Raw genomic sequence first — 71,859 nt, 5'->3', positions numbered from 1 at the left:
CCTAACCCTAACCCTAACCCTAACCCTAACCCTGACCCTGACCCTAACCCTAACCCTAACCCTAACCCTAACCCTAACCCTAACCCTAACCCTAACCCCTAGGCTCCCCTTAAGCCAAGCTACCCCACCCTAGGATTGCAGCTCCACAGCGCCAACTACTGGACGGCCACTTTTCCAAAAAACACTCTCCAGGACACCCTCCAATCAACTCCAAATGGCCTGAAACGCGCTCCTAAACACTTTCTGGGGGAACTTTTTTCAAAAAAACACTTTGAAAAATTTCACCTCACTCAACTCTATGGGGAATTTTCAAACGCCTATAACTTTAAAACCACACCTCCTAGCGCTTTGCAAACCACTTCCGCCTGCCATAATTCGGCCCTTCTGAACACGCCAGGCTTGGTCCCGTCTCTCTACGACCTTCCCTTCCGGAGATACAACAAAAACAAACTTTTTTTCGCTACTTACGCCCACTTCCCGACGTCACAGCCACTAGGGGGACCCACCAAACGAAAGACAGCCTATGGAAATGGGGGGGTACCACCCACTTTCAGCTCTCTACCTCCAACGGTTCGGGAGTTATCACCCAAAAACAGGACCATCAAATTTGATGATCGTGGTTATTACCCCCCTTACCTAACCCTAACCCTAACCCTAACCCTAACCCTAACCCTAACCCTAACCCTCTAACCCTAACCCTAACCCTAACCCTAACCCTAACCCTAACCCTAACCCTAACCCTAACCCTAACCCCTAGGCTCCCCTTAAGCCAAGCTACCCCACCCTAGGATTGCAGCTCCACAGCGCCAACTACTGGACGGCCACTTTTCCAAAAAACACTCTCCAGGACACCCTCCAATCAACTCCAAATGGCCTGAAACGCGCTCCTAAACACTTTCTGGGGGAACTTTTTTCAAAAAAACACTTTGAAAAATTTCACCTCACTCAACTCTATGGGGAATTTTCAAACGCCTATAACTTTAAAACCACACCTCCTAGCGCTTTGCAAACCACTTCCGCCTGCCATAATTCGGCCCTTCTGAACACGCCAGGCTTGGTCCCGTCTCTCTACGACCTTCCCTTCCGGAGATACAACAAAAACAAACTTTTTTTCGCTACTTACGCCCACTTCCCGACGTCACAGCCACTAGGGGGACCCACCAAACGAAAGACAGCCTATGGAAATGGGGGGGTACCACCCACTTTCAGCTCTCTACCTCCAACGGTTCGGGAGTTATCACCCAAAAACAGGACCATCAAATTTGATGATCGTGGTTATTACCCCCCTTACCTAACCCTAACCCTAACCCTAACCCTAACCCTCCAAATGGCCTCAAATGCACCCCTAGGCACTTCCTGGAAACACCTAGGGACAAAAAACACTTTGGCAAATTTTCACTCACTATAGTCAATGCAACTTTTCGACATAACTCGCCCTAGGAAGGTCCCACCAACACCATTCAACCACCCCTAGGCTCCCCTTAAGCCAAGCTACCCCACCCTAGGATTGCAGCTCCACAGCGCCAACTACTGGACGGCCACTTTTCCAAAAAACACTCTCCAGGACACCCTCCAATCAACTCCAAATGGCCTGAAACGCGCTCCTAAACACTTTCTGGGGGAACTTTTTTCAAAAAAACACTTAGGAAAATTTCACCTCACTCAACTCTATGGGGAATTTTCAAACGCCTATAACTTTAAAACCACACCTCCTAGCGCTTTGCAAACCACTTCCGCCTGCCATAATTCGGCCCTTCTGAACACGCCAGGCTTGGTCCCGTCTCTCTACGACCTTCCCTTCCGGAGATACAACAAAAACAAACTTTTTTTCGCTACTTACGCCCACTTCCCGACGTCACAGCCACTAGGGGGACCCACCAAACGAAAGACAGCCTATGGAAATGGGGGGGTACCACCCACTTTCAGCTCTCTACCTCCAACGGTTCGGGAGTTATCACCCAAAAACAGGACCATCAAATTTGATGATCGTGGTTATTACCCCCCTTACCTAACCCTAACCCTAACCCTAACCCTAACCCTAACCCTAACCCTAACCCCTTACCTAACCCTAACCCTAACCCTAACCCTAACCCTAACCCTAACCCTCTAACCCTAACCCTAATCCTGAGTCTAACCCTAGGTCTAAGCTCTCCCTCTACAAAACCCTTACCTTAACCACACTCCTTTAGTGCAGCCCTAACCCTAGCAAAAAACACCCTCCAATCCACTCCAAAACACCCCCCAGACAACCCTCCAATCAACTACAAAACACCCTACAAAACACCCCCCAGACAACCCTCCAATCCACTCCAAATGGCCTCAAATGCACCCCTAGGCACTTCCTGGAAACACCTAGGGACAAAAAACACTTGGGCAAATTTTCACTCACTATAGTCAATGCAACTTTTCCTCATAACTCGCCCTAGGAATGTCCCACCAACACCATTCAACCACCCCTAGGCTCCCCTTAAGCCAACCTACCACACCCTAGGATTGCAGCTCCACAGCGCCAACTACTGGACGGCCACTTTTCCAAAAAACACTCTCCAGGACACCCTCCAATCAACTCCAAATGGCCTGAAACGCGCTCCTAAACACTTTCTGGGGGAACTTTTTTCAAAAAAACACTTTGAAAAATTTCACCTCACTCAACTCTATGGGGAATTTTCAAACGCCTATAACTTTAAAACCACACCTCCTAGCGCTTTGCAAACCACTTCCGCCTGCCATAATTCGGCCCTTCTGAACACGCCAGGCTTGGTCCCGTCTCTCTACGACCTTCCCTTCCGGAGATACAACAAAAACAAACTTTTTTTCGCTACTTACGCCCACTTCCCGACGTCACAGCCACTCAGGGGACCCACCAGTCGATTCTCCAGCATATCATCCGGGGGGGTAGAGCCCAACCCCAGAACTCTAGGACCCTCGGATCCGGACTTATCGGCTCTTGAAGATTATCATCCGGGTGGATGATATCAGTTTTCATCCTATACCCTAACCCTAACCCTAACCCTAACCCTAACCCTGACCCTGACCCTAACCCTAACCCTAACCCTAACCCTAACCCTAACCCTAACCCTAACCCTAACCCTAACCCCTAGGCTCCCCTTAAGCCAAGCTACCCCACCCTAGGATTGCAGCTCCACAGCGCCAACTACTGGACGGCCACTTTTCCAAAAAACACTCTCCAGGACACCCTCCAATCAACTCCAAATGGCCTGAAACGCGCTCCTAAACACTTTCTGGGGGAACTTTTTTCAAAAAAACACTTTGAAAAATTTCACCTCACTCAACTCTATGGGGAATTTTCAAACGCCTATAACTTTAAAACCACACCTCCTAGCGCTTTGCAAACCACTTCCGCCTGCCATAATTCGGCCCTTCTGAACACGCCAGGCTTGGTCCCGTCTCTCTACGACCTTCCCTTCCGGAGATACAACAAAAACAAACTTTTTTTCGCTACTTACGCCCACTTCCCGACGTCACAGCCACTAGGGGGACCCACCAAACGAAAGACAGCCTATGGAAATGGGGGGGTACCACCCACTTTCAGCTCTCTACCTCCAACGGTTCGGGAGTTATCACCCAAAAACAGGACCATCAAATTTGATGATCGTGGTTATTACCCCCCTTACCTAACCCTAACCCTAACCCTAACCCTAACCCTAACCCTAACCCTAACCCTAACCCTAACCCTACTTACGCCCACTTCCCGACCTCACAGCCACTAGGGGGACCCACCAAACGAAAGACAGCCTATGGAAATGGGGGGGTACCACCCACTTTCAGCTCTCTACCTCCAACGGTTCGGGAGTTATCACCCAAAAACAGGACCATCAAATTTGATGATCGTGGTTATTACCCCCCTTACCTAACCCTAACCCTGATGATCGTGGTTATTACCCCCCTTACCTAACCCTAACCCTAACCCTAACCCTAACCCTAACCCTGAGTCTAACCCTAATCCTGAGTCTAACCCTAATCCTGAGTCTAACCCTAGGTCTAAGCTCTCCCTCTACAAAACCCTTACCTTAACCACACTCCTTTTGTGCAGCCCTAACCCTAGCAAAAAACACCCCCCAGACAACCCTCTAATCCACTCCAAAACACCCCCCAGATAACCCTCCAATCAACTCCAAAACACCCTACAAAACACCCCCCAATCCACTCCAAATGGCCTCAAATGCACCCCTAGGCACTTCCTGGAAACACCTAGGGACAAAAAACACTTGGGCAAATTTTCAACCACTATAGTCAATGCAACTTTTCAACATAACTCGCCCTAGGAATGTCCCACACACACCATTCAACCACCCCTAGGCTCCCCTTAAGCCAAGCTACCCCACCCTAGGATTCCAGCTCCACAGCGCCAACTACTGGACGGCCACTTTTACAAAAAACACTCTCCAGGACACCCTCCAATCAACTCCAAATGGCCTGAAACGCGCTCCTAAACACTTTCTGGGGGAACTTTTTTCAAAAAAACACTTTGAAAAATTTCACCTCACTCAACTCTATGGGGAATTTTCAAACGCCTATAACTTTAAAACCACACCTCCTAGCGCTTTGCAAACCACTTCCGCCTGCCATAATTCGGCCCTTCTGAACACGCCAGGCTTGGTCCCGTCTCTCTACGACCTTCCCTTCCGGAGATACAGCCAAAACAAAAAAAAATTTCACAGTTACGCCCACTTCCCGACGTCACAGCCACTAGGGGGTGCCACCCATCGATTCAGCATGCCATGGGTACGGGGGGTAGGCACCAACTCCAAAACTCTAGGACCCTCCTATCCGGACTTATCGGCTCATGAAGTTCATGGGTAGGGGTACCCATATCAGTTTTCATCATATAACCTAACCCTAACCCTAACCCTAACCCTAACCCTAACCCTAACCCTACCCTAACCCTAACCCTAACCCTAACCCTAACCCTAACCCTAACCCTAACCCTAACCCTAAAAACCTCAACTCTCTAGCTCACAAGCTTCTTCAGTTACCGGCCAGTCTGAGGATCGCCGTTTCGGCGATCGTGGTTATTACCCCCCTTACCTAACCCTAACCCTAACCCTAACCCTAACCCTCTAACCCTAACCCTAACCCTAACCCTAACCCTAACCCCTAGGCTCCCCTTAAGCCAAGCTACCCCACCCTAGGATTGCAGCTCCACAGCGCCAACTACTGGACGGCCACTTTTCCAAAAAACACTCTCCAGGACACCCTCCAATCAACTCCAAATGGCCTGAAACGCGCTCCTAAACACTTTCTGGGGGAACTTTTTTCAAAAAAACACTTTGAAAAATTTCACCTCACTCAACTCTATGGGGAATTTTCAAACGCCTATAACTTTAAAACCACACCTCCTAGCGCTTTGCAAACCACTTCCGCCTGCCATAATTCGGCCCTTCTGAACACGCCAGGCTTGGTCCCGTCTCTCTACGACCTTCCCTTCCGGAGATACAACAAAAACAAACTTTTTTTCGCTACTTACGCCCACTTCCCGACGTCACAGCCACTAGGGGGACCCACCAAACGAAAGACAGCCTATGGAAATGGGGGGGTACCACCCACTTTCAGCTCTCTACCTCCAACGGTTCGGGAGTTATCACCCAAAAACAGGACCATCAAATTTGATGATCGTGGTTATTACCCCCCTTACCTAACCCTAACCCTAACCCTAACCCTAACCCTCCAAATGGCCTCAAATGCACCCCTAGGCACTTCCTGGAAACACCTAGGGACAAAAAACACTTTGGCAAATTTTCACTCACTATAGTCAATGCAACTTTTCGACATAACTCGCCCTAGGAAGGTCCCACCAACACCATTCAACCACCCCTAGGCTCCCCTTAAGCCAAGCTACCCCACCCTAGGATTGCAGCTCCACAGCGCCAACTACTGGACGGCCACTTTTCCAAAAAACACTCTCCAGGACACCCTCCAATCAACTCCAAATGGCCTGAAACGCGCTCCTAAACACTTTCTGGGGGAACTTTTTTCAAAAAAACACTTAGGAAAATTTCACCTCACTCAACTCTATGGGGAATTTTCAAACGCCTATAACTTTAAAACCACACCTCCTAGCGCTTTGCAAACCACTTCCGCCTGCCATAATTCGGCCCTTCTGAACACGCCAGGCTTGGTCCCGTCTCTCTACGACCTTCCCTTCCGGAGATACAACAAAAACAAACTTTTTTTCGCTACTTACGCCCACTTCCCGACGTCACAGCCACTAGGGGGACCCACCAAACGAAAGACAGCCTATGGAAATGGGGGGGTACCACCCACTTTCAGCTCTCTACCTCCAACGGTTCGGGAGTTATCACCCAAAAACAGGACCATCAAATTTGATGATCGTGGTTATTACCCCCCTTACCTAACCCTAACCCTAACCCTAACCCTCCAAATGGCCTCAAATGCACCCCTAGGCACTTCCTGGAAACACCTAGGGACAAAAAACACTTTGGCAAATTTTCACTCACTATAGTCAATGCAACTTTTCGACATAACTCGCCCTAGGAAGGTCCCACCAACACCATTCAACCACCCCTAGGCTCCCCTTAAGCCAAGCTACCCCACCCTAGGATTGCAGCTCCACAGCGCCAACTACTGGACGGCCACTTTTCCAAAAAACACTCTCCAGGACACCCTCCAATCAACTCCAAATGGCCTGAAACGCGCTCCTAAACACTTTCTGGGGGAACTTTTTTCAAAAAAACACTTAGGAAAATTTCACCTCACTCAACTCTATGGGGAATTTTCAAACGCCTATAACTTTAAAACCACACCTCCTAGCGCTTTGCAAACCACTTCCGCCTGCCATAATTCGGCCCTTCTGAACACGCCAGGCTTGGTCCCGTCTCTCTACGACCTTCCCTTCCGGAGATACAACAAAAACAAACTTTTTTTCGCTACTTACGCCCACTTCCCGACCTCACAGCCACTAGGGGGACCCACCAAACGAAAGACAGCCTATGGAAATGGGGGGGTAGGAAAAACCTCAACTCTCTAGCTCACAAGCTTCTTCAGTTACCGGCCAGTCTGAGGATCGCCGTTTCGGCGATCGTGGTTATTACCCCCCTTACCTAACCCTAACCCTAACCCTAACCCTAACCCTCTAACCCTAACCCTAACCCTAACCCTAACCCTAACCCCTAGGCTCCCCTTAAGCCAAGCTACCCCACCCTAGGATTGCAGCTCCACAGCGCCAACTACTGGACGGCCACTTTTCCAAAAAACACTCTCCAGGACACCCTCCAATCAACTCCAAATGGCCTGAAACGCGCTCCTAAACACTTTCTGGGGGAACTTTTTTCAAAAAAACACTTTGAAAAATTTCACCTCACTCAACTCTATGGGGAATTTTCAAACGCCTATAACTTTAAAACCACACCTCCTAGCGCTTTGCAAACCACTTCCGCCTGCCATAATTCGGCCCTTCTGAACACGCCAGGCTTGGTCCCGTCTCTCTACGACCTTCCCTTCCGGAGATACAACAAAAACAAACTTTTTTTCGCTACTTACGCCCACTTCCCGACGTCACAGCCACTAGGGGGACCCACCAAACGAAAGACAGCCTATGGAAATGGGGGGGTACCACCCACTTTCAGCTCTCTACCTCCAACGGTTCGGGAGTTATCACCCAAAAACAGGACCATCAAATTTGATGATCGTGGTTATTACCCCCCTTACCTAACCCTAACCCTAACCCTAACCCTAACCCTAACCCTAACCCTCTAACCCTAACCCTAACCCTAACCCTAACCCTAACCCCTAGGCTCCCCTTAAGCCAAGCTACCCCACCCTAGGATTGCAGCTCCACAGCGCCAACTACTGGACGGCCACTTTTCCAAAAAACACTCTCCAGGACACCCTCCAATCAACTCCAAATGGCCTGAAACGCGCTCCTAAACACTTTCTGGGGGAACTTTTTTCAAAAAAACACTTTGAAAAATTTCACCTCACTCAACTCTATGGGGAATTTTCAAACGCCTATAACTTTAAAACCACACCTCCTAGCGCTTTGCAAACCACTTCCGCCTGCCATAATTCGGCCCTTCTGAACACGCCAGGCTTGGTCCCGTCTCTCTACGACCTTCCCTTCCGGAGATACAACAAAAACAAACTTTTTTTCGCTACTTACGCCCACTTCCCGACGTCACAGCCACTAGGGGGACCCACCAAACGAAAGACAGCCTATGGAAATGGGGGGGTACCACCCACTTTCAGCTCTCTACCTCCAACGGTTCGGGAGTTATCACCCAAAAACAGGACCATCAAATTTGATGATCGTGGTTATTACCCCCCTTACCTAACCCTAACCCTAACCCTAACCCTAACCCTAACCCTAACCCTAACCCTAACCCCTAGGCTCCCCTTAAGCCAAGCTACCCCACCCTAGGATTGCAGCTCCACAGCGCCAACTACTGGACGGCCACTTTTCCAAAAAACACTCTCCAGGACACCCTCCAATCAACTCCAAATGGCCTGAAACGCGCTCCTAAACACTTTCTGGGGGAACTTTTTTCAAAAAAACACTTTGAAAAATTTCACCTCACTCAACTCTATGGGGAATTTTCAAACGCCTATAACTTTAAAACCACACCTCCTAGCGCTTTGCAAACCACTTCCGCCTGCCATAATTCGGCCCTTCTGAACACGCCAGGCTTGGTCCCGTCTCTCTACGACCTTCCCTTCCGGAGATACAACAAAAACAAACTTTTTTTCGCTACTTACGCCCACTTCCCGACGTCACAGCCACTAGGGGGACCCACCAAACGAAAGACAGCCTATGGAAATGGGGGGGTACCACCCACTTTCAGCTCTCTACCTCCAACGGTTCGGGAGTTATCACCCAAAAACAGGACCATCAAATTTGATGATCGTGGTTATTACCCCCCTTACCTAACCCTAACCCTAACCCTAACCCTAACCCTCCAAATGGCCTCAAATGCACCCCTAGGCACTTCCTGGAAACACCTAGGGACAAAAAACACTTTGGCAAATTTTCACTCACTATAGTCAATGCAACTTTTCGACATAACTCGCCCTAGGAAGGTCCCACCAACACCATTCAACCACCCCTAGGCTCCCCTTAAGCCAAGCTACCCCACCCTAGGATTGCAGCTCCACAGCGCCAACTACTGGACGGCCACTTTTCCAAAAAACACTCTCCAGGACACCCTCCAATCAACTCCAAATGGCCTGAAACGCGCTCCTAAACACTTTCTGGGGGAACTTTTTTCAAAAAAACACTTAGGAAAATTTCACCTCACTCAACTCTATGGGGAATTTTCAAACGCCTATAACTTTAAAACCACACCTCCTAGCGCTTTGCAAACCACTTCCGCCTGCCATAATTCGGCCCTTCTGAACACGCCAGGCTTGGTCCCGTCTCTCTACGACCTTCCCTTCCGGAGATACAACAAAAACAAACTTTTTTTCGCTACTTACGCCCACTTCCCGACGTCACAGCCACTAGGGGGACCCACCAAACGAAAGACAGCCTATGGAAATGGGGGGGTACCACCCACTTTCAGCTCTCTACCTCCAACGGTTCGGGAGTTATCACCCAAAAACAGGACCATCAAATTTGATGATCGTGGTTATTACCCCCCTTACCTAACCCTAACCCTAACCCTAACCCTCCAAATGGCCTCAAATGCACCCCTAGGCACTTCCTGGAAACACCTAGGGACAAAAAACACTTTGGCAAATTTTCACTCACTATAGTCAATGCAACTTTTCGACATAACTCGCCCTAGGAAGGTCCCACCAACACCATTCAACCACCCCTAGGCTCCCCTTAAGCCAAGCTACCCCACCCTAGGATTGCAGCTCCACAGCGCCAACTACTGGACGGCCACTTTTCCAAAAAACACTCTCCAGGACACCCTCCAATCAACTCCAAATGGCCTGAAACGCGCTCCTAAACACTTTCTGGGGGAACTTTTTTCAAAAAAACACTTAGGAAAATTTCACCTCACTCAACTCTATGGGGAATTTTCAAACGCCTATAACTTTAAAACCACACCTCCTAGCGCTTTGCAAACCACTTCCGCCTGCCATAATTCGGCCCTTCTGAACACGCCAGGCTTGGTCCCGTCTCTCTACGACCTTCCCTTCCGGAGATACAACAAAAACAAACTTTTTTTCGCTACTTACGCCCACTTCCCGACCTCACAGCCACTAGGGGGACCCACCAAACGAAAGACAGCCTATGGAAATGGGGGGGTAGGAAAAACCTCAACTCTCTAGCTCACAAGCTTCTTCAGTTACCGGCCAGTCTGAGGATCGCCGTTTCGGCGATCGTGGTTATTACCCCCCTTACCTAACCCTAACCCTAACCCTAACCCTAACCCTCTAACCCTAACCCTAACCCTAACCCTAACCCTAACCCCTAGGCTCCCCTTAAGCCAAGCTACCCCACCCTAGGATTGCAGCTCCACAGCGCCAACTACTGGACGGCCACTTTTCCAAAAAACACTCTCCAGGACACCCTCCAATCAACTCCAAATGGCCTGAAACGCGCTCCTAAACACTTTCTGGGGGAACTTTTTTCAAAAAAACACTTTGAAAAATTTCACCTCACTCAACTCTATGGGGAATTTTCAAACGCCTATAACTTTAAAACCACACCTCCTAGCGCTTTGCAAACCACTTCCGCCTGCCATAATTCGGCCCTTCTGAACACGCCAGGCTTGGTCCCGTCTCTCTACGACCTTCCCTTCCGGAGATACAACAAAAACAAACTTTTTTTCGCTACTTACGCCCACTTCCCGACGTCACAGCCACTAGGGGGACCCACCAAACGAAAGACAGCCTATGGAAATGGGGGGGTACCACCCACTTTCAGCTCTCTACCTCCAACGGTTCGGGAGTTATCACCCAAAAACAGGACCATCAAATTTGATGATCGTGGTTATTACCCCCCTTACCTAACCCTAACCCTAACCCTAACCCTAACCCTAACCCTCTAACCCTAACCCTAACCCTAACCCTAACCCTAACCCCTAGGCTCCCCTTAAGCCAAGCTACCCCACCCTAGGATTGCAGCTCCACAGCGCCAACTACTGGACGGCCACTTTTCCAAAAAACACTCTCCAGGACACCCTCCAATCAACTCCAAATGGCCTGAAACGCGCTCCTAAACACTTTCTGGGGGAACTTTTTTCAAAAAAACACTTTGAAAAATTTCACCTCACTCAACTCTATGGGGAATTTTCAAACGCCTATAACTTTAAAACCACACCTCCTAGCGCTTTGCAAACCACTTCCGCCTGCCATAATTCGGCCCTTCTGAACACGCCAGGCTTGGTCCCGTCTCTCTACGACCTTCCCTTCCGGAGATACAACAAAAACAAACTTTTTTTCGCTACTTACGCCCACTTCCCGACGTCACAGCCACTAGGGGGACCCACCAAACGAAAGACAGCCTATGGAAATGGGGGGGTACCACCCACTTTCAGCTCTCTACCTCCAACGGTTCGGGAGTTATCACCCAAAAACAGGACCATCAAATTTGATGATCGTGGTTATTACCCCCCTTACCTAACCCTAACCCTAACCCTAACCCTCCAAATGGCCTCAAATGCACCCCTAGGCACTTCCTGGAAACACCTAGGGACAAAAAACACTTTGGCAAATTTTCACTCACTATAGTCAATGCAACTTTTCGACATAACTCGCCCTAGGAAGGTCCCACCAACACCATTCAACCACCCCTAGGCTCCCCTTAAGCCAAGCTACCCCACCCTAGGATTGCAGCTCCACAGCGCCAACTACTGGACGGCCACTTTTCCAAAAAACACTCTCCAGGACACCCTCCAATCAACTCCAAATGGCCTGAAACGCGCTCCTAAACACTTTCTGGGGGAACTTTTTTCAAAAAAACACTTAGGAAAATTTCACCTCACTCAACTCTATGGGGAATTTTCAAACGCCTATAACTTTAAAACCACACCTCCTAGCGCTTTGCAAACCACTTCCGCCTGCCATAATTCGGCCCTTCTGAACACGCCAGGCTTGGTCCCGTCTCTCTACGACCTTCCCTTCCGGAGATACAACAAAAACAAACTTTTTTTCGCTACTTACGCCCACTTCCCGACCTCACAGCCACTAGGGGGACCCACCAAACGAAAGACAGCCTATGGAAATGGGGGGGTAGGAAAAACCTCAACTCTCTAGCTCACAAGCTTCTTCAGTTACCGGCCAGTCTGAGGATCGCCGTTTCGGCGATCGTGGTTATTACCCCCCTTACCTCTAACCCTAACCCTAACCCTAACCCTAACCCTAACCCTTCCTAACCCTAACCCTACCTTAACCCTAACCTTAACCATTCCCACCTTATCTTTCCTAACCCTAACCATTCCTAACCCTAACCTTAACCTTTTCCATTTCCTTCCTAACCCTAACCCTTAATTAATTAATTAAAAATAAATAATTTAAAATTTAAATTGGTTAAATACATAAATTTGAATAAAATTGGAGAATTGAAAAATTACTTAGGTTTAAATTCATGATTTTAAATTAATTTGGAGAATTAAAATTGATTAAAATTAGTTTCATAAATTAGCTGTAAAAACAATTAATACGGAATTCAAATTACTTACATCATTAAAAAACAATTTAAAAATTCATAAATATTAAACAAGTTCAAATGTAATAATAAATAGTTAAAATACAAAAAGATTAAAAGTTTTAATTCATTTTAGTAATTTAATATCTTAAAAGTAGAGAATGGGTTTTAAATTTAAGTTATTTTCTAAAATAAACCAAGTTGTAAAAAAGGCGCAATTTAGGCAGGTATAAATAAAACTCATAGTATACTGCCTTCATTCTGAAGCTTACTTTCGAAGAGACAACATCTCTGGAGCAAAGCTGACGGACCATATAGCAGCCAGTGCTTTTTTTTCAATTTGTGCCCTGCCTGAAGAAGACTTGTAATAAGTTGAAACGTCGCGCATTGGGCACATTATTAGAATAGTTTAAATAATTTTGATTTATAAAAATTTAATTTCATAAAAATTTAATTTGATTTAATTTAATTGATAATTCATATTTTAGTAAAATTAACATAATTCATAAGTTTAATTCATATCTTTTTATTGAACTTTGATTTAAATAACAAAAACTACATTAAAAAAATACAAATTAAAAACGACAATGGCCGATAGAGGCCGCTGGACGCGGGTTCGCTACGGAAGGCGACCTGCCCGGCAGCGGAGGTCCGGGGACCGGAGAGGGGGACCAGCCCGGAGGAAGGACAGTGCACCTCCTGTCTCCTTTGGGAGGCAGGCTCACTCGCCTTCCCCTAACCCTAACCCCTCCTTCCTTTCTCCCATCCCTACAACCAACCCCGCCCTACCCTAACCCTAACCACTCCTCCCCTACGCCTAACCTTAACCCCTCCTAACCCCTCCCCCCACCCCCCACCCCTGTGAGGCAGGCCTCTCTGAGGTAGCCTGCCCCCCCCACCCCTCCTCCTTCCTTTCTCCCATCCCTACAACTAACCCCGCCCTACCCTAACCCTAACCACTCCTCCCCTACGCCTCACCTTAACCCCTCCTAACCCCTCCCCCCACCCCCCACCCCTGTGAGGCAGGCCCCTCTGAGGTAGCCTGCCCCCCCCTTCCCCCCTCCCTCCCCATGTCTGTCTGTCTGTCTTTTTATTAATTTCCCCCTCTTTTCTTTCTTTTCCTCCCCTTCCTTTTCTGATTTTATTTCAAAAACCCAGGCCTCCGGGGAGCAGCCAAGGACTGCACCAGCCCTGTGGCCAGTGCATACCCAGCACCCCTTCGGGGGCGCTGGGAAGACCCAGAACCTAACCCTTCTTTCCCCCTCTTCTATCCCTAACACTAATCCCGCCCTATTCTAACCTCAACCAATTTTCCCTCACGCCTAACCTCAACCCCTCCCCCCACCCCCCACCCCTGTGAGACAGGCCCCTCTGAGGCAGCCTGCCCCCCCTCACTCCTCCCCCCCTCCCCATGTCTGTTTGTCCTTTCTTTTATACTTTTTTTTGTGATTTTATTTCAAAACCCAGGCCTCCAGGGAGCAGCCAAGGACTGGACCAGCCCTGTGGCCAGTGCAACTCTCCTATGCACAAGCCCTGAAAAATCACCCACCGGATAAGATCATCACACACACCACACCATTAGCCAGGACTCCCTCACAGGCTCACTTACCTCTAGAGGCTCCGAGCCGTCCTCCAGGTCCTCAGAGCCCCCTAAATTCTCCAGGCATAGAAAATGGCAGTCTCGCCCCCAGACCACCACACCCACCCAGGAGATCCCTCCTGGAAGTGACGCGCTCCGGGGACCTCCCAATAGCCCTACGGGGAGAAATAACACCAACTGAGGCTAACTTAACTACTAGCCCAGAGGCTAACAAGGCCACCGATGTAATGATCGGAACCGACATGGCCGCCGACCCAGCAATCATGGACAGCGGAACACCTGGCCTGACTGCTGGACCGGACTCAGCCATCTCCCCTCATCTCCCCTCAACCTCTCCCCACATCAGAAACCACACTCACCTGTCACCTCGACCTGTAATAATAGTTCAATACACAACAATGACCATAACAGAACAGTACTTACCTCCTACTCCAACGTCATAGCCCTAGATAACGATGACATCTTACCTGCTTCTCTTCCAGATCCCACACCAGAGGAGTCCCGGCCTGCAGCGGAGCAGTCACCTGTTATGGCCATAGTGACGTCGGGAGGACATTCCAAAATGATGATGGGCCTTACAGAAAACGATAATTCGTGTCTGAATAAAACCCAATCTGAGTCCTCCTTGAACACAAGCCTAACAAACTCACCCGAGGTGTCCGCTCCTTGTTAAGCACGGGGCTCAGAGACAGGGTGGACCCAAAAGCACAAAGCGAGAACTCACAGACAGTATTAACAGCTTTTAATTTAACACGATACTTACAAGGACAGGATACTTACTACAACAGACAATATACTTACTACAACATGGCATGACAAAACTATGGCTTGGTTCTGAATAATATAGACCTTTGACGCTTGGACAGAACAAGACAATGGGAGATGCAGACTATATATACACACAAGGTGATGGGGAACAGGTGGAGACAATCAGGGCGGGGCAGACAATCACCTGAAACGAGAGGGGAGTTTAGTTTTCAAAATAAAAGAGGAAGAGAGAGACGAGACAAAACACAAGTGAACAAAACAAACTTAACAGACATGACGAGACATGACACTCCTGCTGCACGCCGGGAACCGTTCAGGCACGCACGCACCAGTAAGAAAATTCATGACTGGTCGATTACAGTACAGAAACCTATATTAATCATAGGTGACTCTAACCTGTCAAGAATACCCGCTTTCTGGGATGAGGAGGTCCAGGTAGACAGCTTTCCGGGTGCCACTTTCCATCACCTGAAGAAAGTTTTGGAAAAAATTGACCCCAATCCGGGCACCCGGAAAGTGGTCCTAGCTGCAGGCCTAAATAACTGCCTGCAGACACAATTACAATTAACAACGTGGAAACAGCGTCAACAGCTGAGGAGGATGGCGGAGAGCAAGTTTCCCAATGCCACTATCTATGTACCTGTAATCAACTTCTCCCCCAGGCTGGATCTAAAACAGCAGGACCTCCTGGGGGCCCTGAATGACTCCATTTCAGCCAAATGCAAGTTTTTACCTGAATTAAATCCCCTTCTCTTTAAGACAGAGCCAGACGATCCCGTACATTGGACACCGGAAACCACCAAGAAAATCCTCCGCATGTGGCTGGCGGATTTAAACATGTGAGGGGGGCCAGGTGTGACAACACAGCCCCCCTCGGTAACATAACCAATCTCTCTAGGTCCTTCGAACTCAGCCTGGAGCAGAGTGAAGTCTTGGAGAGGGGTGTTGAATTAGAATTTAATATGACCATAGAATGTTTCAGGCCTTCTCAAATAAAGTTACTCTCTCCTCATGAGAGTGAACAGAATATGTCAATCTGACCTCCAGAATGTACCAGACAGACCTTGATTGTAGTGCTTTTGTTGTGCAAAACATATTCTGAAGTTAGATTATAGATACACGCCTTGCAACCAACATCCAACTGTTAGATTACCATAACATCACTTCAGGAACGTGCCATCTGTGACGCACGAACCTAAACAGTTAATCAGAAATGGTTACGTACTTTATGATATCCAACAAGCATTTAAACATGAGATGTTTGGAAACAGAGAAGGGACAGAGACGGAACAGGACACACCAGAGGGACACACACACGAGAGGGGGCTCCTCTGACCGGCCCCCCTCGGGGTCCGTTATGAGTCCAGCGCTGCGAGTACTTTACCTGTGACCTGTGACCAGAATAAACTGCTTGTGAGACCTGACTGAAAACCTCTGTTGAGTTCTTGAGCTGTCAATATAAGAACCTAACAGGGGGCTGACATTTATCCCCACTCCGGGCCCCCGGAGCCGCGCAGAACTGAGGAGGGATCTCCACACATACCACAGGAGGCTGAAATTACTTGATTACTTTAATTACCAAAGCAATAACACCTTTCAACCATTTACAAACCCCACCACATGGACTCCACAATTAAACTCAGTTTCACATTCAATCCAGTTACTCATCCGTAAAGACCTAGATAGCCTCACACATTATACACCCAGATTACCTACTCAGTACAATCTCACACCAACACAATAACAGGCAATCAAATCACTCAGTAATAACCCGGACATAGTCATCAAGCCAGCAGACAAAGGATCACAGATCGTTATTATGGATAAGCACCAATACCTTTTTGAAGCAAATAGACAGTTGAGTAACAATAAACACTATGTACCATTACCACAATCCATACAACCGGACACACAAAAACGTATTCACAACATTTTAATTAGAATGCACAATAACAAATACATCACAACCAAACAATTACAATATCTCTCAGGTCCAGATCAACCCCGCCCCAGAATCTTTTATCTGCTCCCCAAAATCCACAAGCCTCCTGTGGGATGGACGATCCCCTCTGAAGTTCCGTGCAGCAGACCTATAGTGAGTGATTGTGGCTCAGAGTCGTGTCGAGTGGCAGAATACATAGACCATTACCTCAACCCACTTTCACAGAAACACGACAGTTACATCAAGGACACATACGACTTTGTCAATAAACTTAAAGGACTATACACACCAACTAACGCCTTCTTATTTTCAATAGACATCAATTCACTTTACACCAATATTGACACGACTCTGGGCCTCCAAGCCATCAGGGAGGCCTTCAACAGGTTCCCAGACCCGGGACGCCCGGATGGGGATATCTTGGAGCTGCTGGAGCTGAGCCTCACCAGGAACGATTTTCAGTTCAACGGCAAAAACTATTTACAGATTCATGGGACAGCTATGGGCAAGAGATTTGCCCCGGCTTACGCCAATTTATACATGTGCCTCTGGGAAGCTACAGCCTTCACTAAATGCAGACACTTACCAACCACATACTACAGATATCTGGATGACATATTTGGGATCTGGGGGGGCTCCGAGACTGAGTTCGAGGAGTTCCTCCAGATCCTAAACACACACCATCCATCAATCACCATAACTCACAACATACACCATGAAAAAATAGAATTTCTGGACACACAAGTTTTCTTCATTCCTCACAACGACACACACAATAAATTAGCAACCACAGTACACTTCAAGGACACAGACAGACACGCACTTTTACACAAATCCAGTTTTCACCTGAAACACACATATAGAGGACTCATTAAATCACAACTCATCTGGTTCCACAGGATCTGTAGCTTCCCAGAGGACGTTGAACGAGCCACTTCCACACTTTTCAGAGCCTTAAGACCCCGGGCATACTCCAAAAGGTTCCTAAGAACAATAAAAGGGGAGGTTAAACAAATATTTCAGAGGGGAGGGCAATATACCAGGGAACAGGACAACAAAATCACCATACCTTTTGTAGCCACATATTCACAGGACCTGGTGAGGCTCAGCTCCAAATTGAGATCCCACTTCCGGGAGGCCCAGGCTGAGGAAGGGGACCTGGAGGGATTCAGAATTATTTCGGCCCTCAGGAGGAACAAAAACCTCAAAGATATGCTGGTGCATTCCAGCCTGACAAGGGAGGAGGGACGGTTACAGGCACATCACAAATGCCTTTTAAAACCCAAGTTTGTTTTTAACAACAGGTCAGGGGTAGGGGCTCCCATAGGGCAAAACATTGACCTAAATACCACTAACGTGGTCTATGGAATAAAATGTAAAAAATGCCAAATCATATATGTGGGAGAAACTAAAAATAAACTTTTGGAAAGACTGAAACAACACATTTATCACACACAAAAAATGGACAGAGACACAGCGCTCTACAACCACCTCCACCAACACTCACCAGACAATATAACCATATTTGGACTGGAAACCAATATAAACTGGACAAAAGAACAACGACAGAGAACAGAAAGAAGGTGGATAAACAAATTAAAAACATTCACCCCAAACGGACTGAATGAAAGACTGGGTTGATTGGCAGGATGGCTCCATCTGGTGGACAAACAGGGGAACCGCCATGGCCTCCCCTGCAGTCTCCACCAGCTGCAACACAGGGAAAAGAACAACTAAAATGAAAGAAATCAGGGATGTGGCCATATGAATTATTCCTTTTTATACCTATTCTCTTATTTATTATATTTATTAACCCTGTTTGGTTTTTTAGATGTGTGGTGTGTCTTTTTAATGAGCAGAATCCTGCTTTTTAGCACTTATTTTGATGCACTTTTTAACTTGACCGAATGTATTGTGTTTGTTTATTTATGATGTCAGCAGTCTTGTGCACTATAGCACTTATCCCTCATGCACTGACTGTCACGAGCCCTCGTGTCTGTGGAGTAGTCACATCTGTCTTGCATGGTAACTAATGATTGCAGCTGATATAATTCAGCCGTGGCCCTTTCAAAAGTCTATCTCTGTACTCCTTCCTCTAAAGCAGGGGTGTCACACTCAATCAAAGAAAGGGCCAAAATGTAAAACACGGTCTAAGTCGCGGGCCAAACGGGCTCAACATTTAGTGAAGACTCTAATAGTGACTCTTTTATTATAGTATATAATATAATATATATATATATATATATATATATATATATATATATATATATATATATATATATATATATATATATATCTTATCCAGAAATATGAATTTAAACAGCCAAACTTCAACAACTTTTCCTCAATAAAATAAATAGAATTTTAAATAATTTTTTTCTTTTCTGTACTATCCTCATGTTTTGTCTCATAGTGTCGTCTTATATTTATATTCTTTAATTATGGCCACATCAGCTCCACAAACAAGACACACAGGTTCACCTCCGATATCGACAAACAGGTAAAACTCTGTCCCCCACCTGCTTTGAAAGTCTCTGTTTTCAAAGTCCACTTTTCGTTTAGCCATTTATTTTGGGGGGGGGGGTAGCTTAATGGCGCGTTTCCACTAGTACCTACTCCGAGTAGAGCTGAGTAGGTTCTAGTGGAAACGCGCCATAAGTGTCGCTATAACAGCGCTGATCGATGCATTGATCCGCTGATCGGTGTGTCATTATACCTGCGGGAGGAGGGGCTGCTGCACGGGTCCTGACTAACGCGGCAGCTGTTCAGTGCATTGTGGGACTTGTAGTATTAGAGGTGGGAGTGCTGTTTACCGACGGGCCGTTCTTAATAGTCACATGAAATTATCTCGCGGGCCGTATATAATTGTATCGCGGGCCGGATGTAGCCCGCGGGCCTTGAGTTTGACATATGTGCTCTAAAGGATCACTCAGACATCACTGACACAACCTCTGCCATCTTTTGGCAAAGTAGACTTTTCCTAAAATCACCATCACCGGAGGTCATTTAGTCATGTGACACAAGTCACGTGATGTCTCCACTAAAGCCCACCCCTCGTGTCTGATTGGACTATACTCCTCCCTGCCACGCTGCGATTGGTTGACAGAAAATGTTTGTGCGGGTGTTATTTAATTAGTGTTTGGAGAGCTGTAGGTCTCAGTCATGTGTCTTTGTCTGAGTTTAGCCTGACTACCTTTATGTTTTCTTGTGGTTCTGAGCGCACAGAGGGGACAATGTGTTTATTTATCGCTGCTGCTCTCTTGTCGGCTGTTTTAGGTAAGGGCAGCATTTAATTCGCCACATTATGGTTTCACAGCTGTCTTTTATGTCGCTAAAGTACGTTCAGAAATAGGCACTTTAATGCACGCAGGCCTTCAAATACTGAGGACAGGATGTGTGCTTCTGTCTCAGCTAATTGTAGATGAATGCAGAGAATGCCACGCCGACCTTCTGGCAAAAACATTTCAATTTAGTGCTGACCTGCTCATCGGAAAAACTGTATAGATCCTAAAATATGGCTTGTGATCTTGAACGAAACTATACTATTTCAATCCGAATGCATGCAATACATTGTGTGGTATTTAATTAACTATTTGTCATTTGCCCTTCTGTCTTAAAGTGTTTTTTCCTCAGTGGTTCTCTCAACCCAACAGATCAAAACACAAAGTGTAGTGTTTTTTTTGGTAAAGCACCTTTCAACACTCTAATTTTGGTTTTCAGCTGCAGAGGGAAAAGCAGTCCCGTCCCTTCCAAATTTTGGGAACAGCTATCATGTCAAAGGTAAGCGGTACAACATCTGATTATAAATCAAGGCCTCTTTTCCTCAAAGTTTAGCCTCATTGCAGGACCTTTTCACATTTCCATTGCAGGAGTGATCTCTCTGCCCTATGCTGAGATCAAGGAGCCATTTGAGGCCTGGTTAGACATAGCAGCAAAGTCCAGCCGAATAGACTACTACCACGGTAAGAAGCCTCTTGATCTGTGGCTTTTTCTCTTAAACCTGACTCTGCGTTTTCCTTGCTCGCCTGAGGAGACCCTGTTGTGTCAGACCAGAGCAGAACATAAGCACCCAGTACACAAACACAGAAGTGAAAAAGAATTGATGAACAGATCTGGGGAATTGATTCTGTTGACTCATGTCATTTTTAACCTTTTTTTGTCTTGTTTAAGCTGATTTAGTAAGCTGTGTCTGCTGGATCCTCACGATCTTGATGAGGTTGAATCACAGTCCCTGCATTTCTAGGTGCTTTGAGCGAGTGGCAGCTAACCTGTTATCTGCCTGCAGCTTTCAGCCTACCTACAATTACCTAGTGTCAACTTTAGAATGTGTTAATCTCACTGTGTGGCCTATCAAATGTAACTTTTAACCAAAACAAAGCCAATGCATGCATTAAAAAAATGTCCATGCTGTGAATTACTCTGTTTGTAACCTTACCTACAAGCAAGTCAGTATTTATTATTGGCAGTCAAAGCTAAAAGAAGCACATTAACACTCTGTGTTAAGTGCTCTGTCAATGTACTGACTTCAGTGCGGCGCTCACAACCACATCTGTTTTAAAATACAAATCCCACAGAACCCACAAAACAAAATTGTTTCTCCCCTAGAATCTCTTACTTAAATGTCAGCTGCTAATCTACAGCTGAGGAGTCACAAGGGGGCAAAAGGAAACCCAGAATCAGCAAACCTCCTGCCTCATTCACTGAATTCAATATAATTCACAACAATGTGAAATGAAATAAACACACTCTTACAGGAAGGGGATTTTTACAAAATGAATGAATGAATGGGGTAGCAGAACGTTGTCCTACACACTGTGGACGAGTGGGTCTGCGTACAGGTTAAACCAATAATGGGTGTCTAACCAAATGAAGCTGTTACTGTCAGTGCATATAGATGAAAGGAGCTAATGATCTCATCTCTCACACTGATCATCCACAGGCCAGGTGTCGACATACCAGTTGGGGGCGGGGCAGCAGTGGGGCGTTGCCTACAAAATCACCCCTGAGACCACAGAGGCGGAGCAGAACGTGATGAAGTGTTTCCAGGTCAACGGAACAAAAGATGAAGCTGTCGCACCGCAGGGGTCGCTGCCTGATGTGCAGGGCTTTCAGGTGTGTGTTTGTGTGTGTGATTTGAACACCAATACACAATTATTAGATTGGTTTGTGGAACGTTGGTCTTATCGCCATATAGAACATTGAAGACAGCCTGTTGTTTTCACTGCATTGCATGAGGTCGGATTCGGGGTTATTTGACAATACAGGAAAACAATTACTGAAGAAAAAAGTACTCACTTCCCTTGTTGTAAGCGCGAACTACTTGCTGCTCCTTTGCATTTGTGGCCTTACAGTTCAACCGACACATAATCTGGTGCAGGTCCTCCAAAGAGCCTGCTACACTGCAGTCTTAATGAGTGAGATTTAAGTCCATTGTGCATCGTCTCCACAGCCTCACAGTCTTGCACCAATGCAAACTCATAGTGATGTTTAGGTTTGGGGAAAATCAGGCTACATGAAAACAGAGAAATTATTGTTATTCTCTTTACAACAGGACACACTGGTGTTTATGGGATCTAACCATGCTTTATTGTTTGCTTTTGGAAAAATACTCAAGTCAAAATGTTAACCCCCCCCCATAGTTCCTGAGGATGGAGTACTATGGAGGCTCCCTGTGTGAAGTCTGGCAGAATGTGACCACTGTGGGTTACAAGAAGAACACATACACACTGTGGGTGACGCATTCAGAGAGAAGCACAGGTGGTAAAGAAGACCCTGCCACACCGCTCCATTATGAGATGATGGGATACAACACGCTGCTGGGGTCACACTATGACAAATACTTGGTGGACTACAAAGAGTTCAGCACTCATGTGGACCCCAAAACGTTCTCGCTGCCCGAAGGTTTGCTCTGCCGTAGCTGCACGCATCAAGATGTGTTTAAAAAAAAAAAAAATAATAATAATCTAAAGGGTTAAAAAAAAAAAAAAAATGTTGTATTTTTCCCCTATAGGGATGGGCTGTGGGGGATTTCCTGGTCCAGGAGTAGAACACCACATGTTGGCCAATCCAATGAAAGATCTCATCCACACCTCAGCGTCAGGCCACTCGCAGCGCATGTTTGACCATTTCAAGGAGAAGTTCCAGCGTCAGTACAGTGATGAAAGAGAACATGAGAAAAGGCAGCACGCTTTTGTTCACAACCTCCGGTGAGAGGGATGTTAAATACTGATGAGTTGTGGCACTGCATCAGTACTAAGATTATCTTTTCTTGAAGGATTCATGCATGCTTAATAGCAGTTCAGCTCAATTGAAGGGTTTCTGATGACCTGGTGACTGTTTTCTTGTTGCTGTAGGTACGTCCACTCCAAGAACAGAGCAGGTCTGTCCTTCTCTCTGGCTCTGAACTCTCTGTCAGATCGCACCATGTCGGAGCTGACCACCATGAGGGGAAGGAACCGAGGAAAGACGCCAAACAGAGGACTCCCATTTCCAACAAGTAGTTACGGTGGGGTGAAAGTACCTGAGTCACTTGACTGGCGGCTTTACGGTGTGTATATAGAATTTGAAATGTTTACCACTGACTGATCTTCCCAGCAGGACATCTTAGTTTTACCTCAATTCTGCCCTTGCAGGTGCTGTGACCCCAGTGAAGGACCAAGCCATCTGCGGCTCCTGCTGGAGCTTTGCCACCACTGGAGCAGTAGAGGGCGCTCTCTTCCTAAAGGTGAAAGGATAAAAAGCAGCCTCCACTCAGTCACTGGCCACATTCCAGTGTTTTCAACTGATGAGGCTGCTTCTTCATTCTCTTTGAAGCCACATATGTTCAGCAAGGCAGTTCATCTGTTCTTGTTTTGGCTGATTAGCATTAGCTTCACTCTCAATATTTAAAGGCTCTCTATACGACATTCAGAACATAAATACTGCATTAAACAACCGTTTGCTATGTAAAGATACAGTGGAGCAACGGTGACCTGAGCAGAGATAGAAGTCACTCTCACTCACTCACTTCTCTGTCCTGTGTTTGGTTGTTATGCCTGCAGCGAGTTCATGTTAGTGCACGAGAGTCTGTGAATCAGTCAGTGAGCTGACCGTCATCCAAGATGCTATGATATGGTATAGAGAACCTTTAAGAAATTATGAGGTAACTTGGATTGTCCTTGTAGCTGTACGGGGTGGATTGTTTAGGCAGAAAAATACGGCATAATAAATTTTAAAAATAGCATTATTTGTCCAAATTACATTATAGATACATGAATGAAAAAATAGGGCAGACTTGAGGTGAACTGAGTGCATTATTGTGACAATTATTAAAGCACCAGTAGACCAACAAAAAAAGGAAGATTAATTATACCAGTTCAATATTAAGATTTAAAAGTGCCCAATATCAAATCCATCGACAGTATAATTATGAGTAAGTATGATTATTGTAGATGTTTGTGTAAGGGTGGACTGACTGGGTGAGATTAAGAAATGCATTATTTTGTCATGTCTGGGTAAAAAAAATGATGGTTTGAGTCAACTTTTTGATGTGTACACAAATCTACATCTGGCACTCACTATTTATGGTGTAGCTGTTTTCCTCTGAGCTTAAGAGAAGGATCCCTGTGAGTGAAAAGAAGTCCTCCCCTTCAGAGTAGGGGCGGGTCCACAAGAGGGTTCATTGTGCCACTTTCACTCACGTCACACAGACTTGACAGTGTGCGCAAAGAAATAAAACTGAGTGAATGTCAGCTTAGGCCTGGCTCCAACCCGTGGAAGGCAAAGCTCAAAGACATTCCTATTCCCGTGTTGCCAAGCAACTCGATCCAAACATTGGATGGTTTATTATGGGATTTGATGGCACCCCATAGAAGTGACCAAATTCTTTGACTCTCTCACACACACAATGTTGATTGATGTCTTTTGCCGTGGGGCCAGTAGCTGTCTAATAGGTAGCTGACATCATGCTGGAAAAATGGAAAAACATTTGGGAAGTGGGCAGTTATTTAAAAAAAATAAAATAAAATGCTGCTTTTAATTTAGATGAGCATTACAGAGTCATTAAGTGTGCTTCTAGACAGAAGGCAATGTGTTGCTGGAGTGCATGTAATGGGAGAAAAGGAGGAATATTATGAACTGATAAAGGCAAGTTTATAACCCCCCCACACACACACCTGCATGCACATAACAGTAGTTATTTAAGTTTTGCTAGAGTGATTTGTTAGTTGTCGAAATAATTACACCACAGAGGATGGTGTGGGTGAGTATTCCACTAATTGCTGGGAGAAAGGACTGTTGTGAAGCCCTCAGCAGTTCGTCTGTGCGCCTTTGCACCCACCCCACCTTCCCCCCCATCCCCATAGGCAGCTTCATGAACAGAGCCACTCCCCAGGGGCCAATTTTATATTTAATTCTTCGTGATGTCACAGTGTCTGCCTGGCAAACCGTGAAAAACAGCTGGTGTAAAACTGCTCATTACAGTCCTCACCGTTCAGTCTAAAGCCATCTGTATGTCGTGCCTTTTTGTATTCTTTACATAAACCTTTACATAAACCCTCTGAATTACTTTCAGATGTTTGTGTAGTTCCATAAGACACCAAAGCAGGTTAAACTGATTGTGTTGTATTGCAGAGAAGGTGACTGATGCAGGACAGGTGACTAATAAGGGTGTGGAGTGTGATCACACTTTGCTCCCGTCCTTTCAGACGGGCTCTCTGCAGGTTCTGTCTCAGCAGATGCTGGTCGACTGTTCTTGGGGGTTCGGCAATAACGGCTGCGACGGAGGGGAGGAGTGGAGAGCGTACGAGTGGATCATGAAACATGGAGGCATTGCCACGACAGAAACCTATGGAGCGTATATGGGAATGGTGAGATGATTCGAGGACATGAAGCGTGTACATGTTGAAGCAAAATAACCTGGAAAGTCCAGATAAAGTAGCACTGCACTGAAACCCATCATGATGGTTTTTTTGACTTTAAGGTGTTTCCTTTCGGCTGACAATGAAGCACCCTCACGTGATTCTTTATATATTAAGAGATTGTGAATGGTGTGTTTCAATTTTTTTTTATTTTACTTGGACTTTTGAAAGTCTTTCTCATAGGTTATCTTGGAGAAAACTGCCAAAATAAATCAAGAAAAGGAATCTCTGAGCTCATTTGGTTGAGGCAGCGACACTGTAGGATTACTAGAGTGTTCAAATATTAAGTTCCTATGAAATATGTATGTTAAAGCACCTTCAGTAGTTTTCCTACCAATACAGTCTGCCTCTGTGAATGTTATATCATATCAGTGATGTCTTTACCTTCAGGTTCTCAGTCAGCCTAACATACAGACGTACATTAGTTTCCAGTCCGGCTGCACTACAGGATTCATTTTAACATTTTGTCTTTCTGTACAGAATGGATTTTGCCATGTGAACACATCCCAGCTCACTGCTCGTATCCAGAGCTACACCAACGTCACATCGGGCGACGCAGAGGCCCTTAAGCTCGCTCTCTTCAAAAACGGTCCTGTGGCTGTCAGTATTGATGCTTCACATCGATCATTTGTCTTCTACAGCCACGGTGTCTACTATGAACCCGCCTGTGGTAAGTTCAGCTCTCACTGCACTGGTGCTCATACGTTTTAAAGCAAAAACGGTCTGTCTCTGCCTATAACTCGGCCTGTGTCTTTGTGTTTTCCAGGTAACACCACTGACGATTTGGACCATGCTGTTCTTGCAGTGGGATATGGCACCCTGAAAGGGGAGCCATACTGGCAGGTAAAGAACTCGTGGTCCACTTACTGGGGCAATGACGGCTACATCCTCATGTCTATGAAGGATAACAACTGTGGCGTCTCCACCGATGCTACATATGTTACACTGGCATAGATTTGCCCTTTCCCTCTATATATTTAAATCTTTATGTTAATGCCACTATGTGAGTGCCTGAAAACGAACGACACCTAATGTCGATTGTGTTGAGGTGTGTTTATCGCATCAAACCGAGCTGCTTAGTGCAAATGATGTGTTAAATTTTGCGGTTGAATGGAGTCAGGGTTAATTGTGATTCTGCACACAGAACACGTCCGCTTTTTCAAACATGGTTTTGATAAGTTTATTGCTGGTGGCACATGGCTACAGTGCCTTCATTTCAGTTGTACTAAGTACATTTTGTGACACATTTCCACTTGTTCTTGTACTTGTAATTTGTTGCATTTAAATGCACTGGGCAGGAATCAATGCAATAAAAAAACTGGAAAGTTTTTTTTTTTTGTTATCTTGCTTCAGTGACATCACTAATCTAACATACTGACATGCTGTAGGCAGCAGTAAGGCATGCAGTGGAATAACAGGTTATCCCCTCCACATCAACATTTTAAGCATTCAAAGCACACTGGCCTCATTTCTTTGCTATAGTAATAATAATAGATTTTGCCTGAGTAACATAGCTTATTACATGACCTGTGCTTCTGACCCATGCCTGAATATTTATTTATTTTTTTTATGAATCACAAATTCTTGTACACAGTAACAGCCCTTAAACACTTGTAAAATGTTTGAGATAATTCACATATCCAAGTCATCAATTCAGAATAATAAAAAGAGAAGAAATCTCCACAAACGATGCTGAAACATCTCTTCACATGCTGATCACAGTCACATCCCATAGTTTGCATACAAAACTACAAATGAACTACATTAGTCTAACAAAAGGCTACAATAAGCAAGAAGTTAACTAGTGCATGCAATCTCACTTGACTAGTTTTATTTCTCTTGGCTCGAGAATGAGAACATAGAAAATGAGGCAGTTGCTTGTTCAATATATAACAAAGGTATTTGATAAACAGTCCACTGACATGGTACTTTCGTACAAAAATAGTATATAATTGGTTTTACTAAATGCACAAAGTGTAGCAAATCCATTATTCCTGAAAATTATGAAGTCCTAACGATAGCCGCTCGACGGGACTGTATACTGTCTAGTTTAGAAATTTGAGTTGATGCCTGTAGATTTAAAAAATATATACAAAATGTGCAGTCTGTGTGTCTGCAAAGTCTTAAGTGGGACTGTTTATTCTGTCTCACCACATACTTAAAATATAATAAACCACTTCTCAAAGTTGGAATAAAGGTGTAAACATCTGAGAAATGTACAAGATTGCAGTTTTTTAGATGATCTATTTCTGATTTTCACAGGTGTTTACCTGCATCTGGTAAAACAGTATGCTGCTGGCCTCGTATATGAATACCTGCTTAGTGTATGTGTGTATTCGCACTTGGGTGCTGGTTTAATGGGTGGAACGTGTTTTATTTTCTTGCATAGAGCTCCTACTCAGATCCTGACAGGTAATTGCATAGAGGAGGCTGTCTTTAGGACTGTATCTGATTTAAAAAAAAATAAATAAATAAAAAGTTGAGGCTGTGTAATATGTGAATAATGGAATGCGTGCACCCTTTTACACACTTTTAGATGCTTGCTAGATGTCTTAGCTCCTGCTCCTCTGTGCTGCTGGCTGATTGGCTAATATCCTCCGACATCTCAGAGTTCTCCTTGTTGGGAGGCGACCTGTGCGAGACAAAACACACTGAGCTGTTGAAGGCTGCGTCTTCACACAGGAACATCCAGGGTCAAAAGTGAACCTGTGATAACACTTCAACAGCTGGTTTGAAAGCCTCTCTCTGACAACTGAACTCACAACACATAGTACTTTAATCTCCTACTTAAATGAAAATATCCACAAAGCAAAGTACCTCATGTCCCAGTTCTCTGCGTCCTCCACCGTGTCAGGAAGAGGTCTGTCTGCAGTTTCAGGCAGTGCCAGGGCCAGGACAGCACCCAGCAGCGGGGAGGTACCAAAGATGACCAGCGGGGTAGTAGGGTTGTGATTATGGAGCATGTTAATAATGGGTGCTAAGACGCCACCCATCCTGGCAAACATACAGGATACGCCAATCCCTGTTTGCCTGTAAGTACAAGACAAGGGGGAAAATGTAGGTATTAACCACATAGATAAAATAAAACACTTCACGTGGGATTATGTGTGAAACTGGAGTGAGAGTGGAGAGAGTTTATTGAACCTTCTGACAAATTAGAAAAAAAAAAAATGTAATGTTTAAAAAGTTTTCATTTGTATCGCTTTTGCTATACCCAGCATTTTTGTGCAATTTATTGTTCACAGTTTCTTTATCTCAAACAAACAAAACATATAAAATAGAAAAAAACCCACCAAAAAATATCACACTGATGATGTAGAGGTGTATGTATCAAATATGATACACTTGGCGTTAAAGGGTTAAAGACGCATCTTACCGAAGCACCGTGGGGAATATTTCAGCAGTGTACACATAGATGACAGCAAAGGAAGCTGTTATACCAAACTTTCCCGCCATGGCAAGACCAGTCAGGACATTGGGACGATCTACAGACACAGGCAGGATATTTATCAAAGTGATGAAATACATTAGAGTATCGGTTATTTGAACACACATACGGAGTCCATCATACCGGCAGGGACAGCAAGCATGAGCAGACAGGCAAGTCCTCCAAAAGCAAGAAAAGCACTCTGGGAGAGTCGGCGACTGCACGGCAGGACAAGCAGGACAAGAGAACGAGCCGGGATCTCCACCAACCCAAATACAAACTGAGTCAAGTAGAGGTTTGTCCCCAATCTGGACACACCCAGCGAGAGGCCGTAATACACCAGCACATTCACAAACCTGAGGCACGGGGGGTGAACAGAGATATAGACACCAGAGGAAAATGAGAGAAGGAAAATGGTAAAAGTAATATATAATGTAATTTGTTAGTGATGTCAAAAAACCCTAAAAACCAAATGAACATGCACACACACACACACACACACACACACACACACAATTTACCAGATGTAGAACAAGATGATAGCCCTCTTCCTCATCTGAGGCGTTCGGACCAGATCCACTGCTGAGTGACTTTGCTTCTCTCCACCTAAAATCTTCTCAACCTACAAACAAATCAAATAAAAAGACCCCAAAAAAACAACAAGTAATAACTGTGCAGCAGAAGCCTGATGCATCTCATTCCTCTGTGTCATAGAGCTCCACTGTTTTCCCAAACTATTAAAAACACATTAAGGAGTCACACAGTTGCACTGGGTGACATGCTCCTTCATTACCATGAACAAACATACTGCAGTTTATTTTTAACAACCCCACATACACTTCCTGGCGCCATAAGCACTCACCGGCACACCAAATGTTTACTACTCCACAGCTGCAGAATACTCCCCAACACATTTAGTAACATTTACTTAAAACTACAGCACCCGCTTGTTTTAGGACATTTAGGACACCTTTAAATTACATATTTGTGTCGTGAATGGTTGAGAGTAAGAATAAATGGGAATTATTGACTTTCTTGCTAATCGTTAGATAAAATGACCCGCTATGTGATATTACAGCCAGTTAGCTTAGCTTAGCATAATAATAAGAAATAGGAGGAAACAAGCTAAGCTAAGCTAAACTAAGCTAACCTGAGCAGCTGTGTGCCACAGACATGGGAGGGAAGTTTGAAAGTACTGAGAATTTATTCTTGGTTTTGGTCATTTTATGGGTTTGTTAACAATAATAAAAAATATAGATTGACACCATTTTTATCCTTTCACAAAAAGATTAGTCTTTCACAAGTCAGACAAAAATATCACACCTGTAGGGTGGGAGGTAAGACCCGGCCGTTAACAAGTGCTGCCTTGCGGAGGAGTGCGATGGCTTCCTCTCTCCTGTCCTTGGCCAGCAACCATCTAGCAGACTGAGGAAGCACCCTGACAGGAGATAGAGAGAGCATACAGCAGACAGGGAGAGAAGGGAGAGGAGAAAGAGTGGACAGAGGCAGGGGAAGGTGCCAGAAATGAGGATCACAAAGGGGGCATTCATGTACTCTTGTCCAAGAAATGTATGAATACACAGTGGATCTAATGTTCAGATAAGATTTCCCACCATATATAGAAGATCAGCAGGAAGCCCGGGACTGATATAGCCAGTTGCAGTTTTCTCCAGTCTCGTATTAAGTACGCAACGCCTGCTAGCAGCATGTAGCCCATACCGAATGCGTAGTCAGTGATGATACCGGCTAACATGCGCCTCTTAGTGCATGTCCACTCAGTACCTTTGACAAAACAGTGCAGGAAAGAGAGGAGAGGAGAGGAGAGGAGAGGAGAGGAGGGGAGGGGAGGGGAGGGGAGGGGAGGAATCATTGGGAGAGGGTTAAACTGAGGTGGTGGTTTGGAAAGGGTGGCAAGGGTTTGTGTTCTGGGATTGGGCAAAAATAGTGCAAAAAGTATGAGACATTATTACACTTAAAGTACAATGTGTGCAGGTCTGACAAATGAGGTGACTATCCACTACTTTACTTGACAGATGACAATTCCTCCTGCTTGCAACATCTGTTTCTAATTCAATGTCTGCAGTCCATAAGTGAGGAATTCAAACTACCTGCAATATAATGTGCTTACCATGTGTCTTCACTAACACAAGCATGCCCATGCAGTCCAATAAGTGTAGCCATGCTAGCGGCTCTGTGAGGCTGTACTGACAAAGAATAATGCTAACATGCTCACAATCACAATGCTAACGTGCCGATGTTTGGCAGGAATAAAGTTTCTCATGGTCGCCCACGCCTTCTTTGCAGTAAACACAAAGCTGATGCTGTGGCTGGTGTGAATGTCATTGGCTTTGCAAGTGTTCCAAAACTAAATATTGGACAGACGATTGATGGAAAGTTCACATATCCCAAAAGTTGTTCAAGTGTTTGATTAAGGGGAACATATATGTCTAAACCAAACTTCATGGCCATTCATCCAATAGTTGTGGAGACAGGAACGAACCCACAAATGTGAATATTGTGAGTGGCTCTGGAGGAAAGGTCAAGGGATCTCCATTAAGATCCACCTCTGGGGGCCATGAATATACGTAGAAAATGTCAGAGCAATCCATCTGGCAGTTGATATCTTTCAACTTTGATAAGCTTGATGATGATGAACTTTTAGAATATTTAATGGTTTTTGTGAGGTTGGAGACTTTTTAAAAAAAAATTGACAAAGGTTCTTTTACAAATCAAAATCCATTAATGTAGTTGCACCCCAGAGTCTAAGCCAAACTCCACAGCTCGCTGGAAACATACAGCTCCAATTTAAAAAATCAACAATACCATCAATCTCACGTCCCATCATGTTTGTGTTTGAGTGCGCATCTGTGTTTTGTTAGTACCAAGTACAAAGGCATTGATGATGACTCCAGATATCGTGGTGCCAACTAAAAAGCGAAGGATCACATAGAGGGTGAAGTTGGGCGCAAAAGCCACAGCCACTCCGAACACAGTCTGAAGAGCGATGGACAGCAGCAGGATGGAACGTCGGCCGTACCTTGCGCACACAGAGGGAGAAAGTGTGGACATGAGTTTGCTCTCCGAGCACATGCATAAATGAGTGCATGAGTGAGCCACTGCGATTGTAACGGGTGAGACCAGCCTGTGCAGGCCAATGTGGAGTGTTAGTGTGAAAACTGCCAAACGAGGCCAACACATCTCCAGGAATTTCAGTAGTATGGGAGAATTTTTGTCCCATGATCATTTAAATGCTGATAGACACTTCCACCTAAAGATATTATATTTTATGACTTTTTTAAAAGTCATAAGATGTTTAAGGCACCAACATCAAGTACAAGTTCAATCTATCTACTTTCTGTGCAACTTTAACCCTTCAATTAAATGAGTATATGTCAACTGCCCTACTTACGTAAGACTATGAAAGGACAAAGACTCCCGCCCCTGCAGCCATGCTTTGATGCTGAGGATCTGGCTGTGTGTTGTATCTGTGTGTTGTACCAAGTCGGAGGCTACAGGGCTCCAGGCTAAAAGAGAGCGGCGAGGCTCACCTGTCAGCCATGGCTCCAAACACCACGGATCCCACCAACAGGCCGAACATGTACATAGACGAACCAAGACTGTTCAGTCCAGCCCTGTCGCACACCAGGTCCCACTGGTAGGAGGAAAGAAAGCAAACAGAAGGGAGGAGTGGAGCATGCACGGGGCTGCAACAAACAAACCTATTTCTCTTTTACAGAGAGGTGCCTGTTGTAGAGAGATGTTCAAGCAGACATCACTTGAGTGTCCAAGAGTGAGTCCATGTTATCATAGTATATGGTATCAAGGCTTAATAGCAACAGGGCCCAGCTGACAACTGCCCCAGGGACCCCACAGCCCCCCTGCAAAAGCTGCAGGTTCACTGTGTTGCAAGTGGTTCGTGGTAATATGATAAAGCGTAACTACCACTGAGAAAATGGGAATATGCAACCCTAGAGACATGATACAGGCCTTAAGGTTCGCTCTGCTTTGTTCCCTGACATGTCCTCTGTCAAAACTTAGCTTTATGGAGGTTGTTTGATATTTTGGCGTAATGTAGTTGTTGGCTTTTCTTGCTGACACTAAGATGAGACAATGAACTCGTAACAGTTGGGTAAATTGCTGCAGCCAGCAGCAGGTGAGCTTATCTTAGCATAAAGACTGAAAACGGTGACGAACGTAGGTAATAAAACCTGCACACCAGCACCCCTCAAGCTCACCAGTGAACATGTTATGCCTTGTTTGGTTGTGTAGTACTATTTCTTGGCCAGGCGTGATATTATCCTGAATTTTCGGGCTGGTTGCCTGGCAACCTCATGATGATGACTAGTTACTGTACATGTAACATAATAAAGATAATAAATAGTGAGTGGTGCTGATAGGTTGGTTCTGTTAGCTGTAGGTGAAGCCAGCCAAGTTGTTTCCCCATTTCCAGTCTTTATGCTAAGCTAAGCTAAGTGAGTGTTTACTGAGCAGATATAAAAGTGGTCCTCATCTTCTCATCTAACGCTCAGCAAGAAGAATTAGTCATTAAGTCCTTAAGACCATAGTTGTTTCAGCTGATAATGTTCTTGCACTGTGAATGATCCTAAATCAGTTTTTGCATGATTAGATTGCTGTACATAATTCAAGGCAGGGGAGGCAGCCGTGCAGCTATTCTTTGGCCCATGGCTACCTTGCTGGTTCAAGTTCAGGTTCCTCATTATATTCCTTAATTTCTTAACCCACTTTTGTTTTTTAGAAAAAAAAATGTTTTATGAAACCTTGGGTGTTGATCAGGCCCAAGAGTACTTATTTATTAACAGCAGGTTTCCGTGCATTAACGTGGATTTGGGAAAGATTCAATTTGCATCCAGTTCATCTCTCATGAAACAGATGATGTTTAATGTGCACATCACAATCCCACCGTACCTCTGTGACTGTTGTGCTCTGGAAAGTCTCCTTGCTGTACACCCATCCGTGGCCACATGGGACGCGCTCCGTCCGGTTGCCCAGCAGGATGACATCGGAAGAGAAGCAGTGGGACTCGGAGAGGCTGAAGTTCAGGCTGAGTGTAGCCGGGAAGGAGGACTGGTTCCCGGCTACGGCGCTTGAGCTCTCCCGGCAGTGATAGGGCGGCGTGGCTCCGGTAAAGATGCTCACCATCATGTGGAAGGCGAGGAGGATCTGGGGCAGACAGATCCATATGTACAAAATTTTCTGATATTTGCCGAAGCCTCCAATGGCAGAGAGGATCTGGTCGAAATTCATTTTGGGAAATATAGGCCAATTTGGAGACTGGCCCTATTGCAGCGGATCAGCCAGTGGGAAAGAGGCAGAGGGCTGACTGCGGCACCCACCAGACAATAAACCAGAGAGGCGGTGGGGAGCTGTGGCGTGTCGCTCAGGAGGTAAACAAGGTAAATCAAACTTGTGCTGTCCAGCCCAGTTGCTCTCTTCCACCACGGGCCATGTTCAGCAGTCCTGAAATTACCTGCAGAAAGTCCTCATGCCGACACTTCCCACCTTCCTGCAGGCATCTATTCTCTGCAAATGAGGGTTCACGCAGATCGATGAAATGCTCCAGAATCAGATAGCCTCCCCAAAGGTTGATCAGGTGGTGAAGTGAAGGCATCAGCTGGATGCATGAAAAACTAAATGCAAAGCTGCCCTCTTTGAATCCAGTGCGTGCAACACTGTGTTAGAAAGTGAAATTTAGTCAAATTGTCGGTGCTGCTCTGATGCTCCTGCGTTTTTTTTCACCCAGTGCAAAATCTGGAGGAACCCATACACATTACAAGCAGCTGGGAGCGATGGTGTGTGGGGTGCCTCTTTACAAAATCCCATAAAAGACGCTCCAGTGTTGGATCTGCATCACACCTCTGATGATCTGTGGTCCCACCGGCAGGCTGATTTATCACAGCTCTTCTCTTTCGTCAAAGAAGTCATGTAAGCATCGTTTGCACATGCTGCCATTCACCATGTTCAGTTACAGTACTCTTACTGTTGTTTCTGCGGGTTTCTACGAAGTAAACATCCCTACTGCCAATCTACAGTAAACACCGACCCTGATCGTGGCCCCCTCCCGCCATCTGCTGCACGAACAATGAACTACAGCGTTTCCAGTCAGTGAGACATGATGTGTTTGTGGTCATTGGTTTTATCGGGCTCTGTTTCTGCAGAGCAGTCAGATGGTGACGTGGTTGTCAGTCATTAGTCTCACTGAGTGTGCTGCCTTCAGGTGCAGTTCCCCCTGCAGACTGATACTTGTTATAAGATCTGAATGAATGCACCTGTTGAAAGGCAACCTTCTGGTGGCGTTAGGACATTATACTCAAGTAAAAGTGTACAAAAAATAGTCACGAGTAAAGGTCCTGCATTTAAACTCTCACCTAAGTTAAGTATTTGAATCAAATTATGCCTAAAGTACCAAAAGTAAATGTACTCACTATTTTAAGAAATGGCTAATTTCAGAAAAATTATAGCGTCACAAAAAGTAGCAGCAGGTAAAGGTGGAGCTAATTTGAATGACTTTATAGACTGATGAGCAGCTTAAGCCATAGTAATGCATCATCATTTATTAGTTGATTTATATTTGGTCCTATTAATCTGAATCTGTGAGGTAGTTAGTAACTATAGTGAAGTAAAAACAGTTTGTTTGTGTCTCACAAACTAGGAAAATATAGTAATACTTGATCTGTGACTAAGTCTCTTCTTTCTTCACACCACGTGTGCAATGATGTAAAACACCAAGTGGGCTCTGTAGAGCATGTAATCATTGAAGTTAATGAACACAGGCCATAAGATGAACACGCTCACAGCACTGTGTTACTAAACGGCCTCTTCTTAGGAGAGGTCTAATCGTCTGGGATCACTCGCCATCATGCATCCTGAGCTGTGTGTTGGGAACATAGATCAGACATAATTATCTAAGGCCAAAGAGTGATAATAGAATGACCCCAAAGTAGCATAAAACTCCCCAATACACCCCAGCCAGGTAGGATCTGGGGGGAACAATGGCTCCTCTCTCCTCAGCCTGCTGCTCAGGAGCAGGAAATCACTGCAGATCAATGGCAGGAAGTCTGATTTCTGCTTAGGCAGAGTCAAATCTAAATATGTGCGTATTCATACAGTATGTGGGTGTTATTGGATGACTTGGAGGAGGGTTTCCATCCTCGTGTGTCTGTCATAGTCTGTCCCCATCCTGTTATGGGTGCTCGTTACGTCACTGATGCTGGGTCCAAAACGGGCTGGGTCCTGGTTTGGGTGTCTGGATGGCAGCAGAGAGGGGGGGGGGGAACTGTCAAGTCAGATAGAGCTCGCCAGGATATGGTTAGAAACAAGGCGTCTCTTCAAAATAAAAGCACAAATAGTCCAGCCTCAATTTCCAAAAATAAAATAATATTAAAGTAAAACTGTGGAGATCAATGGAATCTTGAGGTGTGCATAATCAATACATGTTAAAATCATCAGCTGAAAATATGAATCGATCTAAAGCAGATATTGCACGTTGTGGAGCTCCCCAGTTAAATTCTGCCTTAAATGACTAATGTGGCTATCCTCATTAAAAGTAATTTCACATAGGAAATTCAGGTCTTTATGGCGATCAATACATGCTATAATAAGGGCATTGGGGGAACACACAGTATATATCTCTATTGTGCACAAATCTCTCAAGATAAAGTTGTTTTTTTAGGTTAAAATCTATTCACTGATGAGGATTTTATTCTGAAGGCGGTAACCGGAAGTCACATTGTTCTCCTCGTGTGTGTCACAGCTTTGAGGGAGGCTCCGGAGAGAGTGAGAGACGGAGAGGAGAAACAGAGGGAGATGGCTGAAGGGAAGGAGGAGAGGACCGGGCCAAGAGCGACTCTGGAAACCGAACTAAGGTGACCTTGATCATCCGGAGCTTTCAGCGCTGTGGAGGAAGTCCAGATCGGAGAACCACCGCAGAGACCCGCCCGTCTCTGCCTGCACATCCATCTGCTCATCTCCTCCCTGCAGGATTATTCAACTGCACCGGGGTCCTCTCAGGATTTTTGACAGACAAAACACTCTGGATCAGCTGCTGCTCAGTGTGAGTACGGCGCTGCTTCCACACACACACACACACACACACACACGATTTTAATGGCGGTGTCATGCATCAGAAGGTCAGCTGACACTTATTGTGTCACTGTCAGGACACGATTTATGAAAACCCAGCTCCTGCATCCGTGACGTGACCTGCTGATGTAGATGAAGCCCCACCCTCGGACAGCTTTCAAGTGACATTGTTTCTGCCACATGCATGAATGAGTCCTGGCCTAGTTACCGGGGCCACTGCCAGCAGCACCATCCGCAGCGTGGTCATGTTTTGGACTGCAGGACACCCAACGAGCTGACACATAATTTAACAGTCAATGCTTTTCTTTTACACGATTTAAGAAAAACAACCATCCTGATTTCTGAGTGCTGTCTCCTCAACATAACCCACTAATTCTTTTCTAAATCCTCCAATAACATGAGATATTTTTACTATCTTGAAACCCATGTGATCTGGTCTAACCCCTGTCTCTATGGGGATATTAAACAGGAATATTCTTTTAAATAATTTACTTTTAATCGTCTTTTTGGTCTTTTTTTTTGAAGACAAGAGGAGGAGGAGTTTTTACAAGTTGACATAAATGGTCAAGTTGGTTGGGAGCGATGGTTTGGGACTGTAAGGACGCATGATTTTTAATCCCAAATCTGCATGTGCATGTTGGCAGTTTGAACCGGAAATCATCTTTCATCCACAGATTATGCATTTCTGGAAGTGCCCATAAATAATGGGTTTAGATCAATTTCCTCCTAAAGAGAGTGATTACAGCATTCAAACTGCCGCAATGGGAAAGACGTCCCAAGGTTGAAGTGCTGCTACACAGAGAGAGCAGAGTGTTTGATCACCTGAGCCTCTGATCACCTTTATCTATCGGTGTGGTCAGGCATGTGCTTGTCAGCTATTTAAACCATTGACGTCCATCACCAGGTGTCTGTTATTGTGTGCACGTACAGAGACAAACACCTATTCAGTCAACCGGCTACAAAGGACACACACATGCCACTGTATACGCACACACATCCTTCTTCTCTGCCTCTATTTATATTCTGCTCCGCTAGCTGTTTGATGTGACACACAGGTGAATTTCATGATCCAGATCTGTGGTGTGTTCACTGACTGTCGCACATCTGCAGTGACACCCTGCTGAGAGCTGCAAGGTTGCTGTGCATCAGCACTGCTGTATTTAGTTCAGACACAGGACCCAGGATCAGACTCCGGTCTTGTTAGGCCTTATCAGGAGATGTGGGCTGTACTGTTGGCGAGGGGTTCAAGAGTTTGTCCTTTGACAGTTTGTCCTTTGACTTGAAGTGGCCTTGAAACACAAAACCCACTGGTTCGTAGTTTTAGCTGCTGTCAAAACAAGAAAAAATAATTTCCTGTACATGGATCAGTTAAGTAGCACACTCTCATTATATCATGCTATCATCAGACGGGGGGGGGGGCGTATCATTCCCCTGATCTGCCTTTCCATTCATTTCCCGACAGATGAAATGTGATGTCTGCAGTGGATAGGCTGTGATTTATTCAGCTTGCTGGCAGGCAGCACGGTGCAGAGTCAGCAGCAGCACTTGAAGTTAAAGACTCTGTAGGGAAAGAGGGAGGCACATTGATTAGACTGGACTTTGGGTTACTGCCACATAAGTTTGTTTGGTGAAGGCTCTGTGAGGGTTTTTTCTCCTCCCCATCACTCCCTCCCTCCTTCCTGCTCTCCAGGTCGCCCTACCTGCCTTCTCCTGTCCGGTGTACCTGCTAACCCAGTGGAGCTCCAGCTCCAGAGGCCCATGGCCCGTGTTTCTCTCCACCAGTGAGAGGTGAGCCAAGCTGGCCTCCCCGGCCCCCTCGCTGCCCCCGGCCCCAGACCTGGACCCGGACCCGGACCCGGACCTGGACCCCGAGCCCAGCCAGCGGCACACCCACGAGGAGCAGTATGTGAGCGAGGGCGAGTACATCCAGTTTGACACACACGCGGCGCCGCCCGACTGCAGGGACGCTGAGACCATCACAGGTGTGTTCAGGGACGGGAACGGATATGATTTTATTGATACCAACGCCATTATTGATTCTGCTAAACTGCAAAACTCTTTCTAAAATCGATAAAATCAACGAGAACGCCTGTTAATTCCAGCTTGCTAATTGAAGTACCTCAAAACTGTGCTTGACAACCCCCCCCCACGCTGAGGTGAGAATTAACATCGTGTTGAGCTGCATGTGACCCCAGCACGCCGACATCATAGAGGCCTGCAGTCCACCACCAGGCAGCAGTATATTCACCGCCCTCGCTCCCTGTCCTCTCTGTGATGTTCAGATGTGTGCAACAGCACTGACCTGCCAGAGTTTGAGATCATCAGCCTTCTAGAGGAGCAGCTGCCGGTGTACCGACTGCGGGCTGACACCGTCTATGGCTACGACCACGATGACTGGCTGCACACTCCCCTCGTCGCTCCGGACGCCAGGCTCGACCTGACCACCGAGCAGATCGAAGAGACACTCAAATACTTCCGTAAGTGTGGCTCGAGTGACACGACCCTACACGTTACATGTATGCCTCCTGTGCTGCTGATGGAACCTCTTTGGTAACTGGTAGGACTGGTGTGGGAATAAAAGGATTTAAAAGTGGTGGATTTATCCACCTGAATAATTCTCAGATTTCATGAAAAGATAATCTACTAATGTACTAAATCCAAGAAAAAAGGGGCATATTCCTTATTCAGTTATTCATTCGGTAGTTTGTGTTGAGTTGGCTGGTTGGTTTCCTCTCAAGTTTTCAACCTCTATTTCTTCCCACTCTGCCTCAAATTTCGCAGCTACACAGACTTAACTGAGTTACGTAGAAGCAGTCTCACAGGCTTGTCAATGCCACACCACCCTTGTCTATTGTAACATAATAAAAAAGTGATTCCACGAGTTGGCACAGGAAGATCAACACGTGGTCTGGTATTAAAGCTCATGTTTGCTCTCCTCCTGCCACATCACCACCCTGCCTAACACACTGTCAGAGGCTCATACACACAGGAAAGACAATCTAGTCAAAGGTCCATGTAACTGAGGCCAAAGCCTTCAGAAGCCGTTTGTATAGCCAGTGTTTTTTCTCTTGTTTTTGTCTCCTGATGCAGTCTTTGGCCTGTTTTGGGCAGATTAATCCAGGTCAATAAGACTTTTCTCACTGTTATCTACAGTCTAGCTTGTCTTTTGTCCCTGTTATAATGTAGCAGAGGCCTTAGCCTCCCTCCACAAGGTGGTGCCCACGATTTAGGAGTTACTTTAAGTGTTCTGTGGGTACTTTGAACCATTCAGATGTAGAGCCCCATGTACTCAGACTTATGTGTTGCTTTTGATCTACATATTGATGAACTTTGGTAAGCTTTTTTTCCTAGTAGTGTCCCAAATCGCAGATGGCGATTATTATTTAAAGACATTCACCGATTTAAATTAATTTGTATCTTTGTTGTAAACTGTAATGAGCAATCACTGCACAGTTTTGTTTGAGCATTACACTGCAAACCATTTAGTCAAGAATATTGCTGGTTCCCAGCCTATGTGCTGTGTCGTTTGAGCTAAGTAAACGTCACAAGGATAAGGCACAACCTGTGTGTGTGTGTGTGTGTGTGTGTGTGTGTGTGTGTGTGTGCGCGGGCGCATGTGTCCGCCGTTTGTTTGTGGAGGAGGGTTGCCATGGTAACAGTTGCTGGAGGCAGTTCAGCCACCCTAACGCAGAGCGGAAGAGAGCGGATGAGAGAAAGGTGAAAAGGAGAGAGATGTGGGAGTCCACGCTGCAGCCCACCTTCTCTGATTGGCTCTTTCTTCCATCCTGCATCCTCTCAATCACGGCACAAATTTTACTTCCGTTTCACCTCCAGCTCGCCAGCTGTAGAGCTTTTCCAAAACACGCTCTCTCTCTCTCTCCCGTCTCTCGGCTTCCCTCGCACTCACTCACAGGAGCGTCCATGTGGGCGGAGGGTAATTCAGTCTCTGGGCCTGTCATACAGTAGCTGAGCAGTAGGAGAGGGAGAGGGAAAGTGAATGGATCGGTGTTTGGACCGGTTATTGTTTTCATGCTTGTCGGTCACTGTGGAGCTCAGGGACGAGATGGACAGCCAGGGCGGGATGGAGAGATTAGTGAAGGGTGACTGCGAGCTGAGCGACTGGTACTGTAAGGAGGACCAGAAAGGTAAAGCACACGTCTGAAATCCAGAATTGAAAGACGTGTTTCTTGTGATTTAGTTATCGGTTTCATTATGGCTGGCTTTCATAACTCCAGATTTCCTAGTTACAATTTGTTTAATGACTGCAACAGATCACCAAAGTTGTAGTGTCATTATATCAGGAACTTTAGCAACAACAGAACCAGCTAATTCAAAACAGTTTTGTGTGTTTCTTAATTGTCTTATTCTGCAGCTCGTCGCTGGCTTTGTTCTCATTAAGAGGAATTTCCTGAAGCTTGCTGACTTTGAATTTGCTCTGATTGGACATATCAGCCCTCAGGCACACACAGACAGACAAATCCATGGAGTGGATCATAGTTTGAACTTTTATTTTCAAAGAAGAAACTCAAAGGCTCAATAACTTTGTACAGTTTGTTATTGATTTGAGCTCTGAAGTCAATATCCTTCCCCTCAGGGCAACACAGCCAACTTCTGTGCGCCATGGAAAACAGCTCCTGCTCTTTCATAAACTAACAATATATATCAGTGACGATGGAAGTGTTACATCCTATACATGACCCATCCACCCGACTTTTTAGACTTTCTGTGTTACATAATATGGCTGTATGTGTGTGTGCCATTGTACACGTTCATGTATCAGTGACATGAAGTCACTTGCGACTGAACGGTCCCACTTTCTTCATGCAGTAAATCGGGAACGCAGCTCTGCACATCCTCGCTTGCTTCTTTCTCACCATGCTTGTGTGCTTTGTGTTTCCACAGTGCTATGTGCAGACAGAGTGGGCCAGATGACGAAGACCTACAATGACATCGATGCTGTCACACGTCTGTTGGAGGAGGTGCGATGGGCTATTTCTGTCCGTTCTATCAGTGCAATTCAAAGCCGCAACTGCGAGAGATTTTTAATCAGTGGAAATCACAAAGTGATGCTGCAGCAGGGAGGATGCTGTGCTGTAGATTTGCCCTATTTACACAAATGAAATATGTCTGTGGTATGACTAGCCATGGGAAATTTCCCTTTAACTGAAAATTATCTAATAAACAGCAAAATACAATAAGGAGTGAGTGAATTTTGCTTCTAAATTTACCAACAGTGGCCGAACCTCCACCTCCACAGCACAGCAACAAGAGGAAATGCAGTTTACATGTGATATATTGTGGGCTATTGATCCTATACTTCTCTCTTCTCTTCTCTTCTCTTCTCTTCTCTTCTCTTCTCTTCTCTTCTCTTCTCTTCTCTTCTCTTCTCTTCTCTTCTCTTCTCCTGCGTTCTAACCAATAGAAAGAGCGAGATCTGGAGCTCGCTGCAAGAATCGGCCAATCGCTTCTCAAGAAGAACAGAGCTCTGACTGAGCAGAATGACTATCTGGAGGAACGAGTGGGACAAATCACAGAGGAGGTCTCCTCACACACACACACACACACACACACACTCAGATTCATCAGGTCTACTTACTAGACTTTTGGAGCCTCCTGTGCTTTTCAGTGGATGGAGTTTGCTCAACAACATCCATAATGTCAACAGATCCACCCCCACGAGAGTTGAACAAACTCCACCCACTGATGAAGACCGTGTGATATGGTTAGTAAGGAAGTAAAAAGCTAGTAAGGGGACCTTGAGCTGAGGCTGACAACTGTTTCCAAGATCAAAAATAAACCTTTATGCTTCATTTGTTGTGTGTTAGTTTGCCTCTGATGGAGGCAACACGCATGCATAGAGTAAATGCACTCACATTCATATCACTCGTGTTTCAGGTGGCCCAACTGCACCATGAGCTGAACCTGAAGGATGAACTGCTGCAGTTTTACACCAATGCAGCAGAGGAGAGTGAGGATGAGTCCAGCAGCTCCCCAACGTTAGCATCCTTTCTTTGTCAATCAATATCTGTCTTTTTAAAACGTAGATTTGTTCACGTTGAATTTTTATTTCTTTTTGTGATGCCAGATGGCAAAAGCAAGCAAAAATGCTTAAACACATATCAATTTAACGTGTATTCTGATATACTTGTACAGTGAAAGTACAGTGAGTTTCAGGTTCACTCTGTGTTTATCTGTGCAAAGGGGCAAGAAAAGTAAAGTGGAAACAGCATCAGGAGCCTTTGTTAGCGACACACTGCAGAGGAAACTCAAAGATCTGGAAGAAGAGAACCTGTCGCTCCGGTCTGAGGTATCTCCACACACACACACACACACACACACACACACACACACCTTCACACAAAGTGTTTGGAATATATTATTAGTTAGTAAATCATGGGTGTTAACATGCAGGCTAACCATCTGAAGTCAGAGACCGAAACATATGAGGAAAAGGAGCAGCAGCTTGTCAATGACTGTGTGAAAGAGCTCAGTAAGTCTAGTCTCTCTCTCCATCTCCATCCCTGACTTTCTAAGTGTTTTCTTGTGTTTGTGTACATGTCTAAACTCTTCTCTGTGTCTTCTTTCACCGTGCCCTCTGATGGAGCACCCGATGCTTTGGACGCATGTCTCTCCCTCTCTCAGTTTGAACTAAACTTTATACCCTGTTAGGGTTGTCCAGCCTCCAGATCTCCACCATAGCGGAAGAACTGGCTCGAAAGACGGAGGATGCTTCCCGGCAGCAGGAGGAGATCACACACCTCCTCTCTCAGATAGTAGATCTGCAAAAGAAAGCCAAATCTGTGAGTTCTCGTGGACAGACACATGTACCTACTGTAACTCAAAGGTGACCGTTATCATGTTCTGTTAGTTTTGCTCAATGATATGTGTGCTTCTAGTATGCGGTGGAGAATGAGGAGCTTTCTCAACACCTAGTTGCAGCTAAAGATGCCCAAAGGCAGCTTACAGCGGAGGTAACTTCCACATCACTGCACCATCTTGATCCCATTCCCTTGCTTGTCAAGCTGATACCAGACTGTCTGCCCTTAATTCCAAAAGTTAACATTACTGTCTACATTGAACAGCTCCAGGAGCTGGAGGAGAAGTATTTAGAGTGTATAGAGATGCTGCATGAAGCCCAGGAGGAGCTGAAGAACCTGAGGAACAGAAACTACCCTGCAGGAACTCCTCGACGCTACCATCCCCTGGGACTGTACCCGATGGTGAGGGTGGGTGTGTGTGTGTGTGTGTGTGTGTGTGTGTGTATACATGATCGTCTTCTGTTCCTTCATGAGTTTTTATGTTGCAGGATTCTCTGGCAGCTGAGATTGAGGGAACAATGAGGAAGGAGTTGAGTCTGGATGATCCAGAGTGCGAGGAACAGAAGTACGTGTGGACAAACAGACAAACTCCTGTATGGGATTTATTTTGCAAGCTGTGCATTACGCTGGACCAAAAGATCGAGATCGAAATAACTGGAAAATACGACACTGTATAAAAATAATCAGCTGAATTTTATTCTATTCCCACGAAGTTTTCACTCGTGAAGGTCAGCTGACCCACCATTTTAGTGATTGAAATATATCAACAGCTAATGGATCAGTGGACATTCATGCCCCCCAGATGATGAATCCCACTAATTTTGTTGGCCCCCTGACTTTTCATCACCACTATCTGATGGATTGCTATGAAATATGGTGGAAACATGCTCACCTCAGGATAAATTTCAATGGCATTCCCTTCACTTTTCATCTATGAACAATATGGTTTAAATACCTGCAAAACTAATGTCAATCCCACCAGCATCAGATGTACTTTATCAGCATGTTTAGCAAACTTTACCACATGCTAACCTGCTAAACAAAGATGGTACACATTATACCCACTGATCACCAGCCAATTTCACATCAACGTGTCACTGTGAGCAGGTTAACATTTAGCTCCAGTGTGGCTACTTCCAGCCTCACAGGGCTGCTGGACATTTTACACTGCCTGGTACATGTGACAAAAGACAAGTTAAATTTGGTAAATGCACATGTTGAGCAAAAGGCTGACATGAGAGGAGTTAGCAAAAAAATATGCAGATTAGCTAACTTCAGTGGTAAAGACAGAACTGAAAAATGATGTCAATAACTTATATTTTATTCATCCCTGGTCGTGTCACTAATGATAGTAAAAACCTCCAGGGCAGCTAATGCTCAGTCTTATCCAGAGAGCTACAGGATAGTGTGGATGCAAGTAATTTCAATCTGAACATACTAACTGCATACAGTCTAGGGTAACACTCTTTGTGCTTGGTTGTGTGCAGGAGCCATCGGAAGCGTGTATTTGAGACAGTTAAGAACGTCAACCAGACAGTCCGTCAGCGTTCTCTGACTCCGACCAACGCCAACATCCCGGGCTCCAACCAGTCTCTGTCGGCTCGTACATCGCCCCAGTCCAGCGGCCTTTCCACACCTCACTCCAGCATGTATGGAGGTGACATCAGTGGAGACAGCATTGCCCTTGACAACCGAACACAGAGCATCCTGATGGAGACAGCATCCAATCAGGATGGGTGAGCAGAAGCGGGTTTATGCAATGAATTATTTAGAGAGGAAATTGAGGGCAGTTTTTAGACATCTGCTTGAATCAAAGTGCAAGAAAGTACCTTTTAAAATTGACTGTTTCTTGTGTTAAGCCTCGAGGATTAGTCAAATGTTGGTGGTACGGTTTATATAGCATGTACTTCAATGAACTGACATGAGATTCATTCACTTTCTTACCTTTGGTTTCTTCTGCATCTCTGATCTGGCAGCAGCACAGAGGGCCGAGAGAAGAAGGTTAGTGGAGCTGAGGACCTACGGCTTGCCCTGCGCCGCCTGTCTCTGCGTCGACAAAACAACCTCAGCGAGAGGCGCTTCTTTGAAGAGGAGAGGGATCGGAGACGGGGAGGCCATGGAGGCCTGCATGATGCCCTGGGCCAGGAGAGTCTGTTGACCCCCTCAGAGAGCATCATGTCCCTTGGGAACCTCCACATTTGGGCGTCACGAGGGCCCTACCTCCCTGACAAACTCCAGATCGTCAAACCGCTGGAAGGTGAGGGAGAAACAGAGTGCGGGATGAGCTGCAAGTGGGAAGGTGACCGACACCGAGGGGTTGGGACAAAGAAAGGGGGCAAACGGGGCTGGGGGACGGAGGGGGAGAGGAGGAGGGAGATCCGGCATGGGCGGACGCTCGAAGGAGAACGAGAAAGAGGTTGGGGATGGTCAAGGAAGACCGGAGCTGGGATAGAGAGGGAGAGAGGAAGGAGGTGGGCCAGAGACCGAGGCGGGAGCAGGAAGATGAAGGGAGCAATAGAGAGGAAAGAGAGGCCTCTGTCACTAATGCTGTTTAACTCTTTCTGGTCTCTGATGCACCATCACAAGTCAGGCAGTTTTGCATCTCCACACAGCTATTACAAAGACACACAGCCCAGAGGCTGGTTGTAGACAGATACACATTGGTCATTAAACAGAGGAAGAAAGGAAGAGAGAGTGGTGTTTGGTTTGTGCCCTGCAGCCACTTCATTCGCTCCTGTTCTTTAACTGATCTCGACCTCCGTTTGGGAAAACACTACACGCTTTACCTCATAGGCTGGTGGATTAACGATGTCACAGCTGGTGTTTTTACTTTGACAACGTTTTATTGTTCACCCTGTGATTCATCCATCCATTCATCCATTGTCTACACTGCTCATCCTTAAGGGTCACGGGGGGGCTGGAGCCAATCCCAGCTGGGCAAGAAGTGGGGTACATGTGCACATGTGATTGACCCGCCAGTCAATCACAGGGCCAACGCACAGAGACAGACAACCACTCACGCACACACTCACACCTACGGGTCACCAATTAACCTATTTAGAGTCACGAATTAAACTAAGCTGCGTGTCTTTGGACTGTGGGAGGAAGCCGGAGTACTCAGAGAAAACCCAGACAAGCACAGGCAGAACATGTACTGTACAGGGAGGACTCCACACAGAAAGGTTCAAGGTTTAAACCTGGAGCCAACCACTGCACCACCGTGCTGGCCTGTGCTGCCCTCTGCTGGTAATGACTCATACTGTCTGTTGTTAACTTAGCAAACATCTCCATGATATATAGAAACCTTGCCATTTGGTCTGTTTACATATATTTGTGTTTCTGTTGTTCTTTTGTTTCTCATACACGTTAGTATTCTGTCATTATGTGTTTCTTCACTATTTATTAATTATTGATGTCTTCCTCTTTCTTTTAGATTATTTTTGTTTGTTCATTCTGTCACCGTCTGCTATCACTGTCTCGTACTCATGTGGCTGACTAATAAAAACCTTTTCTCATTCTAATTGCTCCTCCATTTCATTTTCATCTTATTTCTCTGCTCTTCATCACATTGTAGGGTCTTCCTCTTGCCAAATCCATGATTTTACTGCATAACCTGCTGTCATTTATTAGCCCATAAGCTGTATGTGCATATGTGATGTGTATTTGATATCAGGTTTATTTCAATTGAATAACTGTCAATTTGGTCCTGTGCCAATATCACACAACCAGTTACTACAAATGTATTATAGTAATATAGTCTCAAAAACTTTATTAATCCTGAGGCCATAGGACACAGGAAAAATACACATCAAAAGTATTAAATATATATATAGATATATATATATATATATATATAGATATATATATAGATAAAAATATAAATAAATTATCTCGTTTATCTTTGTGTTTATCTGTGTGTTATTTAAGATACTGAGTACATTGCAGTTCTGTCTGTTTCTGTCCACCAGGCTCTGCCACCCTGCATCACTGGCAGCAGCTAGCCCAGCCTCACCTTGGTGTAATTCTGGACGCCAGGCCAGGAGTTGTGCCGAAGGGCTACAGACCCCTCGAATTAGAGCTGGAGCAGGTCTGTGTGTGTATGTGCCTGTGTGTGAGATGCAGCCTATAATGTGCATCTCTGTATGTTGTATGCCATAAATGAATATGTTAACAGATTACTGCAAATGTTTTAGTTCTACGTGACAGAATGTAATTAATTACACTTGTGAATATCCAACTTTTCACTGCACAAAAATCCTCTTTTAAGTGGGAATTAAATCCCACTCAAGCACAGGACTAAAGAAACCTGTCAGCAGTGGTGTTCAGTAAAATGCTCCTGAATGCTCCTTTTCCTTCATAACATCAAAATAGCCGTCCATCCGTTTTAACGTTTCTGCAGTTTCACTTCTCAATTAGTTAAGTGGGAGCAGACAATGATGAATAAAAGCCAAACTGACCAAAAAAATAGGAAATGTGCTTAGATAGGTTTGGTTTGGTCCAACTTTACTTTGATATTTACAGAGAAGGAAACCTTGTGTGTGTTTATATGGAATGACTTGACTTTACCTCCTGATAACTGTTAATATTACTACAAGTAATAGCAGTAACACTAGTAACATTTAGTGCACATGCATGTGTCTGTGATGATTAGGACTCATCTCTCTGTGCTGTGCGGTCTACAGGTGTATCCATGGGGAGGCTTTGAGGAGGATGAGCCAGGGGAGCAGTACTTCCAGAATCTACCCACCTCCTCGTCCTCCGCCTCACCAGCCGTGCCCTCCACCTCCAGCACCGGTGACACCAACCTCGGACAGCCCCCACCCATTCTGGCTCCACCTTCTCCACCCTCTCCATCCCCATCGCCACATCTCAGCAACACCGATGTCCTGGGTGAGGACATACTGTACATTTACACATACTGTATATATGTAAACGTTTATATTGTTGGACCTGTTCATCATCTGCAGTGTATCATGGTGCTGTTTAAAGTGAGTGACTTTGATGACTGTCTGTGTTTGTGCAGCAGCATACTACCCAGGTAAATGCATGGCCCACACCAGCTCCACCTACACCTTCACAACCTGTCGGATCCTCCACCCAACTGATGAGCAGACACGGGTCACACCAAGGTACAAGTTTAAAATGCTCCAGAATGTTGCTTTTCCTTCATAATATCAAAGTAGCGTCCAGCTGCTATTTCACTTCTCAGTTAGTTAAGAGGGAGAAGACTGATGAATAAAAGCCAAACTGACCAAAACAACAGGAAATGTGCTTGGATAGGTTTGGTATGGTCCAACTTTATTTTGATTTTTATAGAGAACGTCATTCATAATCAAGCTCTACAGAGCTTTGCTTTTCTGCTAAAAGCTGACACATTCAAACACATCCCTTATTACAAAAGTCCTAAAGAAATGATGTGTTTTTATAAGAAGTGCCACTAGCTACTAAAATCGTATTACAATTCATGTATCGTAATAGCACTACAAAGTAACCTATAAACATAAATGTAGTTTAAATTTTGTTGCTCTCTAATGTAATAAAGTTTAGTTATGTGGTGTTTTGAGAATGCCACAGTGAGCTAAATGTGCACTCGGTCTGAATTTGACCAAATCCCACAGGACAAATAGCAGTTGCTGAGGTGGGATCGTGTTCAGGCAACAATATTCAGTCAGTTGTTTGCTAAACAGGACGGTGCTAAATAATACATGCAGGTTCTTATGGTTTGCAGGAACAACATCATCTGTGTGCTGTTACAATGATGAGATATCATGAAAGTGCAATTGAATTCAGCAAGAAAATATTTGAGGTGTTTCTAACTCTCTTTGTCCTTTCGCCTTGTTTGCTTTCTTTCCAGCCTAAACCCAGTCCCAGCGTCGTCCTCCTGTGTGATGACCAGCACTCTGTTGGGTACTCCTGCTGCTACACCCTGCACCCCCCGCAGGCTCAGTCTCAGACCGTCCGAATCCTCAACTAACCTCAGGCATGGCTCCAAATACACCACAAACTTACTTTATTCTCTGCTGGTTTTTTTCTAAAACTTTGTCTTTTTCTTGCTACGGTAGGAGACAAAACTGTGTTTCTATGTTAATGAGTTACTTAGTCAATTTAATGGAGCCATTCACTCTTCAGTAAATTTAACTTGTTTTGGTAGTTCTCTACAAAAAGAACTGATAAGCTGACTCTCATATGTTTCCTGTGTTTGTGCAGAGATGCAACACGCACCACCAGCACCTCCCTGGGCTTAGTGCGCCTGCTCCAGGAGAGAGGGATCTCAGCAGCAATGTATCACCAGAGCCAGGGCCTGGAGCACGGTCAGGGCAACGGAGGAGTCTTATTCAGCACCTCCATCGCCCCTAACCGAGTGCCCATCCCCGACCCTCTGCGTCCATCCACCCCTCCCAACTCGCCCACAGGACAGGGAACTTCAGCTGTGCCAACCCCTGCTGGCTTCGACTTCAAGAGCCCTTCGTACGACAACTTCTTGGCTTCCAAACCGGCCCGCTCCATTCTGAAGGAGGTGACGGGGAGGATGAGAGGCAGGCAGAGAGGGAGGGATTGCGAAAGCCAGACAGACGTTAGTGTGACCGTCCACAACCTCAACCTGCTGGATAAGGTGAAGCGGCTGGGTGTGGCTGGAGCTCCAGGGGGCAGAGCAGTGAGTCCCAGCCCCATCCTGGGGCCTCTGGGTGGGCTGCGCAGATCCGGCTCCCCTTTTGGGCCAGATGGATTGAGGAGGAACCGGAGTTATCCAGCCATGGTTGGGGCCAGTATGGCCATGAAAGCCCCAGGGCCCCAGGAGTAGTCTGGACTGCTGCTGGCCATTAGGGAAGCCAAGCAGGAGGCAGGCAGGGCCAAGGACTGACTGTTGAGCAGTCACCTGGAGCCCAAACACTGACTGATGCTGTTCATACTGTACGACAACAATAAGGCACTACTGACCAGTTTCTCAACACTACTGAGGTTCACCTCAGGCACTATCAACTGTGTAGTGCTTTTGTGTGGTGAGTCATGCTTGAATTAGAAGCAAAATAACTTAAAGGGTTGGATCACCAAAACTGAGGAGAAACCTCCTCTTGTGTGTAGCCATGCAAATAGTTCTGTTTTTTTGTGCCCATATTATGAGATATCTCATATTTCTCAGAGATTTTTGCATATTTCATGATGAAGGTGAAAAGCATTTCATTTTTGTTTCTCACAGCACTGAACAATTAGATGTAAAAACCTCAGCTTGTCTGTAGACAATCCGCAGACCTGACCTGAACTACTTTCTACTGCTTTATAGAAAAGCTCGTCATTTGGGGAAATTGTTTTTTATTTCTCTACAGGCGTTTGAAGAAAAGATCAATACCACTCTCGTGTTTGTATGTTAAGTATGAAGGTGAAACAAGGACGCAATTAGCCTAGCTTAGCATAAAAACTGGAAGCAAGAGGCAGTGGCTTGCCTGGATCTGTCCAACGTTCAAAAATACATCAAACGGAAATGTAAAAATGCCATCTTGTGGTTTTAGAGGATTAGTAACATGATGTTAGTTACATGACGTAGCTATGACGTCTCTCAAAAAAGAAAGAAAGCAAAATAACGTTTTAATTTCTTTTCTTTTTTAAGTTGTCAAATTACTTCCTCAACTAGGTGCAATGAAAACTGTTCACAGCGTGTCTGAGGACTGAACAGAGTAATAGTGACATTCATTTGGGAACTTCACATAGCTGTTGAATTTTTAGGCAGTTTGAGCACATGGTGGCTCGAGGGTTGGAAGTGGTCCAGACAGAAATATCTGTGCAACTATTAGATATATTGGCTGTGTCATTTGGTTCAGACATTCATGGTCCCCTAGCGATATGTCATATCCCAATGATTTTGGTTGTCCCCTTACTTTTCCGACAATTCCACCCTGAGGTTAACATTTTTAGTTTTTTAGTGGAATATCTTGACAATAGTTGGATCACCATTAACTTTGGCACAGCCAGTCATGTCCCCTTTAGGATCAATTTTAATAACTTTAGTCTGACCTTTCCTCTTGTGTCACCAGTGCAGAGTTTTAATTTGTCTTTGTTTTTTCCAATTACCTGCAAAATTAAAAACATTCCCATCATCTGTACATTAGTTTTAGTGCTAATTAGCTAATATTAGCATGCTAACATGTTAAACTAAGATGGTGAACATGTACCAGCTAAACAATCAGCATGGTCATTGTGACGCTAGCATTTTTACTCCGTAAGTGCTTTTTAAATTAGTTTTGACACAGATATCTAAAAGTCTGGGCACATAAAATCACTTTTATGTAATTTGATTTTATGTAATTGGGTTAACTGACCCATTAAAAGCAGAATATCTTGAAAGAGAGATATTGAGATATGTGTCTGGTAGGTGTCCAGAAACTCCCACTGCTGTCCACTCGCATCCCTGCCTTGGAGGCTGACTCTGCTGGCTAGATGTAGTACTCCCACTCTCGCCTCTTCTGAAACACATCCACAAAATCCCATGCACATCCAGACATACACAGGTGCACTCTGTTGAATCTGCCATCACACTAGTTGGCTATTTGTAGTCGCTGTAGCACTAAATCATGCCTTTCTTCTCTATTATTGGATCAAGATCCACTTTTTATAAATTATTTTAAAACATTACAATAGAAATATGAAAATATGTCACCCTTTCCCTTCTGTCTTACCCCTACCTGAAGTGATTAGGCGAGAGTCCCACAGGTCACCTCCAACAAATCATTGAGTAGATTTTATGTCAGTATTGAAGATACTTTGGTTTAGTTTCCTAACTGGCCATTAGAAAGAGACGTTGATGGTGTTTCCGCTGAACTGAACGGATCAATATGCTGAGGCCACAGCTCACAAAGAGAGAGAAGAGAGAAAAGACTGAGGATAATCAGCCGTCATGGTCAGAAAGCTTTTGGAGAAATGGAGCAATACAGTGCCTGGACCGTGTGTTTTAGATTATTTATGTTCTTCGTGTCTTGATAAGGGTGTGAAAGAGCTGTCACAGCCGTTGTTGCACTTGTGTTTATTTATTTTTAAAAAACCCTGTGAATTCAAAATCAGAAAGATGTTGTCTCACATGCGCTCACTGTATATACGGCTCATTGTCACTAATTTGTAATGTTATGACACGCTTGGAAAGGAATCTGTATGTGTAGTGCATAACCAAGAACCACACATCACTGTAAGTATTGGGGTGAGCATGTAATGGGTTTTTTTTCCAAATAAAATTCAAATAATAAATGAATAATCTAATGATTTTCCCTTTTATGTGTTTCCACATGAATTCAGGATTGACTCAAGACCCAAACAAGAGATCATTATTTACCCTGCTCCAGCAGATGGTGCTCACGAATAACTCGGCCCAGAAAGCAGCCGGAATGTGAAGTACATAGCTTATCTGTCTGTCCGCACTGGCGCAGTCATAATCCATTACCCATTCACCATCTGTATCTCTTGTGCTATGAGGAATATGATGAGGGCTGCTTATTAAACTCCATTTAGCCACAGGGTGAATGAGAGGTGAGCAATAACCAAAAAAACGCCACTCTGGCAGCTGCAGAGTGTAATTAGAAGGAATCTAATCTTTGTTTCATATGTCACTGACATCTTTCACTGTAATATTTGTCCCCTCAGAATAACATTTTGATAATCTTATTCATCAAAACGTCAAATCAACTGCTCCCTGAGCTGAAAGAGGAAATCCAACGGCAGGTGCGAATAAGACCATGCTGTGTCTTCTTCTGAGCAAAGAGATGATGTACAGTATGGCAGAGGGTCCCAACATTGTACTCTGATGTACCCTCCTCCACACCACCCATAATGTCCCCAAAGTGTCCATTAAAACTGGTATTAAAGTGGATGTCATTTATAGGGCTGTAATGAATAGTTCAAGCTTCAAAGCTTCATTCACAACATTGACATTCGCATTTTAAATCAACATTTGAATGCTGCAGTTTTTAAACCAATGATGCATACTGTATTTCTGTGCAGATGCAGATAAAATTAGGCCACGCTAAAACAAATTTAGCTATAGTCAACTTGCGAATGTCATTTTCATTGTTTATTGCCATCATTATTTTGTTCCTTTATTGGATTAGCTTACATATGATCATGATGATGAAAGTGACGACTTATCCATCAAAGAAAGTTGATTTAATCAAAGCAAAAATGATTAACTGGCTTAATAGAGGAATTTGGTGATCTTATCAGAGGGTGTTTTTTTTTTCATGACATCACATGACATTCAGTTCAGCCCTAGTTATATAACATTATCAGTACATATATGTATATATCATATACAAGTGAGTAAAAAACGTACAGCCATGCCAGCAGTGCGGCTCTATGATTGACATTGTGGGCCAGTCAGTCCACTACTTTGATCCAATATCTCAACAATCATGAGATGGACTGCCTTGAAATTTGGTACGACATTCATGTTCCCCTCAGGATGAATTGAAATGACTTTGGTGATCCACTGACTTTACATCTTGCACCTTGCACTGTCTTTGTGCTAAACTAAACTAAGCCAAGCTAAGATTAGTTAAGCTAAACTAAACTAACTGGCTGTAGCTCCATTGTTACCATACAGACATGAGAGTGGTATCAATCTTGTTGTTGTTTTAAATGTTTCCTTCAGCTTGGAAACTTTTGCTGCTTTGTTATGTGGTGATAGCTGGTAGATGTATCTGTATTATGTGAACTTGGCTTTACAGGGTTCCAAAGCATCCAAGATGGGAGCGATCTGTAATTGTGTATGTTCCTCTGTTTTTGATGCCAGTGAAATGCCTTTGAATGGACTAAAGCTGAACTGAAGTTTGGAGACAGACAGGACAGAAAATGAAAAACAGTGTGTCGGACCATCTGCTTATCACCGTTGCTGGATCTTCATTACAGCCACACTTTGGAGCTCATGTTCCTTTCATGAGTGTGTGGCGTCGCCCATTAGCACACAGAACCACAACACTTACGCATGTGCGAGTGCTCGAATTACTCCATGTAAGATGCTGTGGGACACGCATTCATTCGTTTTTTTGACCTTTTTTGCAGCATTCGCAGTCCAAGCAGATATCCACATCAACACACACACGCACACACACACGAGACATTTACCAGCAGTCCCACTGAAGCCTTTGAACCTTTTCCGAGCCTTTAAGTCCAAAGTTTCACCCTCAGCTCTTTAAACAGAAAGTTTAACTCAATTCCCATGGCCCTCTCACAATCTCAAGTCTCTGTAAATTTCTGATTCAAGTGCCCAACACACACACACACACACACACACACACACAAACATAAACACAAAGCAAAACCCTCTCTTTCCCCCAAGGCAAACCAAAACCACTTCTCTGAATAATTCACCAAGCCTGCTTTGTTCATCGATCCCTTTCTCCACCTTTCACTCACGCAGACACATCTTTCACTTAACACACAAGGCCAGGAGCGGCATAATGGGCTGCTTCATCACAATTCACCACCACTGTGGATTCCTCCTCCTTCCTTCACTAATATCTCCCACAGGTTAAGCCACTTTGCTGGCGTTTGTCAGAATTGTTGTTTTCATGACGATTGTAACAAACAGAAATAAAAAGTCGCGTGAGCTCTAATATTAAGTGTCAATACGGTGGCATCACATCTCTTCCACTGCCTTGGCCCACACACATTTAATCATAAATCTTCTCATAACACAAAATTTTTGCATCAAAATAAACTGGGCTCTTGTTATTGTCTCTTTAGTGAAGCCAAAAGCAATTAACAGGGTTTATTTTGAGCCTGCTTTAATAATTCAGTCGATATCAGTTTCTCCAAACGCTTCAAACTCTTTCAATATTTAGCACAGACGTTAAAGCTCATAATGATCTTGCCATCCCTTTGAAGATACTCTCCAACGTTTCCTGGCCTGCTTCCTGAATGATGCATTCACTGACTTTCATCTCCTTTGTGCGGCTGCACGCTGACCCTTTTTCCCTGCATCAGACATCTCTCCCTTCACATTCATCATACACCAAAACTAGCATCATTACCCATGATCCATCATGGTCCGGCAATTTTCATTCTCATGAGCAGGATTTTACTTTCATCATTTTGAATCAGGTGCTGACTTTTGACACTGAGAAAGTGTTGTGAAATCATTTTGTTCATGTGGTTTTTGATCTAATACAATTAATTTAATAATATAACAGTTGTTATAGAAGAAAACAGCCTGACAGAGGATAAGAAGTGCATGACAGGTCCCATGGGAGGCTCATGGATCTGCTGACTGAGGTTTTATCTGTCCTGTTACTGCATACAGTGCATCTATTCCTTTTCAAACATCCCAAAGCACAAGAGAAGAAGAAATGTGGACATGCACCAGTACTAATAACTGAACAGATGAGCCCAGACAACAGTAAAAACACCACTTACAGCTCCTCATCTTGACAAAGATGATGAATTATGTATAACTGTATATTCCAGAGGAGGCTCCAAAAATTCAGAAATGACTGATCTTACCTTTAAGTATATAGTGCAGATCTTACATTTAGTATCACATGAAGCATTTCTTTGTACCACACAGTGACAGTAAATGGAGTTTTAATGCATTTCAACAAAATTTCCAGCAATTTACTTTTCAGAGAGGGAAGCAGAGCAGGACAAACACTAGGAACGATGATTATTTTACATTTATACTACAATACCACTCATCTCTTTGGCTATACGCAACTACCGGAGAAACGTGTCCACACTGTCAAACAAGATTACGATGAATTCCTCATTTTCTGAGATATTTTACACACATAGGTGATAAACTGCGACGCATCTCGTTCCAAACACAGAGAGTCAGATGTGATCTGTGAAGACTTAAGTACTGAGTGACCCTCAGTCAATTGGATGTAAAAACAATAGGTTCTTACCAGTCATCCTGTATATTTTCTCAACCACAAAAAACGCTCTGGTTGAGCCGTTGGCATGTAGAAGCACTAAATAAGGAAAAAATGACACAAATCCTTTTGATCCAAGAGAAAAGACTGCATGACACTGATTTTGGAAGGTAAATCTATACGTCTTTGATCAAATTAGAAGGCCTTTGCCTTCACAAACAATCACCTGAATGACTTTTAGTGTCAGGAGTATTGTCACGCTGTCATTTCTCGTCTTGCCTGTGATGTATTACGGAACAAAGCACAACAGAGATGCAGATGCAGAGATGTGTTTGCAGCAGTTAACAGATAATCTTGTTCTGTGACACGCAGTATCAGTGCACCTAATGAATGTTTAATGGATCTAATTTCAGCAGTATGCACTGCACTGGAAGAATTCATATGCAGAGAGTGATATTTTCAATCTTTATTCAGTCCAGTTCTTCTCAGCAGACCCCGACACCTTCCCATTCCTCTCCACCCCAAATGATAAAGAAACCAGAGAAAACCAGAAACAAACAAACCTTGGACAGTGGGAGCTTTTCTGCAAAATTTGGCATATGCATATTGCATTATTACAGTTTTACAAACAAATGTACAACAAATACATCATAAATAGACTCTTATTGTGAGACAGTGAGGAGCCAGCTTGCGAGGGTTATTTTTTATTCTTCTTTTTGTCGTGTGCCCGTAAGGAGGGGTATGAGCCATGACTCCTCTTTATGAGGAGTACTCGTACTCCTCTGCACTGCGGCGCCCGAAATCCATCCACCCCAAGTAGTCCCTGTCTGCTATCCGGTGGTTGGCACTCGGCCCGCTGCCTCTGCTGTTCGCCGTGGAGTTTCTGCGCACAGAACCTGGGAGGAGAAGTGGGGAGGATGATGAGGGGTGGAGGTGGCAGAGAGAGTGGGTGGAGGAGAAACAGAGCAGGAGGGAAATTAGTAGTCGTCAGAGTAACGGAGTAACGTCACTGTATCCTGGTCTTACTTTTGGTTTGCTTCTGCACAGAGAGAGCTAGTTTGGCAAGTGTAAGGCAAGATGCAAGCAAGTGTGGTGTGATAACACAGAGAATGTGACTTCTATCAGATGTTTTATTCTGTGACACTGAGAAGATTCATTTAGTGTATTTTAATAACTAAAACATCATAATTCCATTGGAAATATTATATCTGCTAAAATCTGGCAGTTTTTAGGGTGAAATTGGACACAAACAACCACGCAGTTAACGGTCTTCATGCACTAAAATGCATTTGTCAGTGATTGATGCTTTTAATATCAAAGATTTAATTTACAACTCTTTTGGTCTTACGCTCTAAGATGGCAGTTTAGCACTTAGTTGAGTTCATTACCAAGAAGTTTATGCCTCCCAGAGAAAATAGTGTTTGCAATATTAGAAACTTGACAAGTGAAAATTTTTAAAATGCCTTGTGTTTAGATTGTGATTGTGATTTATTTGCTGTGAAGCTGGTTGGGACATTTTAATGATCTCTCTCTCTCTCATTCACACACACACAGAAAAAAAAGAAAATAAAGGTTCCAACAACAGCTGGACTTGGGAGTGACAACACACCATTACCCTGTCATCATGTGTGTCCATGCGTGCATATTCATCAGCGTAAGTGTGTGCACAAACGTTTGTGTCCGTTCCCTTGAAATAAATGATCCTCACTTTTTTTCTTCTTCCCCACACACTGTGACCTCCCGTCTTGTAAAACATTCAGATCTCTGAATCTCCTATTTTTTCCAAGTGAAGTGAAGCAGGAATGCTGTCCGTTTGGTAATCAATCGGGCGCTCAACAGAGATGCTGTTTTCACTCCACCCACGTCCTCCTACGCAACACACGCACACACACACGCGCGTGGACACACATAAGCACAGCGTTTCAGCTCCCTGGTGTGCTGAGGAGATTGGCTGCAGAAGGCTCGACAACGACACCTCCTACACCGAAACATGCAAGTGAACAGTGAGCACACGAGCACAGACACCCACAAACACACACACACACACACACACATAAGTAGAAAACACACACATGCACACACTCCATTACATATTAATGTCAATGTGCCCTTTGACATTTTATTGACTTCACTGTCTGACTGAACAGTTTCTCAGACTAAAATCTTGTACTGAAGATTATGTAACAGCAAAAACTAAACTTTACAACATGATTATGTTAATGTAGCTAGTAATTCTGATGCATATTTGTATGTCTATATGCAAGCATGGTATTTTCTGTCAATATTTTATGTTTAACATTTAACCAAAAACCGAAAGGCATCATCCACTTTTCAAGAGATAAGATCCACCATTTCACCTATTTTTTCAGTCTGTTGTCAGTAACCGGGTCGTGAAAGTTGCTCACATACTGAAGATACAGACAACTTTTCTTTAGAGCATTAAGTGTCTTTTTCTAATACTTTGATTCCATGTTAAAACATTTTGCTGACTTTCTGTATGCAAAGTATCAGGCTACGGGATCTGTTGTGCAAAGAGATGTTGTGCCGTCAATACGCAAGGAGCTGTTTTCCAGAGGCCAGGCTGAAAAATCAGGTCTTGACAGTGTGAGCGTGAGTGTGTGTGCGTGTGTGTGTGTGTGAGTGATACACTGTGATAGCCCAGATATTTCCCCTTCCTGACACACGGCCATAGAGATCAGACAGATGAACATAAGGAGCTATGACAGGTTGGAGGGCTTGTTTTCTTCACATTGAAGAAAAAAAAATCAAGTGTCTGGGAATCAGACAGGGAGAAAAAAGTGAAAAAAGATGGTATGAGGAGAATGGCCGGAAGACAGCGCACACTAATACTCGCTTTTCAAACCACAAAAGCTTTTCAGAGCCACTAATTCATTTTACAAAGCAGGCTGTGCACTGATTCCAGTAATTAGCAAGACCGAGGGGAGGAGAATGGCAGGGAAAAGCACTTGTCTCTGAAAATGAAGCTATGTTGCAAATATTGTTGTTGCCAGATGTTTTTCTCATTTATCCTTCAATGTTCTGTAGGTGTGGTAAAAGATGAAAGAAAAACACATGCAAACTAATAGTGCAGACACACAGAAAAACACACACAAATACTCATGTACACCCTCACACACACCTTTCCTGGAGGAGATGAGTCTTGCCAGCAGCTCACTGAGGTTGGCTCGGGAGTCAGCATCCTGCTCAGCCAGAGGGAGAGCTTTCAGCTGAGGGGCAGAGCGGCTGTGTTGGAGGTGGGGTTCTCCCAAGGTGTGGGGGTCCGCCTCGAGGATAGCTACTCAACACAGACAAACAAAGATATGCACAAGAATGGATGATAAGAAAACCTGCTGTGATATTAATGAAAGGGCTCGCAGTCCATGAGGGGCTAGTGCTGAGCAATGTGTACCTTCAGAAGGAGCAGAGATGGAGCGATGGCCCTCGTCTAGGAGCTGGGAGGAGAAAGGGAGCCCCAGACAGCTCGCACACAGAACTGCCAGCACGACACACACACACAGCCCTGCAGTCATCTAAAGCGGAGGGGAGAGAGAAGCACACAGGGAAAGTTTAACAAGGAGGAAAATTGAGATGCAGTCCATTGTGGGTTTGCAGCAGGCGTTCCCCTGACTCAACAGTCATCTTCCACACGAACAAACTACAACTGAGACCATCTGTCAGACAACTGCTCTTTCACAGTTAACGATCACTCCAACAGCACTGAATCAGAACAGCATATTCACACTGTCATCCAGGGGCAATGCACGCAACAGACTGTGAAAGGCTGAATCTGGATGTCCTGAGCACAATTTCAGCAGGTCAAATTGACCTGATTGTCAACGCAGAAAGAATTTCTCATTTCCACTTTGCTGTCTGGGGAAACATTTCTAGGTATAAATTCACATAATAGGAGTAAGTTAATTCTTTTTAGTGTAAAACGTCCAGGCTGCCATGTATATTGCTTTCATATATTAAAAGAAATCACAGCAAAATTGATAGATTTTAAATCTTCTTTGTTTTCATGAAAATGATCATGTCTTCAATTCCAGTCTGATTATCAATAAGCAAAGACTATTTTCACAGCATAAAATAAGACTATTTTATTTCAATAAAACCAAATCTCTGCTCTGTGATGAAATAAAAAAAAAGAAAAAGTGGATTCCTTACCTTGAGAAAAGAGGTTGAGCGTGTTGAGCGAGTGTGTGAGAGTGAGGATAGCACTTCTCTGTCGAGTGAGAAGGATGCCCCTTTTATAGTCCCTGCTCAGCGTGTGTGTGTGTGTGTGTGTGTGTGTGTGTGTGTGTGTGTGTGTGTGTGTGTGCGCGTGTGCATGTGTTACTTCAGTGTACATCCTGTGTATTCCTCCGTGTGTTTGCTACAACCAAGTTTTATTGTCTGTTTGCTCATGAAATTCAACATCAGGAACTGCCTTGTTGATGTGCATTAACAATGTGTGTTGTGTGTGTGATTGTAATAGAGTGTGTTTCTGTGTGTTATGCACATAGGAGTAAATCTTTTTGATCAAAAATATAGCAGGAAACTGCTGTTAAAATATAGAAAAGTTCTGCATTTTGCTGTTAATACGTGTATTTTTATTCTACATACTGATAAGAATGATCCACATTTTAACTGCTGTCATGAGGAGGATGTGTGTGTGTGTGTGTGTGTGTGTGTGTGTGTGTGTGTGTGTGTGGGTGGGTGGGTGTATTTGTGTATCAAATGTCAGTGGATGTTCACGATTAAAAAAGTGGGCGGAAGCAGAGAAGACAATCTTCAGTTTTGTTCATTTAACAGGTGACTGAGCAGAGATATCTTCTGAGATAACACCACCCCTCCACCCCCCCTGTAATCACTTAGGATTAACCCTCCTCATCAATCATGCAGGTGTAGCAAATCAGTCAGCCTGAGTCAATAGCTATTGATCAGCTGTTGTGAGTTAATGTTTTTATTAATGAGGCCGACAGCCCGCTGATGCGTGACAGGATTAGGACGTCTGCCCCGGCCCTGAATGTGTGTACTTGCTGAGATAATGTGGACAAGAAATGTGGCATCAGTGAGGCTGTTAACTAAGGTTAACGTCCACCTGGGAATCATGGAGGGGGAATACAGACATCGTTTTATTGCTGCAGTCTAATTAGGAGAGATAAATGAGTGACAGACCTGAAAGGAAACTGTGAAGTGAGTTTCTGTTAAAATTAGTAACAGCTCTCCCGACACTGGACTTATATTTGCTGCTAGTGCAGATGAATGAGCTGTTTAAAGGTGCACTTTGTAAGATTTGGCTACCTGTTTCAAATAGATAGGGGGCAGCATTGCACCTACCCCACTACCCCCCAATAAACCCCCCAGTTGTAGCCTGTTCATGCTACAGACACAAAGAACAAACTGTATAATAAACTGTAGTAACTTTAGAACAGAACTGGGTCAAATATAAAATAAAAAAAGACGACATATACAGTTATTTATATCCACACATACAAACAAATACACAGAGAAAAAATCAGTTGTGCATTTATTGAATTTGCATCTGGGGAAATGCACCAACAGAATACTGATAATGATAATATGGTCTTCATCTTCTCATTAATGCTGTCAACAAATATTCAAAATCTCAATATCTAATAGAATTGGGGGGAGGAAAACAGAGAGTTGATTTCGGAAATTAATATCAGATTGTGAAAAAAGAAAAAGGAAAAACTAAAAAAGCAGGTATACCGTAAAGTTCTTAAATGGACCTGAACTGCTGCACCTAAAGCCCTGCATGACGGACAGGAGTCGCACAAAGTCACTTCCATTGATGTGGATGGCAGAGGGAGAGTTCACAGCACAACCCTGCCACACATGAAGAGAGTGGACTGGACGAGCAATCTAAAAAGCTGTTGGAAATCTGTTCTGAAAAGCAGATTTTGGTCAAAATGTGGCAAAATTATGGGATTGTGGAAAATTGTGGAAACTGTACAGACGCTATGTAAACTACTGTTAGTCCACCAATCCAGCACCCTTCAGGCATGGGAGACGTTTGGAAAATATGCATCCAAATGAGCATGGCCGGATGTCCGGAACTCCACCCAAGCAGCCACGCTTCAACTCGTATAATACACTGCACGAATAAACTTATGTAAGGACGTGAGCACCATCAGTTTAGTTGATGAAATGGGCTTCAGAGAGTTCTGTCAGGAATTAAAACCATGGTATTCATATTCCTTCAGATAAAATTCAGGAATTACTCAAAGACAAAACTGTGGCTCTTACTACAGATGGGTGGACATCTCAAACACCAGCATCCTATGTCACAGTAACAGCACACTGGATTTCAAACATTTGGGAAATGCATGACTGTGTATTCAAAACAAAAGAAACAAACATTTGATGTGCTTTGGTTGTACCTGGGACATCTTACTAGCAGAGTTAGCGTTAGCCATATAGAACAGCGTGTGACGTCACACACGGGGATCAAATCTATCTCTATCTGACCAGGTTGTGTGCCTGTTGTATGCTGTTTACTAATATCACATTATAAAATTTCCTGATATTAAAATCCTCAAAATTCAATTCAACCACCTCCGGCTGCCAGTTGCGAAGCAGCTCCCAGAACTTTGGGCCAATTCCCAGCTGTTGCTCTGGGCGATGAGTCCCTCTTGATCACGTCTACTCACCCGGACATTTCTTACTTTCACATTCATGGCTTTGCTTCAGTCTGCCCGTCGGTGCTGTAACGTTTTCTCCAGGCACCATCAGAAGGCATGAGTGTAGGAGGTGAGGCCACGGCCGTTCAAATTAGAATTAATTAACCATGTGGTGTGGGAGGCGTGCATTTGTGTGAAATGTGTGTGTTTGGGAGTTTTTGTCTGGGTTTCTGCTTGAGATATGTACTTTGAGCGGTTTCCTCTTGCCGTGTGTACGTGTGTGTGTGCGTGTGTGTGTGTGTGTGTGTGTGTGTGTGTTTAAGTTTGAGATATGGATTCATTGCAGCCTCGAGGCAACCTGTTGACCATGCTTGTTCTCTCACCTCCTAATGTAGGCGAGCAGAAATTCACTTGGTCCTGTGAGCTGACTGTCGATCTGAATGCGTGCAACACACATCTGGACTGTTAGCTTGAGTTTAAATGCTTGTTAAAGTGTCTAATTAGTGACAGCGACAAGGCTCCTGTGAAAGAAATCTGTAATTATAAAGGGAGACAGTGAGAGACCCCTTGCCGAGGGCATTTGCCACAGCTTTGGTACATAGTCAGTAAACATGCTAAATAATGCATAAATCTATTAATGTATCCATCTTAGTGGCATTGTCTCACACACACATATGGACTCGGAATAGTCTCAGAAGAACCCACAAGGTAGATTCTGGACCTCCTTCACATATTTAAGCCACCTGATGATTTTACTTGTTAAATCTGGAAATCTGTAGATGATATCTTCTTTGTGTGAGCCGTGTTTTCTCCATACGTCACCGTGCTTCAATTTTAAACTCGAGCGTCACGTCATCAGGAACGTTACATACTGTACACCCATCTGTTAGTTTCTATAAGAATATCTGTGCGTTTGTGTGTGTGTGCTCACATAATAATGATGGTCCAGTCACGGTTTGCACGTATCAGAGGCGTTATTTAAAAAGCTTAAATAGGTCTTATATAAATAGATCTGACATAAAAAATTAAGGATGAGTTGAACTTTACCAAACATTTAAAAATGAATTTAAAAAAACATAGAAACATAAACAACATGCTTTCAATAGTCTCCTAGAAATTACATTTATATATTACTAAATTACATTGCAGTTAAAAAAAACAACTTTTTAATCATGGATTATGTTCAGAGACAATGTTTGACTGAGTGAAACAATGCATTTATGTAACGCACTACACTGGCAGGGAGGTGGTCGGGGTGGATTGTGACACACAAAGTGCAGGACTGTGACACCAGAATCCAGGATTCAAGTCCAGACTCCAGTCTGTGGTTAGGTTATGGTAAGTGGAAGTAAAATGTTAATAAAGAATTTTACATCTCAAGTCACTGCAGGCCAGGGCCTAAATAACAACTGTAAAACAGTTGAATAATGCTGTAGTCACTACAGGTGGATAGTGTGGTACAAGATTGTCTATTTGGCAGAAAGCAAATGATATGTGTTGTCAGCAAACATTTTACTGATACAGTCAGTATCAACATATTTGCAACTTGCCAGGTAAGTAAATTAACAACATTATCTATTATGTTAATATAAAACCTAATTTGGTCAGCGTTATGTTTCCCTCTAAACATATTTGCTGTTCCAAAAATTAATCTAAAAAAAAAGACAGTCAATGGCATCATCTGCAAGGTTAATATCTGAATGGGCACCTGTTTGATGACTTATATCTTTGTAATTCTCATTAGTACATTCATTTTGGTGACCTCTGCACATTAGAGACACACAGAGCTGGTTACCTTAGCCTAGCACAGAGGTAAGGGGAAACTGCTGGCATGGTTATGTCCATGAACCTACCAACACTTGCATTATATGTTGCTTTTTTTAAAGCAGAAATGTGATTTTCACTTTATGTGGGGAAGTTATGCACAATGAGTTCATCAATGAGCTATAGAGATATTGATAAGCAGTTTTTTTTACTTTGGACAGAGGTAGGCCAGCAGTTTTCTACCTCCTCTAGTCTTTATGCTGAGCAAAGCTAACTGTCTCATGGCTGTAGCTTAATATTTAACTGAAAGACATGAGAGTGATATCAATCCTCTCACAGAAGAAAGCAAATCAGTGAATTTCCCAAAATGTTACATTACTGCTCTGTGTGAAAATGAAGATAATATCAAAATAAAGACATTTAAAGCAACACTACTTAAAGGCAGCATTGTTTCATGCGCATATGAGTTCTCGTATGCAGAGCAGTCTCTGAGGATGACAAAATGCACATGACGTCCCATATAACACCATCAGGACCAGCCGCTGTCAGCAACCCTCTTCATGCAAAGCCTTTAAGCTGCCTCCTCACCTCAAGTGGCGGGCTGCTTCAACGCAACACCACCGCCGCAGTCACACACGTGCATGTGCCAGTACGTGTGCTCTTGTGCAGCTGAAGCACACACACACACACACACACACTTTAGTGACTGATACATGCCAACATGCACACGGCACTGCTGGTGTGTGGATACAGAGGTGGTCCAGCAGCACTTGAGTCCCAATGAATTCAGTTTCAAGTGTGATATGAAAACGACACCTGGACCCTCTGCTGCATTAAGAGGAGGATGGACACTCCCACGTACACTCACACACACACACACACACACACACACACACATCTGAAAGAAACAATGGCTCAAGAAATATCCAACCATTCATCTGTAACAAAATTGCTGCATGGCTAGGAATAATAAAAACTGATTACACATTATGTTTACGCAGATTCATTTTCAGTAGCTCCCAATCTTTCCTCTCCTCTCATCTTTAAATTATCAGGCCTGTAAACAAGATTTTTCAGTTCTTTATATCAAAATTAATTTATTTGTACTTTAAAAACTTAAAACTAAGAGGGAAAAGTTATTAAAGAAGGGATTTTATTCGTTTCTCTGCTGGATTAATTTCTACACATGAAGCTGTTCCATTTTCTGTGGCCGGCTGCAGGCGACTTCTCAGTGTCATGTGAATCTCCCCAGAGATCAAGCACCAGTACGGACAGGACGGAAAGACCTATTACACTGTGTGCTTCCCATCAATTGTTCTGACACACGGGCTGATGAGACCGAACTCGCACCCAGGCCCATTATGATGGAGACGGTCGCACGTATTATCATGTGCAAATTGCTCGAATGTTCTCGTTCTCAAGATTCCCGCCGTGTGATGCCTCCTGTCTCTCATGACACACACACGAATTCACAAAGCAGAAGATACAAATGCTGCAATGGAGCTGCCATTCAATCTATATTTGATTCACTTCTCCTTCATGTGTCAGTTTACACCTCTGAAACAACATTGAGGTCTTTTTTTTAATGTTCTGCAAGAATGCAAGACTGTGATGCACAAGAGTGGAGAGAAAAGGAGGGGAAATAATTACAGGCGATTGGGGGGGATTAGAAGACAAGTGATGTGAATGACAGAGGAGAATAGAATAAAGGATGGCTAGAGAAAAGAGGAGAAGATGAGCGGAGGGGAAAGTAGGGACAGAGTCATAATAACTTAGTGATTAGCAGCAAGAAAGGTACCTCAGCTCTGTTAAAGTCAAAGGGTCTCAAGACTGTCGATACTATTGATCAGCGTTAATGAAAACATAGTTTCACCTGCTTCCTCTCAGGAACCCGACATCCAGACTGCTCATTGTAACCGAAAACTTTTTTTCTTTTTTTGAATGATTTCTCCACATCTTCTCTTCACTCCTTTCTCATCATATGGGATTATTTTGGCCAAGCAGTCTGTAAGAGCCACCACTGAACACCACTGCAACCAGTTGGCGACAAATGTGTGTTTTATGATCTACAAATAAAAACAAGTGTGTATGACGATTTATGAGAAATTTACACAAACCAATACCAACCAAACACATACCAAGCTGCATAAACAAGCTGAAACAAGCCTTTCTGCTGTTGGATAAGGAGAAACAGCGTACAACACCTCCTGTAACTTACAGCTCCTGTACTGTGTACAACAGAGTGTAATGAACTAGTTATTTTTAAGCATACCCCTGCCTTTATATCTACTCTCTTTTAGTAAGTCTTTTTGATTGAAGCTCCTCTGCCCCACTCATGAACCCTCTTTCAAAGCCACTTAAATCTTTTCCTGTAGCCATTTTGATCCAAACCTGAGGTGAGGTGGGCCTACTCACCATTTAAATACATGTCACACAGAGCGTGAGCGCAATTGTTTCACGAGGCACACTTTTCTAAAAGCAATTACCCATTCTTTATGTCTTTTGCAGTTATTAATGTTTTAAATTTGATGTATCACCTCATGTATGTCGAAGTCTATGAGCTGGATTTAGCACTTGAACCTGTAACCTGTCAGCTCAGACCCTCAGCAGGCTGTCAGTGTTAATGCTGCAGGTCCAGTACTGAAAGGACGGTGGTGAGAAAAAGGAAGTCTTTTTCTAAGGAAAAACCTTAGAAAAGGAGGAAAATTACAGCTTTTAAAAATCAATCATCGATCAATCACATATACAACAAATTACACAAATTATACTAGACCTATGCATACTTAATAAAGATCTTAGAAATCTTATAAAAGTGAGAAAAATGTATAATTTTGATCCCAATATATGTAAAAATATGGCCACGGGTTAATTTAGAGTTATTCTTTAGTAGATATCTAAAAACTGTATCAAATATACTTCAGCTAGTTAGTTGAATATATGATATATTTTCAGAATTCTAGTATTAGTAAAAAAAATAAACTTAAGTAATAGTAATAGTATGATCAAGCATATTTAATTGTATTTAAGTGTGTCTTAAGTAGCAATAATGACACAACATTAGCATATTAGGTGCATTTCTAGTACATAAAAAATAGCTTTTAGTCCATTAATCATGCACATGGAAGTATACCATGTATAGTTAAATTAAGTGCATACTTGAGTGTACTCCTTCTTTTACATGGGTGCATACGCACTAAAGACTTAAGACATTCTCTTATTCGTCCCACGACGGGGACATTTACATCCTTGTAGAGAAAGATACACAGACTTGATAACACTATGTATAAGCACTCATAAATAGCTAAGAATAAAGAGCAGGACAGATCTATTTAAAGGTTTAATAGCTTCCTCAACAAGGTTCAGACATGCTTTAACTGGGGCTCTCAACAATATGAGGATCAGTTTAATGTCATTATTGTTTGGTTAGCGCTAAAATAAACTGACGTCTCTAATGAGAGGTCAATCTTTATTGTCCTCACATTGTCATCTTGCTTCTTACAATGTCAGTCACTTGCTAATGCTATTAAATGTGTCTTTTTGACTTTTGCAGCAGTCAAATCACATGATGTCAAACGGGATCAAATTGAAGAAACTGATTTTGTTCCCACTGGCAGGCAACAGAACTCCACTCAGATGGAGATCTGTGGTAAAATCTCACCTATTTGGGCGGCTTTGACATGAAAACCTGTGCGAACCAAAGCTTCAATGTGCCACTGAGTCGGAAAAATCTTTAAAAACATCTTCTTACACTTGTGGGCAGACAGGTTTTTGCCCTCGGCTACATTCTTGCAAACTGCTCCTGCATGTTGTGATCTTTGACACATTCTCGCCGTGACTTATTGTATAAGGGCAGCACATTCTCATTTCGAAAAGCGTTTGTATCTGGGGGCACAACCCTGATGGAGGCAGCACTGTCTGTTGTTTCTGTGGACTGTCCAAATAAATATGAGCATCAGAGTGTGTGTGCGTGCCTCGCTTTTTATAGATAAGACTCCACTGTAGATATTTTGGCCTGTAACTCTCTGAGACGCGCATGGTTCCTTCTCTGCAGTCTGCAGTTCACATTTTAGATGAAGCATAGCTCTCTTTGTCCCAGTTATGGACTCGACAATAGAAGCAGCTTCTGCCAGGGAGCAATTCCCTGCACATCATAATTGATCACATCCCCTTAATATGTTATTGTGCACATTTGTGTTTGCCTGCTATATACGCGTGTGTGTTTATCTGAGTGTATGTGTGCAGTTAGCAGGCTAAATTAAATGCATGTGAACATTTTGCATCCAATTAAGTTGATGAGGGTTCATTAAATGATGGCACATTTCTAAACTCACAATGTGCAATTAAAAAGCTTTTGATGAAGAGGCGGGGTGAAGCACAAAGAAGTGACAGGCTCGCAGAGGGGGAAAAAAATCATTCAGGATTGTCTGTGTCAAAGTGACTGTATGAGCTGGAACTTTTCCAACATGTAAAATGAGCAACAACTTTTGTGTACTTATATAAAATGCCAGTCAGCATCTGTGATGACAAAGAGGTCTAATCATATTAACCCTCTCTCCTTCTCCACCGGCACTTGGAAGAAAGCTGGGGGATGTAATGTAATGACCTGTATGTGTGCCTGCATGTCTATGCGCAGGCATACGTGGATACAGAGAGACATGAGAGGCTGGTAATTGTTGCTCCACTCCGATGTTGTCTGTAGGAAAGCCAATCCGTGTGCCTCCTCTGGCTCTGCTTGGTCTCAGTGCTGAATTATAAATGATCCTGTGGTGTGCCACTGCTGACAGAGGAGAGTGGATATAGGTTACTCCCACTGCGCAAACACAGGCATCACACAGGGAAAAGATATCTGTGACGACTTTATCGCCTCGTTTTAACTTAGAAACCAGCTCCATTGCAATGGCTGTGTGACAGTATTTTCTTTTTTTATCTGTCTGAGTGTTTTCATCAAAATCTCACGCTGGATCACCATGGCTGCAGTCTGATCCACATAACAGGATGAAATGTGGTCAAAGCTTAAAACTAACTCGGTAGAAGATAAATTAGGATTAACGTCATCAGAGCTGTTAGTCTCATATCTGTTGACTACATACACACACATTCACATACACACACACAATGTTGTTTTACATTACTGCATGCTGAAGGCTCTGTCCTTTTGTCAAACTGAATAAACTCCTGCGATGAAGAGCGAAAACTCTCGGTTCTCGGTATTATTTGTATCATTATTATTTTTATTATTATATAATACAGCTCACTCTGAGTGTACATGTTGTTATATATTATTGTTAGTAGTAGTGGTATTATTTGTATTATTATTATTATTATTATTATATAATACAGCTCCTCACTCTGAGTGTACATGTTGTTATATATTATTGTTAGTAGTAGTGGTATTATTTGTATTATTATTATTATTATTATACAATACATCTCACTCTGAGTGTACATGTTGTTATATGTTATTATTAGTAGTAGTGGTATTATTTGTATTATTATTATTATTATTATTATTATATAATACAGCTCCTCACTCTGAGTGTACATGTTGTTATATATTATTGTTAGTAGTAGTGGTATTATTTGTATTATTATTATTATATAATACATCTCACTCTGAGTGTACATGTTGTTATATATTATTGTTAGTATTCAATTCAATTCAATTCAATTTTATTTGTATAGCCCAATATCACAACAGAGTGTCTCATAGTGCTTTACAAAGTTCACTGAAATAAACAAGTGTAAGCGAACAAACAATCTTAATAAAGAGTCCAGCAGTCGATGAGGCCAGTGGATCAGTCCGATGGATCAGTCCGATGGATCAGTCCGAGGCATCACCTGCCCTTTATGACCCTCCTTCTTCGGGAAGGAAAAACTCAAAAAACCCAGTGGGAAAAGAGAAACCTCCGGGAGCAGCACAGTGAAGGAGAGATCCAGCTCCCAAGGACGGACAGGCTGTAGCCTTGGACAGACGCACATCCATTGGCTGGTGGAGAACCACATCAGCGGGGCCAGGACCAGGATCCATAGGAACCAGGGAACCACATCAGCAGAACCAGGACCAGGATCCACAGGAACCAGAGAACCACATCAGCGGGACCGGGACCAGGACCCACAGGAACCAGAGAACCACATCAGCAGGGCCAGGACCAGGATCCACAGGATCCACAGGAACCTGAGAGATGAGAAAGCACAGAAATGCTCCGGGGAAGATAGCAAGTTAGAGGCAGACATTTGACTGACATGAGACATAACGATGGAGAGGAAGAGGAGGAGAGAGAATAGAGGAGCTCAGTGCACCATAGGAGTCCCCCGGCAGTCTGAGCCTATAGCAGCATTACTAGGGGCTGGTTTAAGGCCTGATCCAGCCCTTAAATATATGCTTTGTCAAAAAGGAAGGTTTTTAGTCTACTCTTAAATGTAGAGAGGGTGTCTGCCCCCCGAACCCAAACTGGAAGGAGGTTCCACAGGAGAGGAGCCTGATAGCTGAAGGCTCTG

The 71,859-nt window shown here is 44.1% G+C and overlaps 4 protein-coding genes across 4 annotated transcripts; 2 read left to right on the top strand and 2 right to left on the bottom strand.

The window, feature by feature from the left end:
- Positions 1 to 20,036: 20,036 nt before the first annotated feature.
- LOC139215891 (digestive cysteine proteinase 2) lies at positions 20,037 to 27,110 on the top strand. Its single transcript, XM_070846929.1, has 11 exons — positions 20,037 to 20,160; positions 20,605 to 20,664; positions 20,754 to 20,846; positions 21,824 to 21,996; positions 22,524 to 22,785; positions 22,895 to 23,090; positions 23,238 to 23,431; positions 23,517 to 23,608; positions 25,569 to 25,730; positions 26,262 to 26,451; positions 26,548 to 27,110. Exons 1-11 carry the CDS (start codon positions 20,082 to 20,084, stop codon positions 26,733 to 26,735), a joined length of 1,689 nt encoding a protein of 562 aa, XP_070703030.1. The 5' UTR covers positions 20,037 to 20,081; the 3' UTR covers positions 26,736 to 27,110.
- A 1,203-nt stretch (positions 27,111 to 28,313) lies between these two features.
- On the bottom strand, positions 28,314 to 34,479 carry LOC139215132 (solute carrier family 22 member 6-B). Its single transcript, XM_070845988.1, has 10 exons — positions 34,135 to 34,479; positions 32,757 to 32,860; positions 32,091 to 32,245; positions 30,822 to 30,990; positions 30,532 to 30,646; positions 29,730 to 29,830; positions 29,353 to 29,564; positions 29,158 to 29,266; positions 28,599 to 28,811; positions 28,314 to 28,413 (listed from the first exon to the last, which is right to left on the bottom strand). Exons 1-10 carry the CDS (start codon positions 34,471 to 34,473, stop codon positions 28,314 to 28,316), a joined length of 1,617 nt encoding a protein of 538 aa, XP_070702089.1. The 5' UTR covers positions 34,474 to 34,479.
- Positions 34,480 to 39,250: 4,771 nt separating this feature from the next.
- On the top strand, positions 39,251 to 51,142 carry LOC139215286 (trafficking kinesin-binding protein 1-like). Its single transcript, XM_070846202.1, has 18 exons — positions 39,251 to 39,290; positions 39,591 to 39,785; positions 42,211 to 42,287; positions 42,731 to 42,847; positions 43,204 to 43,304; positions 43,510 to 43,615; positions 43,720 to 43,798; positions 43,978 to 44,108; positions 44,205 to 44,279; positions 44,391 to 44,528; positions 44,615 to 44,691; positions 45,614 to 45,862; positions 46,103 to 46,383; positions 48,095 to 48,213; positions 48,809 to 49,016; positions 49,150 to 49,255; positions 49,981 to 50,106; positions 50,334 to 51,142. The coding sequence occupies exons 3-18, from the start codon at positions 42,237 to 42,239 to the stop codon at positions 50,926 to 50,928; spliced, it is 2,559 nt and encodes an 852-aa protein (XP_070702303.1). The 5' UTR covers positions 39,251 to 39,290; positions 39,591 to 39,785; positions 42,211 to 42,236; the 3' UTR covers positions 50,929 to 51,142.
- Positions 51,143 to 57,425: 6,283 nt separating this feature from the next.
- On the bottom strand, positions 57,426 to 61,185 carry cckb (cholecystokinin b). Its single transcript, XM_070846508.1, has 4 exons — positions 61,139 to 61,185; positions 60,384 to 60,504; positions 60,114 to 60,269; positions 57,426 to 57,870 (listed from the first exon to the last, which is right to left on the bottom strand). Exons 2-4 carry the CDS (start codon positions 60,502 to 60,504, stop codon positions 57,734 to 57,736), a joined length of 414 nt encoding a protein of 137 aa, XP_070702609.1. The 5' UTR covers positions 61,139 to 61,185; the 3' UTR covers positions 57,426 to 57,733.
- Between the last annotated feature and the right edge of the window lie 10,674 nt (positions 61,186 to 71,859).

Source organism: Pempheris klunzingeri, chromosome 16 (assembly GCF_042242105.1).
Source record: "Pempheris klunzingeri isolate RE-2024b chromosome 16, fPemKlu1.hap1, whole genome shotgun sequence".
Lineage (NCBI taxonomy): Eukaryota > Metazoa > Chordata > Actinopteri > Acropomatiformes > Pempheridae > Pempheris > Pempheris klunzingeri.
This window is presented reverse-complemented; position numbering and strand designations above follow the sequence as displayed.

Coding starts and splice junctions, on each gene's coding strand:
- LOC139215891 (XM_070846929.1), top strand. CDS start 20,082: ATGTTTTCTTGTGGTTCTGAGCGCACAGAGGGGACAATGTGTTTATTT. Junction 23,432..23,516: donor ACTTGACTGGCGGCTTTACG/GTGTGTATATAG, acceptor CTGCCCTTGCAG/GTGCTGTGACCCCAGTGAAG. Junction 23,609..25,568: donor AGGGCGCTCTCTTCCTAAAG/GTGAAAGGATAA, acceptor CCGTCCTTTCAG/ACGGGCTCTCTGCAGGTTCT.
- LOC139215132 (XM_070845988.1), bottom strand. CDS start 34,473: ATGAATTTCGACCAGATCCTCTCTGCCATTGGAGGCTTCGGCAAATAT. Junction 32,246..32,756: donor TTTGGAGCCATGGCTGACAG/GTGAGCCTCGCC, acceptor TGTGTGCGCAAG/GTACGGCCGACGTTCCATCC. Junction 29,831..30,531: donor TCTTACCTCCCACCCTACAG/GTGTGATATTTT, acceptor ATTTGTTTGTAG/GTTGAGAAGATTTTAGGTGG.
- LOC139215286 (XM_070846202.1), top strand. CDS start 42,237: ATGACGAAGACCTACAATGACATCGATGCTGTCACACGTCTGTTGGAG. Junction 43,616..43,719: donor ACCTGTCGCTCCGGTCTGAG/GTATCTCCACAC, acceptor GTTAACATGCAG/GCTAACCATCTGAAGTCAGA. Junction 49,256..49,980: donor CAGACACGGGTCACACCAAG/GTACAAGTTTAA, acceptor CTTTCTTTCCAG/CCTAAACCCAGTCCCAGCGT.
- cckb (XM_070846508.1), bottom strand. CDS start 60,504: ATGACTGCAGGGCTGTGTGTGTGTGTCGTGCTGGCAGTTCTGTGTGCG. Junction 60,270..60,383: donor CATCTCTGCTCCTTCTGAAG/GTACACATTGCT, acceptor TGTGTTGAGTAG/CTATCCTCGAGGCGGACCCC. Junction 57,871..60,113: donor ACTCATCTCCTCCAGGAAAG/GTGTGTGTGAGG, acceptor TTCTCCTCCCAG/GTTCTGTGCGCAGAAACTCC.